The sequence below is a fragment of the Muntiacus reevesi genome, chromosome 3 (genome assembly GCF_963930625.1).
Source record: "Muntiacus reevesi chromosome 3, mMunRee1.1, whole genome shotgun sequence".
NCBI lineage: Eukaryota > Metazoa > Chordata > Mammalia > Artiodactyla > Cervidae > Muntiacus > Muntiacus reevesi.
The window spans coordinates 112,520,405-112,592,202 of record NC_089251.1 but is presented as its reverse complement, the minus strand read 5'-3'; the positions used below and the strand labels follow the sequence as shown (position 1 = coordinate 112,592,202).

General features: G+C 45.1%; 1 protein-coding gene and 2 pseudogenes across 2 annotated transcripts; 2 read left to right on the top strand and 1 right to left on the bottom strand.

The window, feature by feature from the left end:
- Positions 1–23,309: 23,309 nt before the first annotated feature.
- Positions 23,310–51,471, top strand: PTAFR (platelet activating factor receptor). 2 transcript variants are annotated; one of them, XM_065927570.1, is made up of 2 exons: positions 23,310–23,419; positions 48,198–51,471. In XM_065927570.1, the coding sequence occupies exon 2, from the start codon at positions 48,214–48,216 to the stop codon at positions 49,270–49,272; it is 1,059 nt and encodes a 352-aa protein (XP_065783642.1). In that variant the 5' UTR covers positions 23,310–23,419; positions 48,198–48,213; the 3' UTR covers positions 49,273–51,471. The 2 variants fall into 2 exon arrangements, with proteins under 2 accessions (XP_065783642.1, XP_065783643.1); XM_065927571.1 differs by lacking the exon at positions 23,310–23,419 and adding an exon at positions 24,051–24,171.
- A 12,191-nt stretch (positions 51,472–63,662) lies between these two features.
- LOC136163131 (translationally-controlled tumor protein-like) lies at positions 63,663–64,469 on the bottom strand (annotated as a pseudogene).
- Positions 64,470–67,591: 3,122 nt separating this feature from the next.
- Positions 67,592–68,729, top strand: LOC136163130 (heterogeneous nuclear ribonucleoprotein A1-like; annotated as a pseudogene).
- Positions 68,730–71,798: the final 3,069 nt, after the last annotated feature.

Genomic DNA, 71,798 nt, shown 5'->3' with positions numbered 1-71,798 from the left:
TTCAGGGGTTGTACATGACCTCAGCAGTGCCACCGAGGAACCTGGCTCTTCCTCGGCCTCCCCTCTCTCCTCTCAGAAGGACTCATCATCTTACAGTTGCAGCGTCTCAGGTGGTGGTGGCAGCACCATACCTCACACCTGTTGCCAAGCAGAAGGCATCCAGTAAGCAAAAATTTCCCCCGATGGTGTCATTGGCCCAAAAGTGTACAGTGTAGCCACCTCTAACTGTAAGTCTGGGAAAAAAGCAAAGGAGGATGGGCAGGCCATAGACCAGGACGTGCCCTTGGGACTGGATACCTACTATTTCCAGTAAAGTCTTGGCAAGAAAGAAAGGAAGGCAGATTGACTGGCTTAGGGCAGGACTTGAGGGGAAGATGTTTCTATCAGAGGAAACGGTGTGTGCAAAGCCCTGGAGGGAAGAGTGTAGCAAATTCATAGAACTGAACACCCTTTTGTCATGCCTGGAGCAGAGAAGGGGGTGAGGTGAGACCAGAGAGATCAGAAAATCATAATAAGGAATTTGGGTTTCAGCCACGACATCCTCTTCTCCCAGACGGACTAACGCCTTTCCATTTCCCTTCTGGCACAGGATAGCCACAAATCCATTTGGGAGGTCAGCAGTGGTCCCAGCCCATTCCCATAACCCTGCTCAGAGCAATCTTTTCAACGATGACTTTTCCTGAGGGAGAGGTGTGTGTTAGGCACTGAACCAGCTATGTTACTTAGGCCAGGCATGGCTCTAGCAACTGATCCCAGCCCCTTCATCTGTGAATAGTGGAAGGGGTTCCTTGGGCAGGAAGGGCTGGCTGGAGGCACGCCAAGGTCCAGAAAGAATGGGAGGCTGGATGAACCACTTCACTCTTCTTCCTGCAGTTTGCTGTGAATAACGGAGGTGATCTCAGCACCCCCATCTCCCAGCCTGCAGCTCACTGCTGCCTGCGGGCCACCCTGCCCTGAGCCAGTTAGGGGTTGCACCCAGGCATTTAGGCCTCAGCTTCATCACACGTCAAGTGAGAACTGTCCCTTTAAAATGAGGTGTAAGTGCCAGTCAGAATGACTGCTATCCAAAAGTCTACAAGCAATAAATGTTGGAGAGGGTGTGGAGAAAAGGGAACCCTCTTACACTGTTGGTGGGAATGCAAACTAGTACAGCCGCTATGGAGAACAGTGTGGAGATTCCTTAAAAAACTGGAAATAGAACTACCATATGACCCAGCAATCCCACTGCTGGGCATACACACTGAGGAAACCAGAATTGAAAGAGACACGTGCACCCCAATGTTCATCGCAGCACTATTTATAATAGTCAGGACATGGAAGCAACCTAGATGCCCATCAGCAGACGAATGGATAAGAAAGCTGTGGTACATATACACAGTGGAATATTACTCAGCCATTAAAAACAATACATTTGAATCAGTTCTAATGAGATGGATGAAACTGGAGCCTATTAAACAGAGTGAAGTAAGCCAGAAAGAAGAACACCAATACAGTATACTAATGCGTATATATGGAATTTAGAAAGATGGTAATGATAACCCTGTATGCGAGACAGCAAGAGAGATACAGATGTATTGAACAGTCTTTTGGACTCTGTGGGAGAGGGCGAGGGTGGGATGATGTGGGAGAATGGCAATGAAACATGTAAACTATCATATGTGAAACGAATCACCAGTCCAGGTTGGATGCATGAGACAAGTGCTCAGGGCTGATGCACTGGGATGACCCAGAGGGATGGGGTGGGGAGGGAGGTGGGAGGGGGGTTCAGGATGGGGAACACATGTCCACCCATGGAGGATTCAAGTCAATGTATGGCAAAACCAATACAATGTTGTAAAGTAAAATAAATAAAATAAAATGAAGTGTAGGACTTCCCTGGTGATCCAGTGGTAAAGACTCCTGCCGGCAATGCAGAGGACACAGGTTCCATCCCTGGTCTGGGAAGATCCCACCTGCTGCGGGTAACTAAGCCTGCGTGTCACAACTACTGAGTCTGCGCTCTGGAGCCTGCAAGATGCAGTTACTGAGGCCCGCGTGCTCTAGAGCCCGTGTCCCGCAGCAAGAGAGCCCACCGTAATGAGAAGCCTGTGCATCACAGCAAAGAGGAGCCCCGGTTGCCACAACTAGAGAAAGTCCGTGCACAGCAATGAAGACCCGGCGGAACCGAAAAATAGATAAAAAATGAGGAGCAACCACTGAAAGCATCAGTCTGGACTCCCCAAGAATCCCCTCAAAATCCCCCACCCCCACCCCATGGCTATAGACTCTCAATGGCTGTCTGGGGCTGCCACAGATGGGCACCACCTTCCTGCCCCTCTCAGACTCCAGGTTGGAGAGCGAGAGAGTGTGTGTGTGAGAGAGAGTGTGTGTGTGTGAGTGTGTGTGTGAGAGTGTGTGTGTATGTGTGAGAGAGTGTGTGGGTGTGTGAGTGTGTGAGAGTGTGTATGTGTGAGTGTGTGTGTGTGAGTGTGTGTGGGTGTGTGTATGTGTGAGAGTGTGTGTGTATGTGTGAGTGTGTGTGTGAGAGGATGTGTATGTGAGTGTGTGTGTGAGAGTGTGTGTGTGTCAGAGTGAGCGTGTGTGAGAGTGTGTGGGTGTGTGTGTATGTGTGAGAGTGTGTGTGAGAGGATGTATATGTGTGTGTGTGTGTGGGTGTGTGTGTATGTGTGAGAGTGTGTGTGAGAGGATGTATGTGTGTGTGAGTGTGTGTATGTGTGTGAGTGTGTGTGTATGTGTGTGTGTGTGAGAGTATGTGTTTAAGAGTGTGTGTGTGTGAGTGTGTGTGAGAGTATGAGTGTGTGTGAGAGGATGTATATGTGTGTGTGTGTGAGTGTGTGTGTGTATGTATGAGTGTGTGTGTATGTGTGAGTGTGTGAGAGTGTGTGTATGTGTGTGAGTGTGTGTGCATGTGTGTGTGTGAGTGTGTGTGTATGTGTGAGTGTGTGAGTGTGTGTGAGAGGATGTATGTGTGTGTGTGAGTGTGTGTGTGAGTGTGAGAGTGTGTATATGTGTGTGAGAGTGTGTGTGTGAGAGAGAGGGTGTGTGTGTGTGTGTGTGGATGGGTCTGGGCCTGCCCTGGGCGGAACCTCAGTGACTCCTCACCCCCGCTTTCATCCTAGCACATCCACCTCCTCTCCCCCCTTGCAGGAGGTCACTGGCGCTTCTCCCCAGTGGGTTTGGGGGTAGTGGGGACGTCTGGCCCTGAGTGTGGGGGAAAGAGCTCAGAAGGGGCTCGGGGTCACCTTGCTCTGTCCCTCACTGGCTTTGTAATCCTGGCCAGTCATTTTACCTTCTCTGGGTTTTAGCTTCCTCTTCTGTAAAATGAGGCTAAAAATATCTTCTGCGTCCCTATTCTATGAACTCAAACAAGATTCTGTTTATTGGAGAATAGACCTTGCAAATGGAGGCGACAGGCCTGTGTTTGGAGTCAGGCAGACTGGAGCCTTGAAGTTTCTCTGAGCGTCAGCTTCCTCATCTCCTAAATCTGCTGCCCTGAGGGCAAAGGAGATCAGAGAATCCAATGCCTGGCACAGAAGGGTGCAGGGTATTCTCCTCAAACCCTCCTCTGGGAGGGTGGTTCCTGCTCCAAGAACTGGGTGGAAAAGCAGAGGGTGGAGGTCACCTGAGAAACTTGTTAAAAAGCATTCTCTGATCTCCCTGAAGATTCAGATTCAGGATTCAGGGTGGAGGAGACAGACAACTAGATCTTTAACAAACTTCCGGGTTAACCCAGCCAGCATTGGAAACTCAGGCAGGGACAGAGTCCACTGGGAGGTAGGGGGTGGAGAGAGCTTGGGGTTCCACCAGAGAAATCAAAATCTTCGCCCTACGCCTCTGGCTCAGAGCAGGTGAACCTCGCTAGAAAGAGCGTTTAGGTAATCGGCCTCTCCTTGTCTAGTCCCTGGCTTCCTCCAGCTTCCCTCCAAGCCTGCTCTGCAATCAACTTCCTTGTTAAAAATTCATTTCCCTGTGATTTCCCTAGTGGTCCAGTGGTTAAGAATCTGCCTCCCAACGAAGGGGACATGGTTTCGATCCTGGGTCCAGAAACTAAGATCCCACATGCCATGGAGCAACTAAGCCCCTGCACAACAGCCACTGAACCTAAGCTCTAGCCCGTGCCCTGAAATTAGAAGTCCACAGGCCACCACGAAGGCCCAGCATAGCCAAGATAAAATAATAATAATAATAATAATAATAAAGTAGTCCTCATCCCTCCTCACTCTAATAAAAAAAAAAATTTCCTGGGTCCCATGACCAGCACTGTTAATTCAGAAACACTCTCAAAGTGGAATCTGAGAAACTGCTTTTCTTTTTTTTCAACAGTTATAAACTGCTTTTCATTTTTAATAATTTCTCCAATCGAGTCTGATATGGAGAATGGATTTGACTTCCAATTAGCAACACCAGGCAGAAACTTGGGTAAATAAAGTAGTTGTCACTTGTTGCTCAGTCACTAAGTTGTGTCCAACTCTTTGAGAATCCATGGACTGCAGCATTCCAGGCTCCTCTGTCCTCCACTATCTCCTGGAGTTTGCTCAAATTCATGTCCATTGAGTCGGTGATGTTACCTAATAATCTCATCCTCTGCCACCTCCTTCTCCTTTTGCTTTCAGTCTTTCCCTGCATCAATCAGGGTCTTTTCCAATGAAACGGCTCTTCGCATCAGGTAGCCAAAATATTGGAGCTTCAGCTTTAGCATCAGTCCTTCTAATGAATCTTCAAAGTTGATTTCCTTTAGGATTGACTAGTTTGATCTCCTTGCCGTCCAAGGGACTCTTAAGAGTCTTCTCCAGCACCACAGTTTGAAAGCGTCAATTCTTTGGTGTTCAGCCTTCTTTATGGTCCAACTCTCACATCTGTACATGACCACTGGAAAAACCATAGCTTTGACAATACGGACCTTTGTCGGCAAAGTGATGTCTTTGCTTTTTAAAATTCTGTCTAGGTTAGTCATAGCTTTTCTTCTAAGGAGCAAGTGTCTTGTAATTTCATGGCTGCAGACAGGGTCTGTTATGATTTGGGAGCCCAAGAAAAGAAAATCTGTCACTGCTCCCACTTTTTTCCCTTCTATTTGCCATGAAGTGATGGGATGGGATGCCATGATCTTTGTTTTTTTTTTAATGTTGAGTTTTAAACTAACTTTTTACTCTTCTCTTTCACCCTCAACAACAGGTTCTTTAGTTCCTCTTCACTTTCTGCAAGAAGAGGGGTATTGTCCACGTATCTGAGGTTATTGATATTTGTCTTGGAAATCTTGATTCCAGCTTGTGATTCATCCATCCCGGTATTTCCCATGATGTACTCTGCAGAGAAGTTAAATAAGCAGGGTGACAATATACAACCTTGATGTAATCCTCTCTTAGTTTTGAATCAGTCGCTGTTCCATGTCCAGTTCTAAGTGTTACTTCTTGACCCGCATACAGGTTTCTCAGGAGACAGGTTCACTTACTGAGTTCCTATTATGTTCCAGGCGTTGTGTCAAGGATAATGGAGGGAGTATGTGTGACTGTTACTGACCTAGGAAACTGAGGTTCTGAGCGGGCTCCAGCTGAAAACCAGAGGCAGCGGTCACACCTCAATGTCATAGATTCATAGAGTTAGTATTTGAGAATGCTACGGCCCAGTTTGCTTTTCTCTGTGGCCTGACAGCTTTGCTTCCTGTCAAGCCCTGTCAGATATTTCGGAAGGTCAGGTTGGGGGTGTGAAGGTGGAGATAAAGAGTGACTGTCAGCACAGAATGTGCAAAGTTGGAGCCCAGGCAGAGTCCTAGGCTTTGAAAGAACTGTGGTCCTTTGCCATGGTCAGACTAGACACTCCACAGAGCAAGGATCTCTCTTTTCCCTCAAACTGGGGGTTCACAAGGGCAGACATGTTGTGTCTTCTCTTACAAGGAGCTGGCTTCAGGAAGAAGAATTTCCTCTTCCCTAACAGACTGGGCATCCCCGAGGGCAGGCTGTCTCCTCCTTGGTTGGGAGCACTTGAGAGCAGGTTGTCACACCCATTGGACTGTGACTTTCTGTGGGCAAGACTGGCTGTGCATCCCCTCAGACGGGGTATCTTCAGATAGCAGCTTTGGGCCTTATTTCTAGCATCCTGGGACTCACTGAAGTTGAGACTGCACCCACTGAAGCCTGGGCTCCTGAGAGGGGGTTGGGACCTTTGTCAGGGCCCATCTTCCCCTGAGACAAGGGACCCAGTTCCTTTCTCTTCTGCCAGCCCAGGCCTAGCCCTTCCTCCCAGAGCAGTTCTGCACTGGATGGACCAGTCTAATGTTGACTGAGCTAATGTGCAGAGAGAGAGAAAGACTCCCTGCAGGATGTGGGTATTTCTGGAGACCTTGGAGTTGGGGCCCCACCCAAGGACCTGGCTTCCTGGCCTTGGGCCCACCCAGTAGAGCCCACAGCCAGGCCTTCCCTAATCCTTTATTCACCACTGCTCACTGGGGACTGGAGCGTAAAGTGAGTCATGCACCTGGGTCTGGGCCTGCCTTCTGCCTCCTCCCAGTTCCCGGCCCCATTTCCTGAGTCCCCTGAGAACGCAGTAAGGAAGCATGCTCTCGGCGGCCCCCACCTCCTCCTCAGCCTCTTTGTCACCTCCTGGACCACTGTCCCTGCAGTTTCTCAGGTAAGAGGCTGGTGGCCTGGGTGAGAGGGTCAGGTTTGGCTGCTTCGTCTGGCTGCTCCTTGGGATCCTTGAGGCTGGTCAGGCTCTGGAGGGGCCCGGAGAACTGGATCACGTCGGATTTCCCTCCCCTCAGCACCCCCTCATGGACACCCAACCCCCTTATCACTCACAGACAGAGCATACATCCTTTCACTTCTCATAGGCACTTATCACACACTGTCACCAGCAGACATGGCATTCCCTCACACACTTGACAGAAAATACAGCGTCATCCCACACAGACACCATTCATGGCCCCTCACAAATACACATCATACAACAGATCCTTAGTATCTGATGACTCAACCCGTGACTCCTCACGGCATACAATATACATGCTGTCACAGGTGACACAACAGTCCCTCGTGGGATGTGTATCATTACCCATAGGATGAAACCCATCCTTACAGACACACAAAATGTACAAGAACACTGACTCACGTAACACATAAGTGCTCCACTGGTGGCTCAGAAGTAAAAGAATCTGCCTGCAGTGCAGAGGACCTGGGTTTGATCCCTGTATCGGGAAGATCCCCTACAGGAAGGCAAGGCAACCCACTCCAGTATTCTTGCCTGGAGAATCCACATGGACAGAGGAGCCTGGCGGGCTGCAGTCCATGGGGTCGCGAAGACTCAGACACGACTGAGCAACTAACGCTTTCACTTTCACACGACACATGAACCCTTGCAGGACATAAGAAGCCCAGACATGAATGACCTTCCCACTCCTCACTCACAGCAAATTAACCTGCTCCACATAGACACATGCACACACATACAGAGATCAATGCGATCACACACACATATCCTAGAAGCTCCTCACACCCCCACACAAGGCCCCGAGATCCTTGGTGGTACTGCTCAGCTGGGGCAGGGGCTGGGTCCCAGTCAGCAATGCTATCCCCCCCCTCACTTCCCACCTTGGGCCCTGCATGTGTGGTCCCGGCCAAGTCATGGAGCATTAAGAGGGGGTGGGAGGATGCCTTTCCTGGCTGTCTGAGTGCTGCTTCCTGATGATCCTGGGGCTCTGCACAAGCTGATATTAAAAATCTAACTAACATTTATCACGTGCCTATCAGGGCTCAGACACCAAGCTCACTGCTTTCCTGAGTACTATCTTATTTAATTATGTGATACCTTTATGAAGTAATACAGTATTTCCCTCATAGCTCAGTTGGTAAAGAATCTGCCTGCAAAGCAGGAGATCCGGGTTCGATTCCTGGGTCGGGAAGATCCCCCGGAGAAGGAAATGGCAGCCCACTCCAGCATTCTTGCCTGGAAAATCCCATGGACAGAGGAGCCTGGCAGGCTACTACAGTCCATGGGGTCACAAGAGTCAGACACGACTTCTCAACTAAACCACTGCCACCTTTAAGAAGTGGATAGATACTGTATTATAATCCTCATTTTATAGCTATGTTTCCATAGTGGTTCAGAGAGGTTAAGAAACTTGCCTGATATGTCACAGCTAGCAGGCAGCAATGGGATTTAGATCTAGGTAAGTCTGAGTGACTAACACTTTCACTTTTGGAGAAGGAAATTGCTACCCACTCCAGTATTCTTGCCTGGAGAATTCCATGGACAGAGGAGTCTGGTGGACTACAGTTCACGGGGTTGTGAAGAGTCAGAGATGACTGAGCCACTAACATTTCAAGTCTGACCTCAGACTCCATATCTTTTTTATTTATTAAAATTTTTAAAAAGCTTTTATAAAGAGATCACAAAGGAGCCAGTTAAAAGTTCAGTAGATATGAAAGAACGCACAGTGAAATGATTCTCTCTTACCCTTGTTCTCAGAACATCCGATTTCATTCTCTTCCCCGAACAGTGATTGAACCTGGGCCCTCGGCAGCAAAAGTGCCCAACCACTGGGTCACCAGGAAATTCCCAACCTCTCCTTTAACAGGGCAGTCTAGCAGTGAGAGTTCTGAGCGCAGTGCCCAGACTCTGGGGGCTTCCCATGCCCTCCTCCTCTACCTTCCCGGGGTGAGCAGTGGGGGCTGGGAGACGGCGGGCTCCTTCCATCCTAAGTCCTCGCTTGCCCTAAATCGTCAGGGAGACCCGCTCCCTTGAGTCCCCTGGGCCTGAATCTTCTCCCCTTGTCTCACCCCTGGGGGCCCTGCCCCACCCCTGAGGCTTCCTTTCAGGATCCAGTGCAGGATGAGGTGACCCCTCTTAGAATCTAGGGGAAGGGGAGCAGTTCTCACTGCTGTCCAAGTTGTGCCCAGGCTGGAGACGGGGAGCCCGTGGGACTCAGCCCTGACCAGAAGAGGGGGAGAGAGAGAGAGGAAGAGGAGTGAGGAGAGTGAGGACCAGCGGCCGGGCACGGTCCTCTGCAGGCTTAATTCCACGATGAGGTTGGAGGTGTCATTTCCGCTTCACAGATGAAGAGGCTCAGGGGACCATGTTAAGAGGCAGAGATGGGATTCAACCTCCCAAAGTTTGAGGGACGGTGAGTAAGTGAGAGAGTCAGAGAGAGAAACTGAGGCTATGGTGAGGAGTCACGGAGGCTTCGGGGCTGCCGAGCATCAGGGCTGCCATCCCCGGGAGGGCTCTCGAATGAGCCTGCTGCCCCAGTGACTTACGGGCTCCGAGGTCTCTGGTTTTGTAGTCATCCCCCTCCTCCAGTGATTCTTTATTCTGCCCATTTGCACTGTTTGTCTAACCTTGTCCTTTTTCTTTTCTTTTTTTTGGCAGTACCACTTGTGGGGCTAACTTGACAGATCTTAATTCCCTGAAAGTGAAATTTGCTCAGTTGTGACAGACTCTTTGCAACCTCATGGACTATACAGTCCACGGAATTCTCCAGGCCAGAATACTGGAGTAGGTAGCCTTTCCCTTCTCCAGGAAATCTTCCCAACACAGGAATCGAACTGGGGTCTCCTGCATTGCAGGCGGATTCTTTACCAACTGAGCTATGAGGGAGTATTAAATCCAGGCTCACAGCAGTGAACTCTCAGAGTCCTAACCACTGGGTCACCAGGGAATTCCCCATCCTATTTTAAATACTGCAACTTCATTGTAAATCTCGATACACAATGTGGCACTCTCTTTTTTTCCTTTTCATTAATTATTTTGGCTGCACTGGGTCTTCGTTGCTGAGTGGACCCTCTTTAGTGGCGGGAACCAGGACCATCTCGGTGGCTTTTAAAGCTGAAGATGTTGGGCTCTGGAGCGCGGGCTCAGTAGTTGTGGCATATGACGGGCTTAGTTGCTCCTCGACATATGAGGTCTTCCAGGACCAGGGATCGAACTTATGTGCCCTGCATTGGCAAGTGGATTCCTAACCACTGAACCACAAGGGAAGTCCGTGTATCACTTTCTTGACTTATCATTATCCAAATTATCTCTGCAAATCCCAGGCTTGGGTATATTTACAAATACATATTACAAAATCCTGTGCACCTACTGCTGAGTTAACTAGAATATTGCAGATATAATAGAAGCCTCCTGTGTGTCCTTACTAACCCTGTTCCCTCCCTCTCTCCCCAGATGTAATCATAACCTGAATCTGTCTTCATCTATTGATGCATCTGTATTGTGTCCACCAATAATAATAATGTTTAGAGTCTTAGGAAACAGTTTCATGTTATATGAATCCTTCTGCAGCTTGCTTTTTCAGTTTACTATTATGTTTATTGTCCAGGTTATTACATGTAGCTCTGTTCATTTTAACATATGTACAGGATTACATTGATGTACAGGATTACATTGAGAAACACACAAATATTAATATTTCCAGTGTGAACCTAAGAAGAATGTGCACATTAAACTTTAGTATGAAATTAATTTCCAAAATGGTGGTGCCATTTGTCATTTCTTTTTATTAGTGTAATGAGGGTTTCCACTGTTCTACATCCTCCTCAGTACTTGGAATTGGCACACTTTCATTTTTTTCCAACATGGTAGGTTTGTTTAAACTTGAACTCCTGATTTTTCTGAAACATTGACCATATTTTTATGTTTCTTAGCCTTTAGGATTTCTCTTTTGTAAACCACCTACTTCTTTCTTCACCCATTTTTTCTATTGGGCTTCTCTTTAAGTTACTGGGTTTTAGGAATTAATATCATATTATGCTGAAAATTCTTTGATACATTTGATATAAATATCTTCTCCTGGTCTGTGACTTATCTCTTTACTACTTTTATAGTGTCCTTTGATGTACGCAGTTTTGAACTTTAGATGGTCACATTTATCCAACTTTTCTTTGTTATAATATTAATAATTTCTATGTCTTAATTTTTCTTTTTTTAAAGATTTTTTTATGTGGATTATTTTTCAAGTCTTTACTGAATTTATTACAATATTGTTTTTGTTTTATGCTCTGATTTTTTGGCTGTGAGGCATGTGGCATCTTAACTCCCTGACTAAAGATCAAATCTGTAAAATTTCCCTGATCCTTAGCTCATAAAGATATTTTCCTCTATTCTCTTCCAAAGTTTTTTTATCATCATAGCTATTTCTTTATGTCAATAGAAGTTTAATTCTGGATATGGTATGAGGTAGGAATCTAATTTTGTTGTATCTTTCCCCTAATGGATAGCCAATGATTTGCATGAGCATCTACTCTGATTGATCTGTAATGGCAACTCTGTCATATGTATCAAATTTCCATGTGTATGATCTCTTTTTGTGATCTCTCTTTCCAGTATTTCTATTCTACTCCTTTTGTCTACCTGCTTGTCCCTTTGTTAATACTACCCTATCTGACTACTGTAACTTTATAATATGACTTGTTAAAAAGATGCTTGCTTCTTGGAAGAATAGCTATGTCAAACCTAGACAGTGTTTTAAAAGGCAAAGACATCACTTTGCCAACAAAGGTCATATAGTCAAAGCTATGGTTTTTCAGTAGTCATGTATGGATATGAGAGCTGAACCATAAAGAAGGCTGAGTGCTGAAGAATTGATGCTTTTGAACTCTGGTAGTAGAGAAGACTCTTGAGAGCCCCTTGGACAGCAAGGAGATCAAACCAGTCCATCCTAAAGGAAATCAATCCTGAATAGTCACTGGAAGGACTGATGGTGAAGCTGAAGCTGCAATACTTTGGCCGCTTGATGTGAAGAGCTGACTCATTGGAAAAGACCATGATGCTGAGAAAAATTGTGGGCAAAAGGAGAAGATGGCAAGAAAGGATGAGATGGTTGGATGGCATCACAGACTCAATGGACATCAGTTTGAGCAAACTCAGAGAGATAGTGATGGACAGAGAAGCCTGGCATGCTGCAGTCCATGGGGTTGCAAAGAGTCAGACACAACTGAGCAATTGAAAAACAATGGCAACAATATTAGATAGCAGAAACTCTATCATGTGTCTATGTTCTTGTACATCAAAAATTTTTTGGCTAGTCTTGGCTCTTTACTTTTTCATCTGGAATTTTAGGAATTTTAGGATCAGCTAATAAAGTTCCTTGTAGAACTCTATTGGGATTTTTTTTTTTTTGAGTGCTTTACATGTTATTTTTATCCCAACTCTATTGAGGTATGATTGACAAATGTAATCATAAGATATTTAAGATGTACATCATAGTGATTTGATATACATACATTGTGAAAGTACTCCTACGATATAGTTAATTAATATCTACTGGGATTTTGACTGAACTGGCACTGAACTTACCGATTTAACTGGGAAGAACTTACATCTTTATGATATTGACAATTCCATGAAAGAATATATTGCATCTACTCATTCATCTAGTTCTTCTTGATTTCTTTTTTTTTGTTTTGTTTTATTTCTTTTTCATTTATTTTTGCTCTGATTTTTATGATTTCTTTCCTTCTATTGACTTTGTGGGGTTTTTTGTTCTTTTTCTAGTTGCTTTAGGTGTAAGGTTAGGTTGTTTATTTGATGTTTCTCTTGCTTCTTGAAGTAGGCTTGTATCAGCTTTCCTCTTAGTACTGCTTTTATTGCATCCCATAGGTTTTGAGTTGTGTTTTCATTGTCATTTGTTTCTAGGTATATTTTTATTTCCTTTTTGATTTTTTTCAGCATCTAGTTCTCATTTAGTTATTTTTCAGTAATTTTATAATTCCCTCCATTAAGACTTGACATATCTCAGGCCAAGATAGTTTTCTTGGTATCATAAATTGTGTCTTACAAAATGACATTTTCTGTTTATTGCTTGTTTATAAGAACATGATTTATTTACTTTTTTCCTTTTGGCCACACTTCATGGGTTGCAGAATCTAAGTTTTCTGACCAGGAACTGAACCGTGGCCACAGCAGTGAAAGCACTGAGCCCTAACCACTGGATCATCAGAGAATTCCTGAAACATAAATGATTTTTATTATTGATTTTATATCCAGAAATCTTACTGAGGTCTTTTGTTGATTCTAATAATTTGCCCATGGAATAGCTTTAATATTTCTATAAATCATATTGCATGTGAAAATAATTTGCTTTTCTTTTTCAATCTTCACAACTTTTTTTGGTCACATATTCTTCACAACAGAGTGAAGTACTTCTGATATTCCCAGTTTGCAGATTCTGAAACAAATTTGAAGAGGTAAACTGGCTTTTCCAAATTCAGAGACGTGGTGGCAGTCAAGGTTTTGAACTCAAGTGTCTTTGATTCTAGAACCATGCTCTTTTCTCTGAAGCTCTGCCTCACACATTATCCTCCACTGATGGGTGAGAAAAGGATTGTTCCCAGAAGGGAAGTGTCCACATCACTCTGAGTGAAGGACAGCTCGAGAGAGCAGAATGAAGTCACCAACGCCTTTCTAACAGCCGTGCAGGGCTTCCCTGAGACTCAGTGGTAAAGAATCTGCCTGCCAATGAGGGAGAATGGGTTTGATCCCTGGTCCAGGAAGATCCCACAGGCCATGGGGCAACTAAGTCTGTATGCCACAACTCCTGAGCCTGTGCTCTAGATCCCACGTGCAGCTACAGAAGCCTGCACGCCTAGAGTCTGTGCTCCACAGCAAGAGAAGCCACTGCTGTGAGAAACCCATGCACCACAACTAGAGAACAGTCCCCACTTGCCACAATGAGAGAAACACCTGAGCAGCAGTGAAGACTCGGCACAGTCAACAATGAATAAATAAATAAAATTATTTTTAAAAAATAGCCGTGCAGGACAGAACTAGGGTTCAGGGTAACTAGGGTTTAGGGTATATAGAGTTTAATGTAGCTGGACTGTAATTCCTTTTCCACCTACCAGCTATGTTGCTTTGGATAAGTCACATTGTCTTTTTAACCTTATTCATTCATTCAATAAACTTAATCAAGGAGCACCTGCAATGTGCTCAGTCAGTGTTCTAGGTAATGGGATACAGTACTGTAATCAAGAAACAAATCCCTGCTCTCAAGAAACTTACAACTTAGTTGGGGACATAGATAATTAGCAAAGCAAACAAGTGAAATACACGACGTGTTAAATTGATAAGTGCTGTGGAGAAAAATAAAGCAAGATAGGAGGGCCTAGGGCATGTCAGAGAATGGCTGCAATTTGTTTTGAGTAACTGGGGAAGCCTCATTGAGGAAGTCGCACTTGAGTAAAGACCTAAACTCTGGGTATCTGGGGAGGAGCATTCTAGGCCAAGAGAACAGCAGGTGGAAAAGCTTGAGGCAGGTTCGTGCCTGGAGTGCTGCTGGAGATCAGCAAAGGTGGTCTGACTTGGGAGTGGGGGGGCCAGAAGTCGGAGATGAGGTTGGGTCTCATATGTCCCTTGGGCGCATTTTAAAGGATTTTGGCTTTTAAAAAATAATTTTATTTATTTATTTTTTGGCTGCACTGGGCCTTTGTTGCTGTGAGTGGGCTTTCTCTAGTTGCAGTACCCAGGCTTCTCATTGCAGTTCCTTCTCTTGTTGAAGCGTGCAAGCTCTAGAACACAGGCTCAGTAGTTTCAGCACACGGGCTTAATTGCCCCGAGGCATGTGGGATCTTCCTGGACCAGGGAACAAACCCATGTGCCCTGCACTGGCAGGTAGATTCTTAACCACTGGACCACCAGGGGAGTCCAAGACTTCAACTTTTGCTCTAAGTGAGGTGGAAGCCACTGGCAGGGTTTGAGCAGAGGAATGATGTGATCTGACTGATGATGACATTTAATAGGCTCAACTGCACTACGGTGTTGAGAACAGACTAAAAGAGGTGTGACAGTGGAAGCAGGGAGAACAGTGAGGGGCCACATCCAGGTGAGACATGATGGTGGCTTGGGCCTGAGCCATGAAAGTGGAGATGGTGAAAGGTGGTCAGATTTTGGACTGATTGACCAATCTAGCAATCAACTATCATCATTTAAAGTTTAAGGTAAATTCACTAATTTAAAATATTTGTTTGATGAAGGAAACTTCAAAATCTCTTATAAACCCAAACATAAGGCCACTCTTCAAAAAAGCAATCCCTTATTTTCCTGATAACAAGATTCCCCAAAGACACTTTTATTTTTTTGGCTTCATGGCTTGTGGGATTTTAGTTTCCCGACCACAAATTGAACCCAGGCCATAGCAGTGAGATGGAGGAGTCCACAGGGTCCACTGGTCCACAGAGAATTCCCTCGAAAACTTTTTAAGGCCAGCTTGAATATATAAATTCTTTGGAATGAAGATGACATAATCCTGAGTTTCTCGACCTCAGCACCGTTAACATGTTGAGCCAAATACATTTTTGTTGCAGGGACTGCTCTGTGCCTTGTAGGCTGGTTGGCAGCCTTGCTGGCTTCTGCCCCCTAGATGCCAGCAGTACCCCAGTCCCCTCCTCCCCTGCCACCAGTGACAACCAAGACTGTGTCCAGATGTTGATGCACATGTTTGGAAGGGAAAGTAGCCCCTGGTGAGAATGACTGCTGGAGTCAAATGCCTGTTTACAATATTTAATTATTTTTAATTATTTGTTATTTTGGCTGCACTGGGTCTTTGTTGTGGCTCCTGGGTTTTCTCCTGTTGCTGATCTAGAGCTTGGTCTCAGTAGTTTCGGGACATAGGCTTAATTGCCCCAAGGCATGTGGGATCTTCCCAGATCAGGAACTGAACTCGTGTCCTTTGCTTTGGTAGGTGGATTCTTAACCACTGGACCACCAGGGAAGCCCTAACTTATTCTTTTTAAAAATCTTTTAATTTTTAATTGAAGTATAATTGATTTATAATGTTGTGTTAGTTTCAAGTATACAACAAAGTGATTCAGGTTAATCTATTCTTTTAGTTACTGACATAATCATTCTGGGCAATAATTTACTCTTTTACACATAATGCTCTTTTACATGCTCAAATTTCATGAAACTAGTTTAGTCACATCCATTATATGTGTCACTGATGTCAGCATCTTTACTGTTATTGTTCTTTTCTTTCATTTAACAGAATATTCCCAGTTACATCATTTTTACTTCCATTTACCTTGTATGAGATACAGCACGTAATGTCCTAAGAAGATGCTATCATAGGAAAAGCCCATCCTAAGACACAATTATGCTTTTTATGGCTTGAGGACAGTTCTCTTTTTCACTGTTGTTCTCATCTCTAAAATTCAAACAAATATTGAATTACTTTAAAGAAACAAACAACAAAAATCCCTTTCTTATAAAAAATTAAAAATTAATGCAAAAGTACACCTGAGGTATAATGGATCCCCAGGATTCTTGACAGGATAATCCCATGGATGTAGGAGTCTGGTGGGCTACAGTCCATGGGGTCAAAGAGGTAGACAACTAAGTGACTGAGCACACGACATTCAAGGTATCAATACACCCTAGGAGTAAGGAATTATCTAAACTTTGATATATGCATTAGACACTTCATTAAATTATCAGCTTACAAAGCCACATCCTCCTTAACAACATTAACATTAAAAGTAGCACCAAAACAGTGTTTTTTTTAATTGCATGTCATTTTGCTATATGTAGACTCAAGCTTTGGCTCATTTAAAGTTACATAATCTTGAGTAAGGGAGCAGGACCAAATTTTTGAACCATACATTGAACTAATTTGAGACTATCAGCTTATTAGCAAAATCAGGATGAACTTGGGTGTTGTACTTAAAGAAAAGGTAAGTTAGGACAGGTGGTCTCTACACTGGGTATCTGGAAACTGCCAGGGTGTCTCAGCACTGTAGCTGTGTATCATTGCTATAAGAGTTGAATAGTGAAAAATATTTCAGTTCAGTTCAGTTCAGTCACTCCATCGTGTCCCACTCTTTGCAACCATGGACTGCAGCAAGCCAGGCCTCCCTGTCGATCACCAACTCTGGAGTTTACTCAAACTCATGGCCAGTGAGACAGTGATGCCATCCAACCATCTCATCCTCTGTTGTCCACTTCTACTCCTGCCTTCAATCTTTCCCAGCATCAGGGTCTTTTCCAATGAGTCAGCTCTTCACATGAGGTGGCCAAAGTATTGGAGTTTCAGCTTCAGCATCAGTCCTTCCAATGAATATTCAGGACTGATTGCCTTTAGGATGGACTGGTTGCTGTCCAAGGGACTCTCAAGAGGCTTCTCCAACGCCACAGTTCAAAAGCATCAATTCTTCTGTGCTTAGCTTTCTTTATGATCCAACTCTCACATCCATACATGACTACTGGAAAAACCATAAGTTTGACTAGATGGACCTTTGTCAGCAAACTAATGTCTCTGCTTTTTAATATGCTGTCTAGGTTGGTCATAACTTTCCTTCCAAGGAGCAAGCATCTTTTAATTTCATGGCTGCAGTCACCATCTGCAGTGATTTTGGAGCCCCTGAAAATAAACTCTGCCACTGTTTCCATTGTTTCTCCATCTATTTCCCATGAAGTGATGGGACCGGATGCCATGATCTTAGTTTTCTGAATGTTGAACTTTAAGCCAACTTTTTCACTCTCCTCTCTCACTTTCATCAAGAGGGTCTTTAGTTCTTCTTCACTTTTCTGCCATAAGGTTGGTGTCATCTGCATATCTGAGGTTATTGATATTTCTCCTGGCAATCTTGATTCCAGTTTGTGCTTCCTCCAGCCCAGAGTTTCTCATGATATACTCTGCATAGTAGTTAAATAAGCAGGGTGACAATATACAGTCTTGACATACTCCTTTTCCAATGTGGAACCAGTCTGTTGTTCCAAGTCCAGCTCTGTTGCTTCCTGACCTGCATACAGGTTTCTCAAGAGGCAGGTCAGGTGGTCTGGTATTCCCATCTCTTTCAGAATTTTCCACAGCTTATTGTGATCCACACAGTCAAAGGCTTTGGCATAGTCAATAAAGGAGAAGTAGAGGTTTTTCTGAAACTCTCATGCTTTTTCAATGATCAAGCGGATGTTGGCAATTTGATCTCTGGTTCCTCTGCCTTTTCTAAATCCAGCTTGAACAACTGTAAGTTCATGGTTCACGTATTGCTGAAGCCTGGCTTGGAGAATTTTGAGCATTACTTTACTAGTGTGTGAGATGAGTGCAATTGTGCGGTAGTTTGAACATTTTTTGTCATTGCCTTTCTTTGAGAGTGGAACGAAAACTGACCTTTTCAAGTCCTGGGGCCACTGCTGAGTTTTCCCAATTTGTGGCATATTGAGTGTAGCACTTTCACAGCATCATCTCTTAGGATCTGAAATAGCTCAACTGGAATTCCATCACCTCCACTAGCTTTGTTCGTAGATATGCTTCCTAAGGCTCATTTGACTTCACTTTCCAGGATGTCTGGCTCTAGGTGAGTGATCACACCATTGTCATTATCTGGGTCATGAAGATCTTTTTTGTTTAGCTCTGTGTATTCTTGCCACCTCTTCTTTATGTTTTCTGCTTCTGTTAGGTCCATACCATTTCTATCCTTTATTGAGCCCGTCTTTGCATGAAATGTTCCCTTGTATCTCTAATTTTCTTGAAGAGATCTCTAGTCTTTCCCATTCTATTGTTTTCCTCTATTTCTTTGCACTGATCACTGAGGAAGGCTTTCTTATCTTTCCTTGCTATTCTTTGGAACTCTGCATTCATATGGGTATATCTTTCCTTTTCTCCTTTGCCTTTAGCTCCTCTTCTTTTCTCAGCTATTTGTAAGGCCTCCTCAGACAACCTTTTTGCCTTTTTGCATTTCTTTTTCTTGGGGATGGTCTTGGTCACTGCCTTCTCTACAATGTCACGAACCTCTGTCCATAGTTTGAAAATGCATTGGCAGGTGGATTCTTTACCGCTGAGCCACCAGGGAAGCCCTATATCTTTCATATGTGTCTCTAAAAGATAAGAATTCTTTTAACATAATCGTGAAATCATAGTATGAAAAGTATTTACATATGTAAAAAATGTAAACCTCCTCAGGAATATATTATAAACATTCTTGTCATTTACTTTTAACTCATGGTGGTGATTAACTTTCTTTCTACTCAAAACTTCTGAGGGCTTCCCTGGTGGCTCAGACAGTAAAGAATTTGCCTGCGGTGCGGGAGACTTGGGTTCAATCCCTGGGTTGGGAAGATCCCCTGGAGAAGGGAACGGCAACCCACTCCAGTATGCTGAGCTGGAGAATTCCATGGACAGAGGAGCCTGGCAGGCTACAGTCCATGGGATTGCGAAGAGTCAGACACAACTGAGCGACCTTCACTTCACTTCACTTCAGGTACCGTCAACCAACACTAACAATTATCAACCCATTTTTTTTTTCAGTTGAGGTATGTCCCATTTTATTCTGAAGCAAACCCCCAATACATAATTTCATCTGTAACTATTTCTTGCTGTTGTTGTTACTTAACTGCTAAGTTGTGTTCAATTCTTTGCAATTCATGGACTGTAGTATGCCAACCTCCTCTGTCCATGGGATTCCCCAGGCTTGAATACTGGAGTGGGTCGCCATTTCCTTCTCCAGGGGATCTGCCTGACCCAGGGATTGAACCCACATCTCCTGCACTGCAGGAGGATTCTTCACCGCTGAGCCACCAGGGAAGCCCTATATATTTCATATGTGTCTCTAAAAGATAAGAATTCTTTGTACATAATTGTGAAATCATTAACCTAACAATCCACATTAATTCCTTTGTGTAGTTGAATATCCAATGTGTTCAAAGTTCTGATTGTTTTGTAATTCCACTTTTTCTTTTTTTGCTCCTCTCTCTCTCTCATTTGTTTGAATTGGGATCCAAAAAAGATTCACACGGAGCATTTTGGTTGCTCTGTTTCTTAATTCTCATTAACGTAGAACGTTATATAACGAAGAACATAGGTTCTTCCGTCATCATTTTCTCCTGTATCATTTGTTGCAGAAGCCAGATGGTTTGTTCTGTGCATTCACTACAGTCTGAGTTTGCTGTGAATATCCTTATGATCTGTTCCTTTTCTGTATATTCTGTAAACTGGTAGTTGAACTGGCTAATTATGTTTCTATTTCCTAGGCAAGACTGTTGCATAGATAGCGTTGTGAATTGAGCACACACAAACACAACTTTATTAGGAAAGTTTCCAAACACACAAGAAGAGAGGGAAGCATAATAAATCTCTGTATACCTGGATCAGTTTCACACAGCGGCTGTAACAGATGACCACAAACTTTGTGGCTTAAGATAACACACATTTATTCTCGTACAGTTCTGGAGGCCAGAGTTCCCAAATCAGTTTCTTTTCTTTGACCGAACAACACAGCACTCCTCAACCAGGGATTGAACCTGGGCCCTGAGCAGTGAAAGCTCAGAGTCTTAACCACTCGACAGCCAGGGAACCCCCCTAAAATCAGTTTCGATGGACAAGGAGTCAGCGCTGTGCTCCCTCCAGAGGCTCCAGCGAGGAGTCCCTTCCTTGCCTCTCCCAGTTCCCGGTGGCGGCTGGCATGCTTGGGTTGTGGCCGTGTCTCTCCACCTTTATGGCCACATTGCCTTTTCCTCTTCTGTCTGTATCCAGTTTTACTCTTACTCAGATATTGGTGATTGCATTAAGGCTCACTTGGCTAATCCAGGATAATCTCCCCATTTTAAGAGTGTTTATTTAATGATACTTGCAAATCTTTGTCATGTAAGATAAAGTGTACAGCTTCCAGGGATTAGGACCTGATATTTTTGTGGGCCATTATTCAGCCTACACAATACCCATTCCCTAGATTGAATATTCTGCCTCTCTTTCTTTTTATTTTCTTTGTTCCTTTCATCCTTATCTTCCCTTTCCTCCCCTCCCCTCCACTCCTTTCTCTCTCTCTCCTTATTTTACTGTACTATTTTAAAGCAATTCCCTGTAATTCCATCTCTAAATATTTCCACATATATGAACATTTTCTCATGTAACCACACCCTCTGTTGTAGAATCATCAAATCTTAACCACTGACTGCCAGGGAAATCCCTGAATTTGATTTTTATTTCTCTTAAGTCTCTTTTAACCTAAAGATTCCTGGATTAAAAGTCCTCTCTCCATTCCCCATACCCTCCCGCTCCCACCATGTAGTTGATCTGTTGAAGGAACTGCATCAGTTCTCCTGTAGAATGTCCTGGTCCCACATTACGGATTTGACTGATTGCTTTCCTGAAACGCCTATTAATTTGTTCCTCTGTCACCCACCCGTATTTCCTATGAACTGAAGGTTGGAGCTAAAGGCTTGATTAGGTTCAGATTTGGAAATGTGTTAAAGTAGAACAGACAGAATTGGTAACAGCATGAATGTAGGTGTGAGCGAGAGGAGTCAACCTCAGTTTCCTCATCTGTGAAATGTGGCTAATGACCTCTGCCCACCTGCACTGATTACTGATCATCTCAAAGAGGTGCTGAGCTGTGACTGCTCCATGCACTTAAACGAGGGACCTCTGAAAACCGGGCATGAGCCTGGGGCTGAGCCAGCTGTCCTGCAGTCTGCGGTCAAGGTTGACCCCAGAGGTCCCTCTGTCCCTCCTGGAGTGGTGGCTCCTAGAGTGGTGGCTGGGGCGCGGCTGAGAAGGGGAAGCCAGGCTGGAGGAAGAGGGTCTGAGTTGGGGAGCAGAGCTAGGACTCGACTCAGGTAGACAGTTTGTGTGACAGTTAAACGCAATGAACAGACCACCATGTCCTTTTGTGTCTCGGGCCCTCAAGACTCAAAATGCCTCCAGGGGAGACGAGGAGGGATGACCAAACAGGCGCTTGTTGAAGCCCCTCCAAAGAGGCCTGGGCTGCATCTTGGGATCTGAGGAGAGTGTGAATGAGCACGAGGATGAAGGGAACCCTGGGCAGGTGTGAGCTGGGGGTGTGACAGATGCAACACCTGAGTTTGAGAGTGTGTAGGTGAGTGTGTGTGTGTGAGGGTATCTCTGTATGCTGGTTTGTACTGAGTGTGCAAGGATTGTGTGTAGGCGGTTTGAGTGTGTTCGACTGCATGTGATGGGTTGGAGTTGGGGGAGAGGGACAGATTTTTGGTTCCAGTTCTTCAGGGCTGAGCCACATGCTAAAGGTGCCTTGTCCTCTGAGATCCATTTTTGGCTTAGATAAGGAACAGTGGGGTGGGGTCCCAGTGAGTGGGAGGCACCAGCCCAGACCCCCATGGTGGAGTTGATGCTGGACCATGCATGGGGAATCAGGAGCCCGATCTCCTAGCTCTGCTTGGCACCTGCCCGACTGTGGGGCCCTGTTCCTGTCTAGGCCCCTCCACCCCCCTCCCCACACCTATAAGGAGGCTGTTGGGTTGGTTATTGACTGAATGGCTTGCTTCCTTAGTGTCCACTGAAGCGCCTGGGGCCTGCAGGCTCAATAAACGTTTATAGGTTGAAAGAAGGAGTGGATAAATGGACTGGAAACTGAGGCGGGGAGCTCGGGCCCACCCCTCACCTCTGTTCACACCCAGTCTCTGACATGGGACTCTGGCACAAACACACGCTCACTCAGTCTCGCTTGTGATCACTTCCTCAGTTGCCCACACCTGCTTACCCTTTCCTGTTCCTACGGACTCACTCGCTGCCAGATTCCTGCCTGGGATCTTATGAACCTTCCTCCTCTGCCAGCCCAGCGCCGCAGGGCTGTGTGCCCGTGGGTTCCTTGGTCTTGGCTCTCCTTGGCCACCAGGGGGGCCCGGCCCGGCCATGGCACTGACCACAGCCGTTCTTAAAAGTTCCTCCCTTCCCATCCTCTTTATTTTCCAGCTGCCTCTCCTTTTCCTCCTTTGCTCCCTTTCTTTTATATTGTCTCTCAGGCACACACACGTGCACACACACATGCACACACACACACAGACACACCCACACCCACACACGCACACACACACATGTGCGCACACACATGCACCCACACACACGCACACACACACACACACATGCACAGACACACACACACATGCACACACACACCCCACACACACATGTGCACACACACACACACACACGCACGCACCCCCACACACGCACGCACACACACAGGCCCTCTCACTGTCCCAGTCGTCTTTTTCTCTGTCGCTCCCTTGCTTTTTGTCCTCGAATCCCCTCATCCCGCTCACGCTGTCCCTGTCTGTTTACACTTGCCCGCCTCTCTCTGGGCGCCTCTCTCTCTCCATCTCTTAGCCGCCTCTCCCCTGACTCACATTCTCCTTTCTCACTCACGGCTCCTCTCTTGCTCACGCTCGTGTTAGGCGGCGTGTCTCTCCCCGCCCTGACTCTCTCCCGGTGGCCGCTGCCCGCCCCCCACCCTGCCCCTCGTTCTGGGAAAAACCTCCTTGCGGCACCCGGGGCCTGGGTGACCCAACTCGAGGTTCTGTAGTGTGCCCTTTCCGCTGACGGGGCCCTGGGGTCACGGCATTTCCTCCTGGGGGTGACTTGGCAGTGATGCGCGCTGTTTCCTTACTTCTGCAATTGCAGAGAGCACAGAGCCCGCAGCTGCCGATATGCTCAGACCTCGCAGCGGCAGCCACGGCCCCTGGACAGGTAAGGGGGTCCCAGCCCTGGCCTGGCCGGGGGGAGGTGTGTGACAGCGTCCCCAGGAGTTCAGGGTCCTGCCCCAGACTCCGCCTGAGCAAATGTGTGCTTCTGTTTTTAAGGGGCTGCTCTGGCATCTTCCCCAGACCCAGAGGGTCTCATTTAGAAGGAATTCCTCGTGACGAGACATTCCCAGGGAATCTGCTACCCCCTCTGGTTCTCTGAGGTCAAGGCAGCGCTGAAGTGACCTCAGAGACCTCCCTGGGAGGTGGTGGTGGTGGTGAGGAGAGGGGGGCTACCTAGATCTCGGGGGGCTGGACGCTGTCTGCTTTAGTGGCTGTGTGGCCATGGCCATGTCACCACCCTGCTCTCTGTGCCTCAGTTTCCTAAAGTGTCAAATGAGGCTAATGCCGTCTCCCCAGCAGGAAGGTCGGGAGGCAAAGGGTCAGGTACCAGGCTGGGTATCTAGGAATTGACTAGGAGCTGGTTCTCCTGCGGGGATGATGAGGAAGATAACAGGGTTGCTGATACAAGAGTCCTGGCCCACAACCTGTTCCCGCCATCAGGTCGCAGGTGGTAGGGACGGAGCACAGGCTGGGAGCCCCTGTCCTTTGCCGGCAGGTCCGATGTGAGCGTGGGGAACGGAGGCTGCTGCTCAGACTCTTGCTTACTTGTGAAGAACGAGGGAACCTGTAGAGTTGCTTCCCAGAGCATTCAAGCAGCTCTGATTTAACCCTTGACTGAACACACAGCTGTTCCAGGTGCTTGGCGTGTGTGTGTGCGCACACATGCATGTGTGTGCGTGTGTGTATGTGTATGTGTGTGCGCGCATGCATGTGTGTATGTGTGTATGTGTGAGCATGCATGTGTGCGTGTGTGTATGTGTGCATGTGTGCATGTGTGTGTATGTGTGTGTGTGGGTGCGCGTGCTTGTGTGTGCGTGGGCACGCATGCATGTGTGTGCGTGTATGTGTGTGTGCATGCATGTGTGTGTATGTGCACGCGCATGTGTGTGCATGTGTGTGCATGTGTGTGCATGTGTGTGCATGTGTGTGCGCATGCATGTGTGTAGACGCATGCATGTGCGTGTATGTGTGTGTGTGTGCGCGCGCGCGCGTGTGTGTGTGTGTGTGTGTGTGTGTGTGTGTGTGTGTGTGTGCATGTGTGTGTGTGGGGTGGGGGGCGCTAGGGAAACAAAAGAGATGTTCTTGCCTTTCGGTACTGACAACCCAGTGAAGGAAGGAAGCTGCGAAAGAGATGAGACAGCCTGAAGTGGGCAGTGGGGTTTTGGCATCAGCTCTTGCCTATGAGCTGGGACCCTGGGCAACTCGGAGCGTCCCTTCCCTCCTTTGCATATTGGGGTTTAAGTACTGACCTGTGAGTTGGCGGGAGAGGGTGAAGTAAGAGGCTGGTGGGAAAGTGCTTTGTCAATAGTAAGCGGGTGTGAAGACATGAGCCAGTATTACTGCTGGTACCGACGCTGTTATTCTTACCGTAAATGCCTCGTGGAGGAGGATTTGTTTGTTCCTCGTTTTATCCTTACTCTTCACATGGAGTTTGGCAAGTCATACAGTCTTGAGACATGAACTGAATAGGGAATGAGAAAGTAGTGTGTTGTACTGGAAGAGGATGGACAGTGAGTCTGAGGTCCAGCCCTGGTTCCAGCTTGGCTCCTGATTCTGTGGTCACTTGGGGCAAATCCTTTCTCTTCTCTGGGTCTCAGTTTCCCCATCTGTCCAATGAAGGTTTGGGTAAGAAAGCCACAGTCTCGGCAGTGTGTAGGCTAAGTCGCTCAGTCGCGTCCGACTCTTTGCGACCCCATGGACTGTAGCCCATCAGGCTCCTCTGTCCATGGGATTCTCCAGACAAGATTACTGGGATTCTTTATGTCCTTTTATAGAAAGACTTTTATGGAATGCCCTCTTCCTCCCTATCCTAACCCCGCGAACTCGTCCTTGTTGACAAGAAAGGGCTGCTTCTCTTTCCAGTGAAGTCCCTTCTTCCCCGGCCTGGTCTCTGCCTCCCCATGGGTATAGGGGGCACCAGCTGAGCTCCGGCCTGGGAACGCCCCCTTGCGGATCCTGGGAGAAGGTGTCTGGTTTTCAGAGTGGAGCCCGTTCTCAGAAGGGTCTCTGCTGGGTAGCCACGTGTCTGATCAGTAGCTCTTGGGTTCCTTGGTAGCATGGTTGGATGGGAGGGAAGCCTCTGCCATGTCTTCGTGTGTGCATGTGTGCCCGTGGGGTGGACTGGAGAACTGACTCTGGGTATATATTTCCATGTGTGTCTGGAGTGTGACCAACTATGGGAGGACCCGTCCAGCCCAACAGTTCCTAGAAGCAGCAGCATCAACAAAAGCAGCTGAGAGGCTGGCACTCCATTCCTCCCCTGTGTCTTCAGCCAAAGAGAATCCAGAGCCAGTGTGTGTGTGTCTGTAAGATGTCGGGGGAGGAGAATTTGTGGGGGGAAGACTATCACTTAGCCGCCCCTCCCCACCTGTTTATTTCTACAGAAGGGGGAACTTCAGGAGCTAGGTTTGGAGTTGAGCTCAGCTGGCTGATGTGAGAAGAGTGTCAAAAATTTGTGCAGCGCCCTTCACAGTTTGTAAAGTCTGTTTCGATTTTCTAAGTTCTTGACTGTTTACCAAACCCTTTGTCACTCCCAACCTTCCTTTTCACAGCAATGTTTGAGCGTGGTTGGGGGTGGGGTGGGGTGGAGGCCCTTGCAGATGAAGATCCCAAGGTTCAAAGCTAGGGAGAGACTCACTCAAGACGGTTAGGGGCTTGGCTGAGGCCAGAGCCCAGGTCCCCTGATCTTAATTCCTAATCGTGATTCGTGTGTCTCTTCAGCCACCCTTGGTTGCTGCTTCTAACGGAAGAGAGGTGGCTGCTTTGGTTCACGGCTGACTGGTTTGCTCATCCATTCATGCAACAAACATTTTCTGAGGGTGGGGGAGGCGCTCCCAATTACTGACCAATAACCAGGTGTATCAGTTGCTTCATTTTGCACTTCTAGCTACCCTGTGAGGAAGGTTTTATTGTCACCACTTTTTTGCCAATGAAGGAAGAGAGGCTTTGAGGGTTAAAGATCAGCTAGGAAAGAACAAAGCCAGGTGCAGATCGGGGTCTGTGTGACTGCAGGGCCTGTACCCTGTGCCCTACGTTTTCCCTCGGGCCAGGCTGGCCCTGAAGATGTCAGAGCGGTTCCTGGAATAACAGAGGGGTGTGCCCTTGCTGCAGAAGCCCAGAGGAGGAAGCACCTCCCCGCCCTCCTTGCCCTGGGTGACTTCCGGGAGGCAAGGAGTAGGGAGGGTGGCTCACAGACGGATACTATCTACATATCTGGAAGCCAGAAGGAGAGACCCAGGCCATGCTCAGGGTCCCCCAACTCCATGGGGATGTCCGAGGCCAGATGAGTCGAGACAAGCAGAGACTGAGTCTCATCAATGTAATATACATACCTGGGACCAGCTGGACCCCAAGTGAGAGAGAAAACTGGGAAACTTTGATACCCAGGCCACCTCCCACCCGGCATCTCTGGGGCCCTAGACCCTGACCCTACATCTCCCCAGATAAGGAGCTCCATTCATTCACTGATAAACATGCCCAGCATGGTGCTAGCCTCCTTGAACTGGAAACCATGGGGAGCCTAGTGCAGAATTACCCAGAGATCAGGAAACTTGCTCCCTTCCTTTGCCCCTTAACTCCCTCTGCTTCCTGGACAAGAGGTAATGAAACCACTCCATGAGGGAGGAATTTTTGGAGGATATGAGCAGAGGCACAAAGGCATGGGCAGGCCAGGGCACAAGTATCAAGTGCCAGAGGAGGCCAGAATGGGCGGCAACTTGTTTCTTGAGGATTTTAGAGGTTCAACTGCCTTCAGTCTCAACTGACCTCAACATTATGAGGTCAATGTTGATATTATTTCCATTTGATAGATGTGAAAACTAAGTACTCACAGAAGGGCAATGATTAAACTATGGTATTTTACTGGTTCCAGGGAATCTAAGGGCTGGGAGTGGCTGAGGTTGGTGTGAGAGGGTTTGGAAGTGAAGGATGAGGGACAATGTGACTCTGTGTGTGTGTGTGTGTGTGTGTGTGTGTGTGTGTGTGTGTGTGTGTAATGCCCGAGGCCCTATACCCAGGGAGTTCCCAGCCCGGAAGGAAAGCGATATCCACAGTGATATGGGAACCAGAGGTGGTTCCCATACTCCTTCTGGGGTAGAGAAGTATGACTAACAGCCAACATTCATTGAGCTCTTATTGTGGATCAGGAATTTCCTATTCAATCCTTACAACAACCTTATGACATAGGGTTAGAGTTAGTTGTTTTTTTTTTTTTTTTTTAACGGATGAGCAAACAGAGGCTCCTGGAGGTAAAACTAATTGTCTTGGACAAGGATTCAGTTCAGTTCAGTTCAGTCGCTCAGTCATGTCTGACTCTTTCTGACCCCTTGGAATGCAGCACACCACGCCTCCCTGTCCATCACCAACTCCCGGAGCTTGCTCAAACTCATGTCCAACGAGTCAGTGATGCCATCCAACCATCTCATCCTCTGTCATCCCCTTCTCCTGCCTTCAATCTTTCCCAGCTTCAGGATCTTTTCCATTGAGTCAGTTCTGTTCATCAGGTGGCCAAAGTATTGAAGTTTCAGCTTCAGCATCAGTCCTTCCAATGAATATTCAACACTGATTTCCTTTAGGATGGACTGATTGGATCTCCTTGCAGTCCAAGGAACTCTCAAGAGTCTCCTCCAACACCACAGTTCAAAAGCTTCAAGGGTTGGCTGATAGCATTTTGCCAACTGTCCCCAGTTGCCATAAAATGATATGACTGGTTCCCAGAAGTTTTCAGGGTTTTATTTTTTAAAATATATTTCTTATTATTTATTTGGCTGCCCTGGGTCTTAGTTGTGGCATGCGAACTCTTGGTTGCCACATGTGGGATCTACTTCCCTGACCAGGGATCAAACCAGTGCCTCCTGCATTGGGAGAGCAGAATCTTAGCCACTGGACCACCAGAGAGGTCTTCAGGATTAATGATATATCTGGAAGCCTTATCTAAATGGGTTCAAGCTGGGAAGAACTTGGGATGAACTTGATGTGAGCGGTTGCAATGACAGTGGTGCTATTTTGACAAACATTCGATCTGATCTAATTAGCAGATTGTCTGGACTTCCTGTAGATAAAGCGTTTTAGAGCTGTTGGTCATGAGTATCTGAAACTGTGCTACATTATTTACTGAGTCTTTGCACCATGCTGGGAACTATGTGCTTGGAATATTATGAGCTCCATATATAGTGGAAGGACCCGAGACTCAGAGAATGATAAGCTTGACTATGGTCATGAAACCAGGACGTGACCAGAGGCAGAGTTTGAATGGAGGTTTGTCTGATGCCAAAGTTTGTGGTCTTAACCACTGTCCTTTCCCAAATACTTTCTATCCTCTGTCTCACTGGATGCTCACAGAAAGCTCTATAGGGTAGATGTGTTATTGTTCCCATTTTATAGATGAAGTCCAGAGAGGTGAAGTAGTTTTTACTAACAATTAAACAGCTATTCAGTAAAAAAGCTGAGCCATATGATTCCAAGTTAAAAATATACAATGTATTTTCAAATCTGCCATTTCTGAGGCCCATTAAAATTCTTTGTGGTAAAAATATGTAAGATGGATTTACCTTCTTAACAATTTTTAAGTATTGTTAACTATATACACATGTACCGCAGATCTATAGAACTTTTTTGTCTTGCATGATTGAATCTCTGTGCCCAATGAACATCAACTCTCTATTTCTCTCTTCCTCCAGCCCCTGGCAATCAATATTCTACTTTCTGTTTCTATGAGTTTAATTACTTTCAAAACCTCATATAAGTAGGATCATTCAGTCTTTTTTGTGATTGACTTATTTCACTTATTAATATTCTCAAGTGTCATCCATGTTGTAGCACAGGACAGAATTTCTTTCCTTTTACAGGCTGCATAGTATTCCGTTACATGTATGTTAATATTTTACCAGATTTTGTTTATCCCTTTGTCTGTTGATGGACATTTAGATTGCTTCTACCTCCTGGCTATTGTAACTAGTGTTGCTGTGAACATGGGTATACAAATATTTCTTCAAGATCTTGCTTACACTTTTTTTTTAAAAAAAGAAATACATCCAGGAATGAGATGTCTGGGTCATATGGTAGTTCTATTTTTAATATTTTGAAGAGCCTTCATACTAATTTCCATAGTGACTGCATCATCTTATGTTCCCACCAACAGTGAGTGCACAAGTCTTCCAATTTCTCCATATCCTCACTAACACTTGTCATTTTCTGTTTTTAGGATCGAGGCCATCCTAATAGGTGCTATCTCATTGGAGTTTTGATTTGCATTTCCCTGATGATTAGTGATGTGGAGCATCTTTTCATTTGCCTTTTTCCCACATGCGCCTTGACAATATTTAAACAAATTTATTTTATTGAGTTATAGTTGATTTATAATGCTGTGTTGGTTGCTGCTCTACCACACAGTGGTTCAGCTATACACAGGTATATATTCTTTTCCGTCATAGTTTATCACAGGGTACTTTGTTCACTGTCCTCTGTTTCCCTCAGTATATCCCAGGATACTGAATACACTTCCCGTGCTATCCAGTAGGACCTTGTTGTTTATCCATTCTCTGTATAATAATTTGCACCTGCTAACCCCAAACTCCCAACCCCTCTCTCCCCATCTTTTCATATGCTTCTTGGCCTTTTATATCTTTGGAGAAATGTTTCTTCAAGTCCCTTGCCATTTAAAATTTTTGTTGTTGTTGTTGTCGTTATTGAGTTGTAAGAGTTCCTTCTATATTCTGGATATTAACCCCTTACCCTGTATGTTATTTGCAAATATTTTCTACAGTTCTGTAGGTTGTCTTTTACTCTGTTGATTATTTCCTTTGGTATACAGAAGTTTTAAAGTTTGATACCGTTCCGAATGTCTCTTTTTGCTTTTCTTGCTTTCAGTATCGTACCCAAGTAATCACTGCCCATTCCAATGTCATGAAGCTTTCCCTCTATGTTTTCCTCTAGAAGTTTTATACTTTCCAGTCTTATGTTTAGGTTTTTAATCCACTTTGTGTTACTTTTGTATGTGATTTAAGATAAGGGTCCACCTTCCTGCTTTTGCATGTGGATATCCTGTTTTCCAAATATCATTTGTTGAGATTATCTTTCCCTTATTGTGTAGTCTTGGCACCCTTGTCAAAGATCATTTGACCATACACGTGAGCATTCATTTCTGGGCTGTCTATTCTGTTCCATTGTTCTGTATGTCTATCTTTGTGCCGATACCACCCTGTTTTGGTTATTGTATTTTCTAATATGTTTTGAGATCAGGAAGTGTGAGGCCTCCAGCTTTTTTTTTTTTTTTTTATGTGGACCACTTTTAAAGTCTTTATTGAATTTGTTACAATACTGTTTCCGTTTCATGTTTTGGTTTTTGGCCGCCAGGCATGTGGGTTCTTAGCTCCCCGACCAGGGATCGAACCTGTGCCCCCTGCACTGGGGAGCAAAGTCTTAACCACTGGACCGCCAGGGATGTCCCGGCCTCCAGCTTTGTTCTTCTTTCTCAGGACTGTTTTGACTGTTGTGGGTACTTTGAGATTTCTTATGAATTTTAGGATTTTTTTTCTATTTCTACAAAAAATGCCACTGAGATTTTAATAGGGCATTAAATCTGTAGATTGCTTTGGGTAGCATGGACATTTTAAAAATATTAAGTCTTCTGATCCATAAACATGGTGTGTCTTCCCATTTTGTGGAGCACAGGTTCTAGGGTATGTGAGCTTCAGTAGTGGTGGCACGTGGGCTCAGCAGCCGTGGTTCCTGGGCACTAGAGCACCGCCCCAATAGTTGTGGCTCACAGGCTTAGTTGCTTTGAGGCATGTGGAATCTTCATGGACCGGGAATGGAAATCCGAGTCCCCTGGATTGGCAAGCAAATTCTTTACCACTGGAATACCAGGGAAGTCCCCTGGGATTGTTTTCTTAATTTCCTTCTCTCTTAGGCCCATTTTATCTTCTTCTTTTTTTTTTTTAATTTACTTTTTTATTGAAGGATAATTGCTTTACAGAATGTTGTTGTTTTCTGTCAAACCTCAAGATGAATCTGCCATAGGTATACATATATCCCCTCCCTTTTGACCTTCCCTCCCATCTCCCACCCCACCCCACCCCTCTAGACTGATACAGAGTCTTAGGCCCCTTTTAAAATCTTCATTCTACCAACAGGGAGACAGAGACCCAGAGTCACGGAGTGAGTTTAGTGTATGAACCAGGATTTGCTTCCAACTTCACTGCTGCCTGGCAGGAGTGAGATGAATACAGAGCGGACTCTCCTTTCCATGGCCCCATTCAATTCCCCACTTTGGGGAGCAGAAGTAAAAGCAAGGCCCCAGGTCAAAGGCATCTGTTCCTGGGTCCTTGCAGCCTCTGAAGCACCTGCTCTCGGGCCATAGGACAGGTCTGTGAGTGGAGGAGTTGGCCACGGAGTGGTTTGCTTCCAGCAGGGGCCACAGCTTGGCCTGGGAGAGACAGGCTTGGCCTTGGAGTTCAAAATCCTCATTGGCCATTTCCCAGTTGTGTGACTGTGGACAAGTCTGTTTCATTCTCTGACCTCACTTTGTTCCCTGGAAAAATGGGCAAAATTTGTAAAACTCACTTCGTGAGGCTGATTTGAGGAGGAAATATCATGGGTAAGAGGTGTCTGTTCATTGAGTTAGTAAACGTTGCTCAAGGCCCTCAGCTTAGGTGGGTGGCTCCCCCCTCCCCCCTCCCCCACTCCGTGGTCGCATCGTCCCCCACAGAGGATGGCATCCTTGAATCCAGGCGAGAGTGCCCCCTCAGAGCCTGTGGTCCTCCACACTCCCGGGCTTGCAGGCCGGTGAGGAGCTGCTGAGGCATGGAATGTGTGTGAACTTAGATATGACTGATTTTAGCTTATAAATATTTAGATGCTTGTACTCTGGACCCCAAATGGCCCCACAATATTAGGGGCCAGTCTGATTGGTAAACGCAACTTTCCAACCCACAGTCCACACTGGGGAAGTACCCAGCACACACTTCCTGTTGCCCAGATCTCAGTGGTTCCTCCCCTCTGACAGTCCAGCTGAGGACAGGACCCTTTCTCCAGGTCCCCTAGGGGCCAGATTGTTGGCAGACAGATGAGAATAGTACCAGTGGGTGCTGGGACTGAATAGTCTGCAGGGCAGAGGGTGAGAGATACAGATGGTAGAATTTTTCTTGTCTCCATGAATATTTATACTCTCTTGGCCCAGCTTCAGCTAAATGCTGGGCCTGAGCTTGCTGCCTGGACTTGATCCATCAGGGTGGCCCTGCCCGCATGTTAAGTTAAGTGGTTCAGAGTCGCCTCCTTCTCCCTCTAAATGCTCATTCCCTTCCTGAGTTGTTGAAAGCTTTGTTGGCGTTAGTCCAATGCTGTGTCTGGAGCTGGCAGGAAAGGCAATATGTGGGTTAGAGACTCTGAGGTCACTGGTGATGCACAGTCCCCTCCCCCTGTCTCCAAGTGATGGGGCCAACAGTGAGAGAAAGTCCTGGCTGTTTGCGGCAACCTTGTATGCTTATCTTTGGAACTTTTGTTAGGGTTATAAGATTGTGCGGATGAAGAAATCCAGGCTCAGAGAGGTAAAGTCACTTGCCCAAGGTCACACAGAAAGCAAATGGCAGACTCAGGTAACAACCCAGGTCTTTTTGACTTCAGAGGCCTTTTCCCCAATCTGCTATGTCTCCCCCAGGAAGACTGGACACCTCTTGGTCATGCCAGTTTCCTCTGAATAATCATCAGGGCATGGTCATTCCTGCATTCAGTCCCCAGTATCTGACACTGAGAATGAAGAGATTAAAAAGATCTAGTATCTAACCTTAAGAAGCTCTCAGCTTGGTGAGGAAACAGCCACAGAAATCAATATTTACAACATGTTATGAGGAGGAACGTGCTCAGTACCATGGCAACCCAGGGAAGGTGGCAACTCGTTCTGTTTGGGGCGATCAGAGAAGGCATTCCAAAGGAAGCCCTCTTTAGATTAGGTCTTCAAAGATGAGTAAGATTTTGCTGGGTCAAGCGATAGGCCAAAGGCATTCTCAGTAGGGGCCATGGCACGTGTGAGGGTGCTGGGGACTGAGGAGAAATCGTTTTTAGAGAAGGAGCCAGAAGGTCAGTGTGGGGACTTCCTTGGTGTTTCAGTGGTTAAGAATCTGCCTTGCAATGCAGGGGACGCCGGTTCGATCCCTGGTTGGGAAACTAAGATTCCATAGAGCCATGGAATCAACTAAGCCCTCTGATTGCAACGACTGAGGCTGTGCAATGCGACTAGAGAGTCTGTGCATCACAACGGAGGATCCCATAAGGCACAGCGAAGATCCCGCGTGCTGCAACTAAGACCTGATTCAGCCAAGTTAGAAAAAAAAAAATTCAGTGTGATTAGAGTAGAGGGCAAGGGGTAGTAAAGGCTGGTGATAGACGAGGTGGGAAAGGAGCTTGCACTTGGTCCTGGGCAGGGCGGAGCCATGGTAGATTACAACAGGCAAATATGTGGCTGGCAGTGTACTGAGGCATAGTACTGCTCAAAATTCAGTGTGCGTATGATTCACTGGGCAATCTTGTTAAAATAGATGCTGTAACAGCAGGTCTGGTGTAGAGTCAGCTTCTGCATGTCTAACCAAGCTCACAGGTGATGCTAATGCTGCTGGTGCAAGGACCACAATTTGCATCATGAGGTTGTAGAGGGTTCACCCTGCCTTCTCTGGAGGCTGCTCTCAGGGGCCGGCAGTCACTGTGCTGTTTAGTTCCTGGAGAGATAGGCCTCCACCATCTTCTTGGGTCCGCCCTCTTTCAGCTCTCATCTCAAAGAGATGATCTTGTTCGTTGCAAGATATTTGCTTACTAGACAGATGTTTATCAAGCTCTTCCCCTGGGGACTTCCCTGGTGGTTCAGTGGCTAAGACTGTTGAGCTCCCAATGCAGGGGGCCCAAGTTCCATCCCTAGTCAGGGAACTAGATCCCACATGCCACAGCTAAAAAAATAGATAAAAATAAAAGCTCCCCTTTGGCCAAGTTTGTGCTGGGTGCTGGGATAGAGAGAGGAATTGGAAATGCTACTTTCTGGTCCATGTCACCACCGTCTCTTGCCTCTGAAATAGTTTCTCTGCTTCCATTCTTGTTCTCCACCATCTATTCTCTGTCCAGCAGCCACAGAGAGTCAGATTATGCTGCCTATCTGCTTGACATCATCCAGCAGTCCTCCAGTGCGTGTAGAATAAAACCCTAACTTCGTACTGTGGCATAAGAGAGATTTGGGGTCTGTTGCCCTCTGATCTCATCCTTGTTGTTGTTCAGTTGCTAAGTTATGTTTGATTCTTTGCAACCCCATGGACTGTGGCATGCCAGGCTTCACTAGTGTCCTTCACTAACTCCAGGAGTTTGCTCATACTCACGTCCATTGAGTCAGTGATGCCATCCAACCATCTAATCCTCTGTCGTCCCCTTCTCCTGCCTTCAACCTTTCCCAGCATCAGGGTCTTTTCCAGTGAGTCAGCTCTTCGCGTCAGGTGGTCAAAGTATTGGAGCTTCAGCTTCAGCATTAGTACTTCCAGTAAATATTGATTTCAATCCTAAAGGGTTGATTTCCTTTAGGACTGACTAGTTTGATTTCCTTGCAGTCCAAGGTACTCTCAAGAGTCTTCTCCAGCACCACAATTTGAAAGCATCAATTCTTCAGCGCTCAGCCTTCTTTATTAGTCCAACTTTCACATCTGTACATGACTACTGGAAAACCCTGGGACATTATGGACCTTTGTTGGCAAAGTGATGGACCTTTGACTATATGGACCTTTATTGGCAAAGTGATGCTTCTGCTTTTTAATATGCTGTCTAGATTTGTTACAGCTTTCCTTCCAGGGAGCAAGCATCTTTTAATTTCATGGCTGCAGTCACTGTCCACAGTGATTTTGGAGCCCAAGAAAATAAAATCTGTCACTGTTTCCACTTATTTCCCCTTCTATTTGCCATGAAGTGATGGGACTGGAGGCCATGATCTTAGTTTTTTGAATGTTGAGTTTTAAGCCATCTTTTTCACTCTCCTCTTTCACCTTCATCAAGAGGCTCTTTAGTTCCTCTTCACTTTCTTCCATAAGGGTGGTGTCATCTGCATATCTGAGGTTATTGATAATTCTCCTGGCAACCTTGACTCCAGCTTGTGCTTCATCCAGACTGGCATTTCACATGATGTACTCTGCATATAAATTAAATAAGCAAGGTGGCAATATTCAACCTTGATGTACTCCTTTCCCAATTTTTAACCAGTCTGTTAGTCCATGTCTGATTCTAACTGTTGCTTCTTGACTTGAATACAGGCTTTTCAGGAGACAGGTAAGGTGGTCTGCTATTTCCATCTCATGAAGAATTTTCCACAGTTTGCTGTGATCCACACAGTCAAAAGTTTTCACATAGTCGATGAAGCAAAATAGATATTTTTCTGGAATTCCCTTGCTTTCTCTATGATCCAGAAAATGTTGGCAGTTTGATCTCTAGTTCCTTTGCCTTTTCTAAACCCAGTTTGTACATCTCAAAGTTCTTGGTTTACATACTGTTGAAGCCTAGCTTGAAGGATTCTGAAATTACCTTGATAGCATGTGAAATGAGCACAATTTTAATGGTAGTCTGAACATTCCTTGGCATTGCCCTTCTTTGGGATTGAAATGAAAACTAACCTTTTCCAGTCCTGTAGCCATTGCTGAGTTTTCCAAATTTGCTGGCGTATTGAGTGCAGCACTTTCACAGCATCATCTTTCAGGATTTCAAATAGCTCAAATGGAATTCCATCACCTCCACTAGCTTTGTAGTAATGCTTGCTAAGGCCCACTTGACTTCACACTCTGGATTTAGGTGAGTGACCACACCAAAATCATTATCCAGGTTATTAAGACTTTTTTGTATAGTTCTTCTGTGTATTCTTGCCACTTCTTCTTAATCTCTTCTGTTTTTGTTAGGTCCTTACTGTTTCTGTCCTTTATTGTGCCCATCCTTGCCTGAAATGTTCCCTTGATATTTCCAATTTTCTTGAAGAGATTTCTAGTCTTTCCCATTCTATCCTACTCTTCTCATTTCTCTGGAGACACTGACCTTTCAGTTCTTTGAAACTGACACCTTTATTTTCAGCTTAGAGTACGATGAATTTATTCCCACTGCAGGCCTTTTGCATGTGATACCCTATGCCTGGAATACACTTCTTCATCTACATTTTCTCTTGACTTGTTGCTTCTCACTTTTTAGATGTTAGCCATGAGAAGATACAGGTTTTGTAGGACCCTAAAATTTATACAATTTGGGGGCCCTTCTTTAAATGGAAGATACCAAATTATAAATATACAATTAGGAACAAGGCCTAGGAAGGGACCTTGAAGTTTATGCTTCATTGGCTTCGCAGTAGATCTGCCTTTGGTTTCATTTATATGTCACCTCCTCTGAGAAGCCTTCCCTGGTTACTCTATTTTAAGCAGCCCCCATCCAATAATCATCATGTCATACTTTTTATTTCTTTTGTTGAATACATCACAAGTTGAAATTACCTTGTTTTTTTTTTATCTGTTTACTTGTTTTTGTCTGTTTTCCATGGCTTGAGTATAGCTCGTCAAGACCAGGAATCTTGCCTGTTTTATCCCCACAGTGTCCGCAGCATAGTGCTGGGCACCCAGTTGGGTGTCAGGTGAATGAATGGACATGGTCTTGGTCCTCTGGGAGCTATGGCCCAGTGCTGGAAGGACGCACACAGGCAATTTCAGTTAGTTTTGGGAGCCCAGGGGATGGGCACTTAGTCAGGCCTGGGGGGAGAGGGAAGGGTATGAGAGGCTCAGGGAGGTTTAGGAAAAACTACCTGGAGGAACGGAGGCCTTAAAGGATGACCAGTATCAACCAGGCAGAGAGAGCGAGGGAAGCACCAATGAAGGTGTGGATGGATGAGTTCCAGACCCAGAGGAGACTTGACCCGTTACATTTTGGGTGATTTCAAGGGTTCTGTTGATGCGAAGGGACTTCTGCGCACCATATTCGGGAGGAGGGTCAAGGGAGTGGAAGTCACCTGGGGACCTGCAACCGGATGGGAAGCAGCAGAAGTAGCAAGAATCTGGGTGGTGGGTCCTGGAGGCACCAAGGACAGGGCTCCGAGCAAAGGCAGGGTTTCCGCCTGAGGCTCCCACACTGATTCTGGCCCTGTGTCTGGAAGAAAAAGGCATACTTCTGCTCGGCCTCCTGCGGGGCCGTGTGGACTAGGGAGGATCTGGGGTCGGACAGACCCAAGTACACGTTGTCACAGGTTGGGTTCATGGGAAGATGCTTCTCACATGAGATTAGCCCACAGGTGTGTTTTTCCTGGAACATTTTTAAGCAAAACTGAGATATTGTATAATCCTACCTATAAATTCTTTTTGTTGTTCAGTTGCTAAGTTGTGTCAGACTCTCTGTGACTGCATGGACTGCAGCATGGACTTCCCTGTCCTTCATTATCTCCCGGAGTTTGCTCAAACTCATGTCCATTGAATTGGTGATGCCATCCAACCATCTCATCTTCTGCTTCCTCCTTCTCCTCCTGTCCTCAATCTTTCCCAGCATCAGTGTCTTTTCCTGAATTGGCTCTTTGCAGAAATACTTTAGCTTGTGTATGTAACAGATAAGGAATTAAAATCTAAAACTAGAGACTTCCCTAGTGGTCCAGTAATTAGGACTACAAACTTCCACTGTAGTGGGTGTGGGTTCAATCCATGGTTGGTGACCTAAGATCCTGCATGCTGGGCAGTGAGGCAAAAAAAAAAAAAAAAAAAAAAAAAATCTAAAAATATATAACCAATATATCAAAATTACAACCTCACAAAATTGGCATCAATTTCTTTCCTTTTTTTTGGCTGTGCTGTGTAGTTTGAGGGATCTTAGTTCCCTGACCAGTGTGAAATCCTAACCACTGGACTGTCAGGGAATTCCCAGCATCAATTTCTTAATTCCATCTAATACTTTGTGTTGGAGTTCTCCTAGTTGTCTAGCAAATATTTTTTCACAGTTTGTTTAAATCAGGGTACACACAAGGCCCACACACAGCATTTATTTGCTCAGCTCAGATTCTTGAATGAGAATTTGACATTCCACTTCCTTGCCTCTCATTCACTCCTCAACTCGTGCTTAGGAAACTGCTCTCCCTCTGATCATGCAGGATAGATTTCCAAGTGGCCCCGTGCAATGTTTACTTTTGTGTCTGCACTGTACTGGATCTTGTGATCCAGTGGATGTGGCTTTTCACACCGTTGACCACTTTTCCCACACTCTAAAAACTTTCTTCGTGTGAGGACTCCAGTGTGGTGCTCCCCTGGTCCTTCTCCTATCTCTTGACCATCCTGTCCCTACCCCCTTCCTAGGTTTTCCCTCCTCCTCTGACTTCTCTTTTAACGTTGGGCTCTTCAGGATCCTTCTGGAGGTTTCTTAGGCGCTCTACCTGTGACACATCCCCCATGGAATTCCTCCTCCCTACCCCCACACTCTTTCTCTTCAGTGTCATCTCTGTGAAGACAGACACTACCCATATCTAATCATCTGGGTCAGAAACCTGGCCACTCGTGTCTCCTCCCTTTCTCTCAACCACTGTCCCTTGCATCTCTAAGTTCTGTCCATTCTACCTCCAAATCATTCTCACAGCCATCCATTTCCCTATGATCTGCCATGGTCCAAGCCTCCTCCAGCCCACTGGACAATTGCAGTGATCTTTTTCTCCATCTCTCTGCCTCTGACCTGAAGCCCTCCAGTCTGTTCTGTACACAACAGTCAAATGGATGTGAGTTGGACCATGAAGAATACTGAGCACCAAAGGACTGATGCTTTCAAACTGTGGTGCTGGAGAAGACTCTTGAGAGGCTCTTGGACTGCCAGGAGATCAAGTCAGTCAATCCTAAAGGAAATCAACCTTGAACATTCATTAGAAGAAGTGATGCTGAAGCTGAAGCTCCAGTACTTTGGATACCTGATATGAAGAGCCGACTCATTGGAAAAGACCCTGATTCTAGGAAAGATTGAGGGCAGGAGGAGAAGGGGGCGACAGAGGATGAGATGATTGGATAACATCACTGACTGGATGGATGTGAATTTGAGCAAACTCCAGGAGATAGTAAAGGACAGGGGAGCCTGGTGTGCCGCAGCCCATGGGATGGCGGAGTCACACAAGACTTAGTGACTGAACAGGAACACAATGCTGAAAGTCATCTTCCATAAACACGAAATGCTACACACTTCAATGACTCCCTGTTTCCTACAGAATCAAGCAAAACTCCTTTAGCCTAAAATTCAAGACCCCACTTCAGTAGACTGATGATGCTTACTTTATAAGTCCTGTCTCTCTGCGCCACCACCCCATCCCCTTAGTGAAAAGTGAAAGTGAAAGTCACTCAGTTGTGTCCGACTCTTTGCGACCCCATGGACTATACAGTCCGTGGAATTCTCCAGGCCAGAATACTGGAGTGGGTAGCCTTTCCCTTCTCCAGTTTTAGCCAAACCAATCTTCTCAAGTTCCCCGAGAAGAAGGCACATTCTCTACTTTCTTCCAGGTCTCTTCCTCTCTCCCAGCTGCATCAGGCTAACTCTTTCTCTTCCTTCAGCCGAAGCAGGAGCTGTTCTGGACCCTCGAGTCTGGGCCATGGGCACCACTCAGAATGACCCCGACATCTAGAACCTCCACTATAACACTTGTTCAGTTGAGAAGTTGTGTCCGACTCCTTGTGACCCCATGGACTGCAGAGCGCCAGGCTTCCCTGTCCTTCAGTTATCACTTACCCACTTCTGCATCTCTCTCTTGAAAATGGTCTGTTAGTCCCCGAGGACAGAGACAAGGTCTCTTTTCCGAGGTCTCAGGCCTCTGCCCAGCCGTGAGCCTGTCCAGTGAGGGTGTGAGTGACCGAATGAGTGAGCAGCGCTATCAGGTGGCGTGCCCCGTTCACACGGTGAGATTATTTTTTAAAGAATCGATTTAGTGCCCAAAAAACCCCACCCCACACCTAAATCCATGATGAACAAAGTACCAAAATTTTCAATGAAGTCTGGGTAATAGTGCCAGGCAGGGCCATGTTGGAGTCTGAGGCAAAAGGAAGAGTCAGTAATACGGATTTGAATTCTTTAAAATTGCACTAAAATGTTGTTTATCTGGATTACTGAGCTTTTTGGTGCTCCCTTAAATTTTGCACCCAGGTGGACACCTCACAAACTTTACTCTAACTCTGATCTGGGAGGGAAGACTTCCTCAACAGGCCTGGACAGGCGTGATACAGGGGTCAGTGCTCAGTGGAGTGTCCTGGGTGGAGTCCTTTGCCTGGAGAAAGATCATTTTGGAGTTTTCCTTACCCCATTGAACTGGAGCCTAAACCCAAGAAGAGGAAGGCACTTGGTTGGGGAGAGGGGTTGGGGGCGGGCGGTGGTTAGGGATGCAGCTTCCTTAAAAACCCAAGGTGAGCACCACACACCGCCCAGTCCAGCCGTGGGCTGCCTCCCTGCCTCTCAAACCCCAGGAACAGGGTCCGCTAAGGCATGAGGGTTTTGTCCAGCAGGAAAAAGAAACAAGGGCAGACCCAGATGAAGGGGCCTCTCAGGCTCACCAGAAATGAGAGGAAGGAGGAGGAGCTGACATGATGGAGCACTGATTTTCAAATTTTCTAGTTTCAGGATCTCTTTATATTCTTCAAAATTATTGAGGGCTCCAGGGAACTTTTGTTTACATGGGTTATATCTCCCAATGTTTACTCTATTCAAAAGCAAAAATGACATTCTAAAACATTTTGTTTTTAAATATGAAACCAATAATAAACTCAGTTCATGTTAACATAAATCATGGTTTTAGTAGAAAGTAACTAAAGTTTTCAAAACGTAAACAATTTAGGGAGAAGAGTAGTGTTAATTCACATTTTTCTTTTCCGATCTCTTTAATGTTGGGTTCAATGGAAGACAGCTGGGTTCTCACGGCCACTTTCTCATTCAATCTATTGTGATAACACTGTTTGGGTTGAAGCATATGAAGAAAGTCTGCCCTCCCACAGTCGTTCATTTGTAAAGGGAGAAATATTTTAATGGATTTTTTCAGACTAATTGATGACATTCTGTTTTAAAAAATTATTTATTTATTTATTAGCTTTTTGACTGCACTGGATCTTTGTTGCTGTGAGTGGACTTTCTCTAGTTGCAGTGCGTGAGCGTCTCCTTGCAGTGGCTTCTCTCTAGTCGCAGAGCACCGGCTCTAGGGCATTGCTCTGTAGTTGGTGGCGCACGTGTTTAGTTGCTGTGGAGATCTTCCCAAACCAGGAGCCACACCTGTGTCTCTTGCATCGGCAGGTGGATTCTTAACCAGTGGACCACCAGGGAAGCCCCCTGTCATCTGTTAGCACATATATTGGTCTCTCTTGCCTTTTGAATCTTTTACCTCTGCGTAATTTGGAAACATCATATTTTCCTCTTTTGGAAAACAGTGGTTCACTGAGATATATAGGTCTTCCAAGTATTGACCTTTCATTATAAGGTATTTGAAGGACAGGGAAGCCTGGAGCATTGCGGTCCATGGGGTTGCAAAGAGTCAGACACAACTTAGCAATGAAACAAGAACAACAATTATAATGTATAAAAATTGCATTTATTAATGTAACTACTAAGCACATCAGAACATTCTTTCACTTTTGGAAAGCTGTCAACCTCATGCTGGCAGATAGAATTTTCCAAAATTTCTAGTTTTCTCTTGTTAAGTTCAAATTTTATCATTGGCAACAAGAACGCATCATTTGTTTTCCTTGATGAGACAGGTTCACTTTGTTAATATTTGAGAAAATGTCTGCCAAATACCCAAGTCTCTGAAAAACTGTAGTTTGCCAGTCATTTTTTCAAGTGATAACGGTAATATGAAAAACAGCTCAGTTCACAACTCAAACAATGGGACATTGGTCTTTTTCTGAAGACAACCACTGTATTTCAGTTTGCAGCAGCAATGTTTCCTATGTATTTCCCATTTTGATACACAGATTATTAAAAAGATGTGTAGGGACTTCCCTGGTGGTCCTGTGGCTAAGACTCAGTGCTCCCAGTGCTGGGGATTCAGATTCGATTCTTGGTGGGGAACTGGATCCCACATGCTGCAACTAAAAACCCCACATGCCTCAACTAATGATTCCAAATGATGGAACTAAAGATCAAAGATCTGGCATGCCGCAGCTAAGATTCAGGGCAGCCAAAAAAGAAAAAATATTAAAAAATAAAAAATTTTAAGAAATAGAAAAATTAAAATAAAAAGAAGTGTACTTAAGATTTAATAAAATAATTTCCTTTCTTTATCAAGGACATTTAAAAGTGAAATTGGCTTTTTTTTTTTTTTTTTACATGGAATGCATGACTGTGAAGAATAGGACTCCTGTGACAGTTTGGTTTATCTGCCTTGATTGGTGCTAAGGAATCAGCAGTTTTATTCACCCTTTTGTACCATTAGCACAAATGTCAACACAGTGAAAAAGACAAATAATGTCTTGGTATTATTATGATGATTGCTTTGACCTCATGGATCCCCTGAAGGCTCTCTCTTGTCCCTCATTTACATGGACCACTCTTTGTGGGTTATTATCCTGTACCTTTGGGATAAGATGGCAGGATAGGTCACCTTTAGGAGTGGGAAAGTTCCCAGCTGAGTAGAAGCTAGCAATTTACTGCTGAGGAAGCAACGTATGTATGTGTGAAACTGATTCACTTCACTGCACACCTAAAACTAACACAGCATTGTGAACCAACTGTACTCTGGTAGAAATTTAAAGAATTATGTAATCAAATCAACTATGTAATTCACAGTTTCACTGGAGGGTGAGTTTTTTGTTTTTAAAAGGAATCACAATGATGTATTTGAATAATGGAACCTACATTTATTCAGCTAACGTAGACAAACCACCACTATACTAAATGGAGCAAAAAACAAAAACTTTCTCAATCAACAAAATTCCAGTTACAACCATTGATTTCTTTAAATTCACCTGGAAGTATCCCTAGACATCTTCAAGTGTTTCCAAAGCTCTGCAGCTCCTCAAAGGGTGGGTGTAATTAACAAGGCTAATTATTACCCATTCCTTTAAACTTTTTGTTTGTTTGTTTTAAATTTAGTTATTTTTTATTTTTGGCTGTGCTGGATGTTCGTTTCTGCGTGGGTTTTTCTCTAGTTTCAGAGAGCAGAGGATACTCTAGTTGTGGTGTGCAGGCTTCTCATTGCTGTGGCTTCTTTTGTTGCAGAGCACGGGCTCTAGATCACAAGCTCAATAATTGAGGTGCATGGGCTTAGCTTCTCCACGGCAAAGGGGATCTTCCCAGACCAGGGATCTCCTGCATTGGCAGGTGGATTCTTTTTTTTTTTTTTTTTCCTACCGGAGGCGTCCCTCCCTGCTCTAGATGGGGGTGTAGACAGACTTTACACCAAAAGCTTTTCCTTCCTGGACGGACTTTGTCTCTTACCGACGCAGGCGTCACACTCGTCCCTCCCGGTTCTACCACCAAGACGGGGTGGGGATGCACCAGGGGTAGACCTGATGACATCCCTGACTGACGTCCAGCCCTTCACCTCGCTTGCCTCTGATGCCACCCGGGGTGCAATCAGAGTAACCTTCCAGAATGCTTCCCAAACTTAGACCTCTGGGGGAAACATTCGTCACCTGAGTGCCTGTGCACGACCCTGAGTATATTCCTGACAACAGTAAGACCGATACAAACGTGAAACTGAGATGTTCCTTCCAAGAGTCACCACACCGGTGTAAGAGCCTCCTCTGGTCCACTAAGAGCCAGTGTTACCAAAGGAAAAATAACCATTGCAGTTCCAATCCGAGTAACCTTTAACCTCAGAGATGCTCTGGGAGTTAGAGCTCCACGTAGCTTCCGAACTTTCCATGACTAGCGAGGCTAGGCGCTTCCTGACTACCAATCCAAGTTTGAGACCTAGACCACAGTAAAGAAGCAACATAGATTACAAGTCCCTGGAAAGCCTATGATTGGATAGATTAGGTTAGTACTTCTAATTCCCACGGAGTTATGAAATGGTCAAAGAGACCGAGAAGCTTGACCGAGAAAGGAGAGTTCGGTCCACACGCTTTGCCCGTTTCTGGTCGGTTCCCGAAGGATACATTGGTTGCCTCTTGGCGTTGGCAGGTCAGTATAAACCCCCGACAGGTTTCTGCCATAAGCCTTATGAGGTCGCCGAAGAACCGCAGAGCAGGGCTCCTCACTTGCTTCGCGCAGGGCGTTTCATTCATTCACACAAGCACTCTGTGGAGTTAGTAAAGTACAGCGGAAAACGTGTTTGCTAGGAGAACAAAGAACTAGAGCTCCAAGCATCCTTCCCTTGTCCTGAAGGATCCCGGACAAGCCCCCAAGGTGAAAGGTTGTTGCTGAACGAGGAGACACGGGATTCTTGGCATCCGGAAGAGACGAATTCAATCCGGGGGCCAGAGATGAGGCTGGATCACTCAGAGCTTTTGTGTAATAAAGTTTTATTAAAGTATAAAGAAGATAGAGAAAGCTTCTGACATAGGCATCAGAGGGGGGCAAAAGAGTACCCCCGGCAGGTGGATTCTTTACCACTGAGCCCTCAGGGAAGCCACCTCTTCTTTTTATTTGTTGGTTCATGGTACTGGGAATAGAGCAGAATAGACAAAGTCCTTGATCTCATTTTGCTCACAGCTAAGTGGGAGAGGGTGAAGCAATCATACAAACAAGAATATGATGACGATCGAGCTAAGATTTAAGAAGTACAGGGAGTTTTGAGATGGGACCTGACCTGACCTGCAGCTCACTGAAAAACTCCCCGGAGGAGTGAAATGAAACTAAGGTCTGAAGCATGAGTTGAAGCTGGCCAGGTGGAAGTATATGTGAATCCGGAAGAGTGTTCCAGACAGGGGCCTGGATGTGCATGAAGCCGACTCAGGCAGGAGAGTCCTGGGTGGGCTTGAAGACCCACCTGGGAAGTCCATTTTGGCTGGAGCCCGGTGAGAAAGTGGCACGAGATGAAGGTGGAGTGGCAGCCGGACATCAGGGCAAGGGTCATCGGATGGCCATTTTTTTCAGTTCCTGAAACTCTTTTCTGCCCTAGTCCTAGACCCACACAGATCCCTCTGCCTGGAGCACTCTTCCTCGGCTCCTCTTTCAGGCCTCAGCAGAAATGTCACTTTCTTTCTAAGTAGATCTCTTTTTTCTTCATATCAACACCCCATTTTCTTTGTATAGCAACCAAGTTTGTTTACATTGCCTTTGTCTGTCTCCCCTATAAGACTGTAAGTTCTCTGAGGGCATGCTCCTGTCTGTCCAGTTCATCCTGCCTCTCCTATGTTTAGCAGTGAGCCTGACATGCAGTTGGAGCTCAGAAATATTTGTTGGATAAACGTATGAATGAACCAGATTTGAGATTCTGGCTCCATTCCATAATGCTGTGTGACCCTGGCCAAGTCACATGACCACACTATACTCTGTAAAATGGGGATTTTACTTCCTATCTCAAAGGGATTTTGTGAGACTCAAAGGAAGTAGTGCCTATGGAAGCACTGAGCAGAATGCCTGGCTTCAAAAGAGGTACTCCTAAGTGTTTGGGGTGTTTTTTTTTTTTTGGCGGCATGCAGGATCCTACTTCCCTGACCAGGGATTGAACCTGTGCCCCCTGCATTTGGGAGCATGGAGTCCCAACCACTGGATTGCCAGGGAAGTCCATTCCTAAGTGTTGTCTTCCTTGCTTCTCGCTGTCAGCTCCCTACTTTTTTCTCTGGACTGTGATACATGATGAGCTTTGGGCCTTGCTTAATCCCGGCTGAGTCTCTTGACATCCCATCCCTTCAGCTGCAACACAAACATCAGAGGTGCTTCCAGGCTTATGTGATGGCACCATAGCAGGAGGAACAAGAGTAGAGAGGAGGAAATACTGGTTTTGATGGAGAGTGGATGAGAGTGATGAACTGTTGAAAATGGACCAGACTTTGATTAGTGTGATTATGGCTAGCTTTAATCTTCTTTAATATACAGTTGAATCTTGAACAGCTCAGGAGCTAAGGGAGGCAACTCTCCACGCAATTGAAAATCTGCTTATAATTTTACTTGGCCCTCCCTCTATGGGGTTCCATATCTGTGGACTCAAACAACCTTGGATTGTGTGGTATTATAGTATGTATTTAATTTAAAAAAAATCCATGTATAAGTGGATCCACACAGTTCAAACCTGTGTTGTCCAAGGATCAACCGTCCTTAAAAAAAAACTTTTTGTTTCTAAATGATTTTAGGCCTTTAAAAATGTTGCAAAATAGTACAAAGAGCTCATGTATGAACTTCACCCAACATTCTCAATTCATAAAGTACAGTACAGTGATCAACCCAGGACATGAACATGGATACTGAGTTATCTAAATTATAGACCTTATTTGAACTTCACCGGTTTTTCCTGTAATGATTTTCCCCCCCAGATACCAACCCAGGATCCCATGTCTCACTTAGTTGTCCTATGTCTCCTTAGTATCCTCTGATCTATGATAACTCAGTCTTGCCTTGTCTTTTATGACCTTATTTATTTATCTGGCTGCGCTGGGTCTTAGTTGTGGTGTGTGGGATCTAGTTCCCTGACCAAGGTTGAAACCCAGGCCCCCTACAACGGAAGTGTGGCATCTTGGCCACTGAACCACCAGGGAAGTCCCAACCTTGACACTTTTGATCATTTATTTTGTGGAATGTCACTCAATTTAGGTTTGTCTGATGTTTTCTCATGACTAAATTGAGATACTGCATTTTTGACAAAAATACCACTGAAGTAACGTATGCTTTTCAGTACATCATACCAGGTGAACTTGATGTTGCTATGTTTTACTAACAATGATGCTACTCTTGATTGCTTGGTTAAAGCAATGTCTTTTGGGTTTCACCACTATACTTTTATTTTAAAATTATATTTAAAAATTTAAAATTACTAAAGTAAAACATGCTCCTAAAAAGTTCAAACTAACAAAAAGTATAAAGTAAATATCCTTCCTACCACCTCTACCTCACCTTCCTAGAAGTTACTTACTTGTCAACACTTTGAGGTATATCATTCGAGACCATTTTCTATATCATAGACACATATATAATGAGTTCATACCAATTTCTTTTGTTTTGTTTTACTTAATAATATTATCCAGGGACAACTTCCCATGTCAGTACAATTAGATCTAACTCGTTCTTTCTAATAAAAAGCTGCTATTTCATTCTCTGGGTGACCCTAATTTACACTTTTGTATTTTCCAGATTTTGTATGAGCATGTAAATTATTTTTTTAACATAGAACTTTATCATCAAAATTTCTATTTCAAATTTCATCAATACAAAAATATTCAAATTTTGTCAGAAAATTAAAATCATTATAATTTGAATTAATATTTTAAATTTTATATATTTCATCACCAGGAATAGATTACCTAAAACTTTAAGTCAAAACGAGGTTAAGAATAAAAAGATATGTTTTAGAATGAAATAAGAGAAAAGAAACTCCACTGCTACTGATTTTATTGAATCTCAGAGGCCCTTCATTTTAAAAACACACCATTATTTTAGGTAGGAAGAAAAAACATTGTCAATTAATTGGAAAATGCCATCAATTTTTAGAGTTTTTAAAATGTGCAAAACACGAGTCTTAAAACAGAGTAGACAAGAGAGTACCATGTTGGCCCTTCATTAACCAGAATCTCTATGTGGTCTTTCAGGAACAGGCAGGATCCTATGACCAGCAGCCACTTCCAGCCCATAGCGATGGAGCCAAATAATTCCTTTCGTGTGGACTCCGAGTTCCGATACACCCTCTTCCCAATTTTTTACAGCATCGTCTTTGTGCTGGGGGTCATTGCTAACAGCTATGTGCTGTGGGTCTTTGCCAACTTGTACCCTTCCAAGAAATTCAACGAGATAAAGATCTTCATGGTGAACCTCACCATGGCTGACCTGCTCTTCCTGGTCACCCTGCCCCTGTGGATCGTCTACTACTACAACCAGGGCGACTGGATCCTTCCCAAATTCCTGTGCAACGTGGCTGGCTGCTTCTTCTTCATTAACACCTACTGCTCAGTGGCCTTCCTGGCTGTCATCACTTACAACCGCTTCCAGGCAGTGACAAGGCCCATCAAGACTGCTCAGGCTACCACCCGCAAGCGTGGCATCCTTCTGTCCCTGATTATCTGGGTGTCCATTGTGGGCGCAGCATCCTACTTCTTCGTCCTGGACTCGACCAACAAGGAGCGCAGCAAGAGCGGCTCGGGCAACATCACACGCTGCTTTGAGCATTACGAGAAGGGCAGCATCCCAGTCCTCATCATCCACATCTTCCTCGTGTTCAGCTTCTTCCTCGTCTTCCTCATCATCCTCTTTTGCAACCTGGTCATCATCCGCACGCTGCTCACGCAGCAGGTGCAGATGCAGCGCAACGCCGAGGTCAAGCGCCGGGCGCTCTGGATGGTCTGCACGGTCCTGGCTGTGTTCATCATCTGCTTCGTGCCCCACCACCTCGTGCAGCTGCCCTGGACCCTGGCCGAGCTGGGCTTCCAGGACACCGACTTCCACCAGGCGATTAACGATGCGCATCAGGTCACTCTCTGCCTCCTCAGTACCAACTGCGTCTTAGACCCCGTTATCTACTGTTTCCTCACCAAGAAGTTCCGCAAGCATCTCACGGAGAAGTTCTACAGTATGCGCGAGAGCCGGAAGTGCTCCCGGGCCACCTCGGAGACGGGCACGGAAGTGGTCCTGCAGCTCAAAGATGGAGCTGTCAAATCCCTCAAAAATTAGTCTAACTGTTGATGCCAGGCCCAGAGGCTTCTTCTCCACAGACATCATCGACTGACCTGAGGGGGGGCGGGGAGGGAAGGGGTGTCTGCTGTGGTCCTGGCACCTCCTCCCTGGGCCCTGGTGGCTGGTTAGGTATGGAGGCTGCCTCACCAAGGTGGGGGTGCTGGCAGAACCAGACCGCTGGGAAATTCCGAACTTGAACGAGCCCCTTCAACCACCTTTGGATGCATGCCATATAACCTTGGCTGGCAGAGTCATCCCAGTCTGATGGCTCTGGGAGGGATGTCAGGACCAGGGGGCAGTCCTTGTGAGCAGACTCTGAGTCACCCAGTTCACCCTACCAGGGCGGCAGTCCCAAACGAGTCAGGCCTACAGTTTTGAACCACCACTCTCATCACTGAAAAGGCAGAGAAGGGGTTTGGGGAAAGGGATGCTCCCCTGGCTATGGCACTGTCTTTGGAATCGACTTCTGAGCTAGGAAGATCCCACCCAGTCTCCACTCACTGGCACAAGGTCTTTGCGACACTTCCTAAGGGAGTGTCCCAGGTGGAAGCGGAGCCACTTCCACCTGGCTTGGTGGAACATTTTCCTAATTCATGTATAAACCTCTACTGAGTGGTGACCAGAGAAGATACAACATGCATGGACCAAAAATGAGGACAGGGAGCCTTTCTCCTGAATCAGATGAGTCTCTTCCACTGGCCTGGGGCAGCTCTAGGGTGGCAGGAGAAACACAACCGCCACTTCCACTGTCTGTCTCAACAAGGAACTCTGAGAAAGTAACTCCTGTGAGGCAGCCACCCACTGTGGGTGGGCAAGCCCCGTCAAAGCCAAATTGGGGCCCTCCAGGCCACTGTGATGCCCAGAGGCTTCCACGGGGAACGACACTCAGGCTGAGAAGTGCCTGCAGGTGAGTGAGGCCTCCAGGGTGGAAGGAGCCTGTCATGTCCCCTCCCTGCCTCACTTTCTGGGAGGCCCCTCTGACTGAGCTCCCAGGAGGTGAGGGGAGGACCTATAATCCCTAGGGAGGGCAGGCACTTTGAACTCTGGGTGCAGAAGAGAGGGGGAAACTGCTCTTGAGGAGCTTTGGATGTCTGATCCTCCTCTCGTTCCCTGAGCACCTGCGGTGTGAACCTGGCAGCCTCAGACTCAGGGGCTTGGGGGAGCCTGCCCTGATTTCCAGAAACCATCCTCCCTTCCAGCCAGTGTCCCTGCAAGGCTGGGATCCTGGTTTCCGGCACACTGGGCTGGTTTTGATAAATGCCTATCGATGGGCCAGTGACCTGCTTGGTCCGGTTGCCATGGGCTGGACTTAGCAGAGGTGGCCGTGTGAACAGTGCAGTGGGTTTGAACTTTGGTGTCACACAGACGCCGGTTCAAGCTGCGGCTGTGTCACCTCCTGCCAAAGACTGTGAGCTGGATTTCCTACCTCAGAGTTGTTAGGAGGATCAGATACCTCTTGGTCAGGGTGACTGCTCCTCCCAGAGTCTCTCTGTCTTTGAGATTTTGTTCCCCCTAAATCTTCCAATAGGGGATGAGAGGTGAGCAGCAAAATTCAGGGATGCTCTTTCAGGTTCTGCAGGCCACTCACCTGAACACATATAAACTCTGGAGCTGTGAGTGTGTGTGTGTGTGCTCATATATGTGAGGTGTGTGCGTGCCGTCAGCACAGCAGGGTGGGGAAGGTATCTGCATGAACATAGTAGAGATAATGGCTTTGCTCAGAAAAAGAGAAAGAGATGAGATGTGCAGAGAAAAAAAGAAGAGAGATGTGCAGAGTCAAGTTGAGACCAGAGGGGACCACAGAGGCCTGGAGAGAAGAGGGGATGATGCTCCCAGGGGCCTGCTGGCTCCCCGCCTCTACATCCAGCCCTCTTGCCCAGCCCTTCTCTAAGCTCAAATCTGTGCTACTTCCTTTGGGTCCTTGTGAGATTCCCTTGTTAGGATACACTCTCCTATTTTGCTCAAGTTCATTTGAATGAGTAATAATATTGATTATCAAGAGAGCTCTGAAGGAGATAAATACTTGTATGCTAAAGCAGTGTTTCTTGAATTTCAGCCGTTTGTGTACCCATATCATGAATTTTGCAAGATCCATGTACCATCTGTATGTTTTGCTCAATAAATATTTTTCTCTAGATTGAGTCACTTTTTTAAACTTACACTTATTTAAAAGGTTGCTTTAGAACTAAACTGTAAATGAAGGTGAATGCCACCTGGCATACATAGAAGGTAAACATAAACATAAAATGTCAGTATTAAAATCAAAATGTTCTTGGCATCCTATTTACAGTCACCTCACATGCCCCACAACTTGCACAACACACTTTAGGAGATGTGGCTGTGATGTGTATAAAGCGCACAGGGGTCTGTATTTGCTAAGTGCTCAATAAAGAGACAAATGTTTCTGAGGTGATAGCTTGTGATTGCCCCCTTGCTTCTTATAGAAAGTTGCCCAAGCTCACTCCCACCAAGGCTCAGGAAAGTGGTGGAGTATTTTAGGTTGTAGCTCATGCTATGACTCATGCATTATCTCATACTCTGAACACAACCACCTTCCCCCACCGACCCCCCATGACCTCTGCCTGGTTGTGACCGTCTCAGGTGCTTTCTCTCTTTTTGACCTAGCCCAGAACACCTCCTCCAGGCAGACTTCCTGAATTCCTCCAGATGGGTTAATTGACCTAGCAGCACTTTAGGTCTAAGAGGGTGCAATTTTTTTTATACCTTAATAAGTATTGAAGTTTATCCATTTCAATGTATTCTATCCTACCCTGGGGGCAGAAACTGAATCTCTTTCTCTCTTTTTTTTAAAAGATTGAAGTATAGTTAAAGGAATTGAAGCTTAATCATCAGTGTATCTACATTTCTCACTTGAGACTAGAATGAGCTCTGTCTAAAAAGCATCCTGCTTCCCCAGGGTGTAACATGAACACACACTGAAACATACATGCACTTATTGTGAGAGAGTTTAAGAAGCTTCTCTAGGGACACCTAAGAAAGGAATTTAATGTATATTTCCCCAAAGTTCTATTAATATATTTTTAAAAAGATGTCAAGGATTTTCAGAAAATCAGAATTTTTGGAAATAGGAGGGTCCAATTCCTTCATCTTACAGAGGGGAACATGGGATTCAGAGGGGCTACGTGATTGTAGAAATTACATAGTGTGGAATGCATTTCTTGCAATGGTAACAGGGTTGTGGAAAAAGCTGAGTTGTAATTCTTTCAATGAAATATCACCAATCAGGATTTTCAAGCCATGTTGCACATCAAGAAGTCCTCACCCTGCATTTTCCCCTGATCTCAGTCTTGACCCCAGGGAATTACCAGTGATCTCAGAGAACATTGGCTCAGGGAAGACCTGGTCCCTTACCTCATCCAGATGAGTCATAGACACTAGAGTAGTAAGGGCAGCTCACAGCTGGCTAGAACTGGGCACAGCTGTGCCTATTTTTGCTCATCTCTGTTATACCTGTGCTTGAGACCTGAGGCCACAAGCAGATATAATAAAACTCTCTTGTAAAACACTTGTTTTTTGAAGACTTTGTATTTCTGTAATACAAATCATGATTCTCCTGACATATATATTTCAGTTCAGTTGCTCAGTCGTGTCCAACTCTTTGCGACCCCATGAACTGCAGCATTCCATGCTTTCCTGTCCATCACCAACTCCCAAAGCTTGCTCAAATTCATGTCCATGGAGTCAGTGATGCCATCCAGCCATCTCATCCTCTGTCGTCCCCTTCTCCTCCTGCCTTCAATCTTTCCCAGCATCAGGGTCTTTTCAAATGAGTCAGTTCTTCCCATCAGGTAGCCAAAGTATTGGAGTTTCAGCTTCAGCATCAGTCCTTCCAATGAATATTCAGGGTTGATCCAAGGACTGGTTGGATCTCCTGCAGTTCAAGGGACTCTCAAGAGACTTCTCCAGCACCACAGTTCAAAAGAATCCATTCTTCGGTGCTCAGCTTTCTTTAGAGTTCAACTCTCACATGCATACATGACTAGTGGGAAAACCATAGCTTTGACTAGATGGACCTTTGTTGGCAAAGTAATGTCTCTGCTTTTTAATATGCTATCTAGGTTGGTCATAGCTTTTCTTCCAAGGAGCAGGCATCTTAATTTCATGGCTGCAGTCACCATCTGCAGTGATTTTTGAGGCCAAGAAAATAAAGCCTGTCACTGTTTCCCCATCTATTTGCCATGAAGTGATGGGACCAGATGCCATGATCTTTGTTTTCTGAATGTTGAGTTTTAAGCCAACTTTTTCACTCTCCTCTCTCACTTTCATCAAGAGGGTCTTTAGTTTTTCTTCAATTTCTGCCATAAGGGTGGTGTTCTCTGCATATCTGAGGTTATTGATATTTCTCCTGGCAATCTTGATTCCAGCTTGTGCTTCATCCAACCCAGCATTTCACTTGATGTGCTCTGCATATAAGTTAAATAAGCAGGGTGACAATATACAGCCTTGACGTACTCCTTTCCCAATTTGGAACCAGTCTGTTGTTCCATGTCCAGTTCTAACTGTTGCTTCTTGACCTGTATACAGATTTCTCAAGAGGCAGGTCAGGTGGTCTGGTATTCCCATCTCTTTCAGAATTTTCCACAGTTTGTTGTGATCCACACAGTCAAAGACTTTTAGTCAATGAAGCAGAAGTAGATGTTTTTCTGGAATTCTCTTGCTTTTTCTATGATACAATGGATGTTGGCAATTTGATCTCTGGTTCCTCTGCCTTTTCTAAATTCATCTTGAACATCTTGAACATCTGGAAGTTCACAGTTCACATACTGTTGAGGCCTGGCTTGGAGAATTTTGAGCATTACTTTGCTAGCGTGTGAGATGAGTGCAATTGTGCGGTAGTTTGAGCATTCTTTGGCATTGCCATTCTTTGAGACTGGAATGAAAACTGACCTTTTCCAGTCCTGTGGCCACTGCTAAGCTTTCCAAATTTGCTGGCATATTGAGTGCAGCACTTTCACCACATCATCTTTTAGGATTTGAAATAGCTCAACTGAAATTCCATCACCTCCACTAGCTTTGTTCACAGTGTTGCTTCCTAAGACCCCTGACATATTACCAGTAAACTGTCCCCCATCTACCCAGTCATCTGTCCATTTGTCCATCCATCCATCTATTTATACATGTCTCCATTCACCCATCCATCTAGGTAACCAACGAACACCTATGGAGTACCTATTTTGGCCCAGTAGCTATGCTAAGCAGTTTTTAATCTAATATCTCACTATAGCTTCACACCCTCCTTGAAAGGTAGGTGATTCAATTCAATCCTCATAGAAATGAACAAAATAAATAAGGATCCAAGCTGACTGAACAAGACAGTGGATGCCTCCCAACTACTTGTCACAAAAGGAAGGGGCCTACTTTTTTGTGAGCCCCAGATACTTGCTTGCCACTTTCACAGATCTTGTCTCACCGATCCCTCACAACCACTGTATAGATTTATTTCCATGTCCATTTTCTCGATGGGGAGATTGAGACTCAGAGGGCTCAGGGACGTGCAAGTGTATCTGAGCTACTCGGTGGCACAGTAACGTTCAAACCCAGATCTGCCTGAATAAATGTGGGTCCCTTCCTTTTTCTCCTCTCCCCAAGTGACTGCACCCTGGCCCAAGCCCCTCTGCGCACTGTCCTAGCTTTGATGAGTGCTGGTGTAGGGACCTCATGAGGGGAAGCGTAGGTGGTGAGGTCCCTGCCTTTCTCCCTTGGGGCTTCTGTGCTACCTATGCAGGTGGAAGCCCCGGCAGGGATGACTTTCCTGGGCTGAGGCTCCTGCGGTCTGTTAGGGAGGGCACTCCTGCAGTGAATACAGTGTTCCAAAGAGCTTCTGAAGCCAGAGTGCCATTGTCACTGGAGCTAGAAGGTGACCTGGATCCTGATATTTCTGCAGGAGGAGGGAAAGGGGTAAGTGAACAGTCAATAGCTGCTGAGCACAGATCATGTGGCCAGCACTGTGGAGGGAATGTCAAGTCCTTACCTATGGATGGAACTGACTCTTTCCTCTGCCTGAATTACTTTCCCCCAGATTTCTGTATAGCTCACTCCATTGCCTCCTACAAGACTTTGTTCAAATGTCCCCTTCTCAGTGAAGCCTGTGTTGACCAGTTCATTTAAAATAGAATCTGAGAGAGTCAAGTGCTTCCCTAAAGCCACTCAGTCATCAGCTGGGTCATGTCCAAAGGCCACGCACTTTCCATTCTGCTGCGCTGACTTCCTCTGTCGACAACCTTCAAGACATATGATGTGAAGGCTCATATCTTCCTATTTTCCTGATAAGAAAAACAAGTATCAAGGCATGAGATGACTTATCCAAGGTCACATAGCAATACCTTGGTAGAACTGAGATGCATAGATCCCTTTTCTCACCTCGGTTTTTGCAAGAATCTTCTCGGTCCACTTTTCCATCTGAATGCACATCATTTTCCTTCATCACCATTCTCCAGGCTCGACTCCCACAATAGTTCAAGTGTGGGCAACACATATCTTTGACTTTTATGTCCCCTTCGAAAATGTAGTGTTATTTTCCATGCATATTGATTTTAAATTTATATAAAAGGCATGATTTACATAAATTGGGCTATGGGCCTCATTCTGGTTCTCATTTTTTTTTTCCCAATCAGCATTGATTTTTTTAAAATTTACTTTTTTGTCTGCACTGGGTCTCTGTTGCTACATGCAGTTTTCTGTAGTTGCCATGAGCTAGGGCTACTCTCTCGGAGAAGGCAATGGCACCCCACTCCAGTACTCTTACCTGGAAAATCCCATGGACGGAGGAGCCTGGCAATCTGCAGTCCATGGTGTTGCAAAGAGTCGGACACGACTGAGTAACTTCACTTTCACTTTTCCTTTCATGCATTGGAGAAGGAAATGGCAACCCACTTCAGTGTTCTTGCCTGGAGAATCCCAGAGACGGCGGAGCCTGGTGGGCTGTCGTCTATGGGGTCGCACAGAGTCGGGCACGACTGAAGCGACTCAGCAGCAGCAGCAGCAGGGTTGCTCTCTAGTTGTGGAGCATGGAATCTCTCTTCTTGGTGGCTTCAATAGTTGTGGCACAGGGGCTTAGTTGCCCTGAGGCATGTGGAATCTCCTGGACTAGGGATCCAACCCATGTCCCCTGCGTTGGCAGGCAGATTCTCAACCACTGGGCCAGCAGGGAAGCCCTCAGCATTGCTTTTATGATGTAACCTTGTTGAAGTGTGTGTCTCTGGCTCACTGATGCAAACATCTGCCTGGCTCACCTCCATCAGGTGAATCCACATTTTTCTTACCTGTTCCCCTGACAATGGACACTTATGTTACTCCTAAGTGTAAGGACATTTGGATTACTCCTAAAAAAACTCCTTTTTCTGCAAACAATGATTTGAGGAGAGGCTTTCAGATATTCCCCTATGAACCAGTGTAAGAATTTGCCTGGAATGTATACCCAGGAAATAGCTAGGTCATAACCAGTGCTAGGTCATAAGCTACACCAGTATCTAACTGGGTGAAGAGATGCCAAGTCAATTCTGGAATGGCCTCACCAGGCTACACACCCACTCATGGTTACAGGCAAGTTTCTATTTCCCCAAATTTTCACTCACACTTGGCATTGTCCAACTTTCAAGCCGCAGTTAAGTAAAAAGTAAAGTTTTGTTTTTAGTTTGAATTTCTCTCAAATTACTAACGGGCAGTATTCTTGGGCTTCCATTGTGACTCAGATGGTAAAGAATCTGCCAGCAATGTGGGAGACATGGGTTTGATCCCTGGGTTGGGAAGATCCCCTCGAGAAGGGAAAGGCTACTCACTTCAGTATTCTGGTCTGGAGAATTCCATGGAATGTGTAGCCCATGGTATTGCAAAGAGTTGGACATGATTGAGCAACTTTCACTTTCTTTCTTTCTACTAATGGGCTTGTAATCACGTTCTCTAGTCATTTGAGTTTGTTAGTTGCTCAGTCATGTCCGACTCTTTGTGACCACATGGACTGTAGCCTGCCAGGCTCCACTGTCCATGTAATTCTCCAAGTAAGAATACTGAAGTGGGTAGCTATTCCCTTCTCCAGGGGATCTTCCCAACCCAGGGAAGTTTGCATTGTGGGCAGACTCTTCACTGTCTGAGCCACCAGAGAAGCCCAGTCATTTGAGTTTGAATGCAGATAATTCCAAGTCCAAAGAATACACAGTGTCATATAGTGATCAGTAAAATAGCCTCGAGGTCCATATGAAGTGAAGTGAAAGTTGCTCAGTCATGAATGACTCTTTGTGACCCCGTGGACTATACAGTCCATGGACTTCTCCAGGCCAGAATACTGGAATGGGTAGCCTTTCCCTTCTCCAGGGGATCTTCCCAACTCAGGGATTGAACCAAGGTCTTCCACATTGCTGGTGGATTCTTTACAGCTGAGCCACAAGAGAAGTCCTTGTGGGGTCCACATGGCCAGGGTTCAATTTCTGCCTCTGTTTCTTCATCTGTAAGATGGGAATAATTTTACTGTGAATGTAATAGTGTGATTTTGAGGATTTAAAGTTTCTCAGGACAGTGCCTGGCACAAAATAAATACTTAGTAAAGGCTCTGTCCTGCCCTGATAGACTGCATCGTTCTCCACAGCCTCCTTTCTCACTCTAGCCCACAACCCCTTCTCCCTTGTTCCTTTACATGAAGTTCATATTGCATATTCATATGAATTTTCCTTAAAACTGTGAAACTGTGAAAGAGAGTGTTAAAAACAAGACAACAGGGCCAAAATGAAGTCAATTATGCTAAACCCCAAGTCACCAAACCAAGACCTAATACCTAACTTGATTGCAGTTTTAGCGCCTCCCAGTAATGAATTTCTTAAACCAGTCCATCTGAAATCACCTAATTATCGAGGTCATCAGCCTCATACACCCCTGCCTTCCTAAAGGAAGATGAACTTGCCACTGCCAGTTTTTTGTTAGTAAAACTTCCTTGTCCTCTCCCCCTTTTACCAATAAAAATCTTTCATTTTGTACTGCTCCTTTTTGCCTATTAGAAGGGACATTGCCTGACTGAATAAATTCAATAATTAGCCAATAAGATCTTTAAAATCTACTTAGTTAAGTTTTGTTTTTTTAACAAGAGGAACAGAGTGTGATTAGCCTGACTTTCTTTCTTTTTTTTTTTTTTTCTGACTTTCTTTTTATATAAATTCCTGGGTCATTCTAAAATACATTCAGAGAGGGCTTTTTGTTGTTGTTTTTTTTTTTTTTCGGTCCAACAGAAGTTTTCATGGATTTGTTATTGAACCGCACAGACCGCTCGCTAGTGGGGAAACATGAACCTGCAGGAGCCAAGCACTCCATCTCTCCCATAAGCTGTTCAGACAGTAGTGATATGCTCAATACCGTGACTTGGTTAGTTAACATGCGAGTGACCTTAACACACCATAAACGTGTGCCACTTCGTATGTGAGGCTTCTTACAGACCCAGCTTGGTTCCCCTGTGTCTTCTCTTGGAGTTGTACCTGGTATTATCACCAGTTTTCATTCAAATAAATTGAGGAATGGAATGATTCTGCTTTTGATTCCTGACCAGGAATCGCTTGATCTTGAAAGTCTGGTGAGAAGACATGGTGAGAGCAAATTCAGTGGTACATAGGATGACAGAGAAGAGAAAAGAGGAGCTCAGAGAGGTTTTTAAGAAGAACTGCCACATACATGAGTCAGGGGTTTTGGCCTATGGAAGGAAATGATGAATCGGTTCCTTAGAAGAAAGGGTGGGGCATTAAAGGACACTATCAACAGAGTTAAAAGGCAACCCATGAGAATTGCCTGGTGGTCCAGTGGTCGAGACTCTATGCTCCTAGTGCAGGGGGCCCTGGTTTGATCCCTGGTCCCACATGCAATTAAGAGTTCAAATGCCACAACTAACAGATCCTGCGTGCTGTGACTATGAATAAAAGAACCCATGTGCCACAAAGAAGATTGAAGGTCCTGAGTGCTGCAACTAAGACCTGGTGCATCCAAATAAGTAAATATTAAAAAAAAGCAAGTGACTCTTTTCATAAGGTCTGTCTTAAAAAAATAAAAGGCAACCCATTGAATGGGAGAAATTATTTGCAAATCACATCTGATGAGGGAGTGATATGCAGAATATATAAAGAGCTTCTACAGCTCAACAATAAAAAAACTAACAAGTCATTTAGGAAATGGGTAAAGGACTTAAATAGACATTTCTCCAAAAGAGATATACAGATGGCCAACAAGCATATGAAAAAAATGTTCAGCATCACTAATCATCAGGGAAATGCACATCAAAACCAAGATGACATGAAAACAGAAGATAACAAGTGTTGGCAAGGCTGTGGAAAAATGGAATCCTTGTGCATTGCTGGTTGGAATGTAAAATAGCACAGTTGCTATGGAAAACAGCATGAAGTTCCTCAAAAACTTAAACACGGAATTACGCTATGACTTCGTAATTCCACTTCTGGTTATATACCCAAAGGAACTGAAAGCAGGAACTTTAATACCAAAGTTCATAGCAGCAGTATTCAGAATAGCCAACTGTGGAAGCAACCGAAGTGTCCATCAAGAGATGAATGTATGAACAAAATGCAGGTGTGTACAAAACCAGGGGATATCATTCAGCCTTAAAAAGTATGCTACATGCTACAGTATGAATGAACCTCAAGGATATTATGATAAGCCAGTCACAAAAATATGAATACTGTTTGATTCCACTTGTATAAGGTGCCTAGGGCAGTAAATTCTTAGAAACAGAAAGTAGAATGGTGGTTATCAGGGTTGGGGGAGAGGGGAATGGGGAATGATCATTTGATGACTATGGAGGTTCAGTCTGGGAAGATAAAAAAGTTTTAGAGATGGATGGTGGTGATCATTGAACAACAGTGGAAATATCCTTAATGCCACTAAACTATACACTTAAAAATGGCTACGATAGTACATTTTATGTGAACACATACACACACATACCACTTGGAAAAATGGGAAGATTGGGTAGGAAGAAGTGGGGTGAAATGAGAGAAATTCAGACTTCCAAAGGAGCTTTTCTCATGGTGGCTTCATCATGCTCAAGGCGGGGTTGCCTGCCATGGATTCAGCAAACTCTGCTGGAGTTACTCTGTGTGAAAGGGCTGAGTCACTAAAATTCTGTACACGTGAGAGTCTTGCTACATGTGACTGGCTGAGGCAATGCGGCCTTGTGGAAAGAGAATGAGCATCCTTTCATTATCCGACTTCCAGCGATTGCCTTTCGGTAGCCCTCTGCCATGTGAGGTGGGAGCAACAAAAGAAGTTTCTGCTCTCACACTGTAGCAAAATGGCAGACGTGTTAAAAATGCAACAGCGTGTTATGCTTGCTTCTCAGAGCTAAAGCCGGGTCATCCGGCGTGTGAGAGGCCACCAGGAACGTCTCTTCCCAATTCTGTGTTCAGAGACGTCACATTGGTAGCTTGACTGGGTATTTACACCACAGAAATCAACGAATGCTACAGATCTTTTGAATCTCAGCTCTGACACTGGCTGTGTAATCACTTAGGCGAATCACTTAGCCTCCCCAGCCTCAGTTTCCTTATTTGTAAAATGGCTGTAGTCTTCGTTGCCGTGGGGGCTACCCTCTAGTTATGGTTCATGGGCTTCTCATCACTGTGGCTTCTCTTGTTGCAGAATGCAGGCTCTAGGTGCGTGGGCTTCAGGAGTTGCGGCACAGGGGCTCATTAGCTGTGGCGTTCAGGCCCTAGAGCGTGCAGGCTTCAGTAGTTGTGGGGCGCGGGCTTAGTTGCTCCGCAGCATGTGGAATCTTCCCAGACCAGGGTTTGAACACATGTCTGCTGCACTGGCAGGTTGATTCTTATCCACTGCACCAGTAGAGAAGTCCCCATTGTTTCTTTTTTTAAATAAAATTTTTTTTAATTGAAGTATAGTTGATTTACAACGTTGTATTAGTTTCTGGTATTAATCAGCAAAGTGATTAATATATATATATATATATATATATATATATATGTTCTTTTGCATTATAGGTTATTATAAGATAACCAATATAGTTCCTAGTAGGTCCTTGTTGCTTATCTATTTTTGTTGTGCAGTTGCCCAGACATGTCCTACTCTTTGCAACCCCATGGACTACAGCACACCAGGCCTCCGCATCCCTCACCATCTCCCGAAGTTTGCCCAAGTTCACGTCCATTGCATCAGTGGTGCCATCCAACCATCTCATCCTCTGACGTCCTCTTCTCCTTCTGCCCTTGTGTTAGTTTCTGCTGTACTATAAATTGAATCAGTTATATCTACACGTATATTCCCTTCCTCTTGAACCTTCCTCCCACCCACTCTCATCCCACCCCTCTAGGTCATCACAGAGCATCGATCTGAGTTCCCTGCACTATACTGCAGGTTCCCGCTAGCTATCTGCTTTACACACAGCAGTGTGTATATGTCGGGGCTTCCCCAGTGGCTCAGCAGTAAAGAGTCTGTCTGCAGTGCAGAAGGCCCAAGTTCGATCCCTGGGTCAGGAGGATCCCCATGGCGACCCACTCCAGTATTCTTGCCTAGAGAATTCCACAGACAGAGGAGCCTGGTGGGCTACAGTCCATAGGGTTGCAAAGAGTCAGACACGGCTGAAGTTAGACACAACTCAGCATGCACGCACACAGTGTATATCTGTCAATCCTAATAACCCATTGTTTCATTGTTTATACTTGATCTCATGGCCTGCAATATTATGGATGTTTCACAACAACTGAATTTTAACTATAGTAGCGGCCAAAAATTGTTGAGGAAGGCAAGATGGGGCATGGGGAAGAACTCTGGCCTTGGAGTTAGATCTGGATTTGTCTCCCAGTTCTGTCATCACTAGTGGTTTGGCCTTAGGTAACTGATCGCCTATGTCTGAACTTCAGTTTCTCCAACTGGAAAAATAGAGATGATGACAACTATTGCATAGATGTGTTAAATGGCAAGGGGAAGACAACGGAAACAATACCATTTGGGAATCTGTCAAGAACAATTATATGTGCCATCGAATGTAAGCAGTAATATTGCCAGTTACCTAACATCTATTCTCTCCCTAGTCCAAAACAGAAGAACCCCTATTTTATTTGAAGTAACAAAGCATCCAGCTTATAGACTACGTTTCCAGGGCTTTACTAGTGGTCCAGTGGTTGGGAATCCACCTGCAGTGCAGAAGACCCTGGTTCGATCCCTGGGTCGAGAAGATCCCCTGGAGAAGGGAAAGGCTACCCACTCCAGTGTTCTGGCCTAGATAATTCCATGGACTGTTTAGTCCAAGGGGTCACAAAGAGTTGGACACAACTGTGAGACTTTCACTTTCACTGAAGCTCTCACGTCTAGAGCCCATGATCTGAAGCCACTGCAATCAGAAGCCCGGGTACTGAAACTATAGAGAGTAGCCCCCACTCGCCGCAATTGAGAAAGCCAGAGAGCAGCAGTGAAGACCCAGCACAGTCAAAAATAAATAAATTAATCTTGAAAAAAAAAGTACTAAAAAAAGAAAAAAGGACTACATTTCCTTACTGCTACAGCGAGCCAGCCTTCTTTCTTTGTTTTGAAATTGGATTCTTTATTATAACTCTTTAGAACCAGCCTTCTGACTAAGTTTCGGCCAATGAGGTGTAAGTGGAAGAGTTGAAAGGACTTCTGGAGACGTTAATTCAAGGGATTAACTCAGTCAAGTGAGCCTCTTCTGCTTTTCCCCCCTTTCTCTTCTCGCCTGGAATCTGATGTTCCAACAGCCGTGCTCCCAACAGCCGTGCTCGGCCTTGAAGTGACCTTGAAAATGGAAGCTCTGAGCCATGATGGTAGAACAGAATAAGACGAACAGCCTGGGTCCATGATATTGGTGGTGTACTATTCCCACCCTCTTCTGCCTACCTCTGGACCACTTTTATTTGACAGAGAAACACAATTGTCTCTTGTTTAAACTTCTGTTATTTTGGATTTTCTGTTACACACAGCTAAGTCTAACCTGTCTGAATACTGTTGAATGGAGCTATGGGAGACACGAGGGGAGAGGGGTCATCTCATGTGGAGCATTTGCCTTGGGCTCAGATGGTCTACACATTTATGTGGTATCAGGGATCCCACTTGACTTCTCAGCATTTGACTCTGTTAAGCATTCCTTTCTTCTTAAAACTCTCATTCCCTGGCTTCTGTGACCTGGTGTTTGTGGGGTCTCTCTCTCTCTCCCTTTTGAGTTTATATGCATTTTATTTTAGACAAACTACACGAAATATTTTTTCCCCTCAAAAACAATGCCTCCACTCCAAACAAATCCGAATCAAAATAAATGAAGAGCTCAAGATGACATCAGTCCCAGTGTTTTGTGGATGAAAAGCAGCAGCCAGTCAGTTATGACAACAGGTGATGCTCCAAAGTCACTGCCAAGTTTGTTAACATTTTCCCACTTGTAAGCCATCCTTAAAACCATATATGGGGGTCACACCATCCTCATGGTAGTTCAACAGAGAAACCATGCCATCTGGATTCATGTTTTTGCTGATAAAAATGGACAATTTTAAAAATTTTATTTATTTTTAATGTGCTGTACTGGGTCTTCATTGCTGTGCTCAGGGTCTACTCTTCATTGTGGTGTGCTGGCTTCTCATTGCAGTGGCTTCTCTTGTTGCTGAGCATGGGCTGTAAGTGTTCTGGCTTTAGTAGTTGCAGTTTGCAGGGTCTTGAGGTACTACTAAGTAGTTGTGGCATGTGGGATCTTCCTGGACCAGGGATTGAACTCGTGTCCTTTGCATTGGTAAGTAGATTCTTAACCACTGGACCACCAGACAAGTCCCAAGAACTGATAGGTTTTGAAGTCAGCAAGGATGCACTTTATTTGTTCTGCAGCTCCTGTCATATAAAAGGTTTTACTCTTTCTGGTCTCTGCTCTTCATGTTTCCCTTTGACTGACTTCATGTCATCTTTGATATACTTCTCATAGGCTTCTTCCATAAAGGTGGTTTCCTGCAAGTGATGGGTCATGACAATAGCAACATGAGTGATTACTGTGCTTTCAGTGCCTTAGCCTTCCAAGCCTTCAGTGAAAGCATTTCCACCAATGAGTGATTCATCAATGCTACCCTTTGTCCTGTTGATCACCTTCCCCTTCACCTCCAGACACAGCCCTCTGCGACCTCCCAGATCTTGTAGATGTTGGAGAACATCTCATGAGGGCTGATGCGGTCCCAGTAGAAGATCATGATGGCAACTGGAGGGACATGACTTTGGTGCTAGTTTCCTAGGAGCCTGGAGCTCAGAGTAAGCACTGTGCAGCCAGAGTGGTGCTTTGGGGGGTGGAGTGGGTGGGAGGAGAAAAGTGTGGGGTCTCTTTTGATTATCAAGTGACAGAAACTTTGACTTCTACTGGCTTCAACAACAACATCAAAAGAAGAGTCCAGGATTACGTTTCGACCCAGTTGAATAGAGGGATTCAAACAACAGTACAGAGACAGAAGCGACATTTAAAATACTTAACAATTGGCATTGCATTGTCATTGAACAGATGTCAGAGAAGGTGTTCTGGAAGTCTCCTGCCAGACCAAGCATCAACTCTTTAGTTACTGGGTCATAGGGAAGTTCAGGGGTTCCAGAAAGGTGACTAGGAGAAAGTGGGGGAATGATTCGTATCCCCAGGGGGTTCTGGAAAGCATTTACTTCCCAACAGAAATATTTCAACAATAATCATCCATTCCAATGAATACCAGATAAATAACAGCGCTGTGTTAGGACCTGCCTGGTTCAATTCAGTTCAGTTCAGTTGCTCAGTTGTGTCCGACTCTTTGCGAGCCCATGGACTGTAGCACGCCAGGCTTCCTTGTCCATCACCAACTTCAGGGCTTGCTCAAACTCAGGTCCATTGAGTCAGTGATGCCATCCAACCATCTCATCCTCTGTTGTCCCCTTCTCCTCCTGCCTTCAATCTTTCCAAGCAAAAGGGTCTTTTTCAATGGGTCGGTTCTTCGTATCAGATGGCCAAAGTATTGGAGCTTCAGCTTCAGCATCAGTCCTTCCAATGAATATTCAGGACTGATTTCCTTGAGGATTGACTGGTTTGATCTCCTTGCAGTCCAAGGAACTCTCAAGAGTCTCCTCCAACACCACAGTTCAAAAGCATCAATTCTTTGGCACTCAGCTTTCTTTATGGTCCAACTCTCATATCCATACATGACTACTGGAAAAGCCATGGCTTTGACAAGATGAACGTGGTTACTCTTTTTTCTTTTTTTCTATCTCTCAGCTGTACTATGCCATATAGACTATGTTCTCAGACAGTCTCTCTCCCCTGGCTGAGAGATGGTTACCCAATGACTCCCGGGGCTACGTTCTTCCGCATTCACATTCAGCAAAGAGGAGTGAGGCTCTTTCCCCCAGCAACCCTGCGTGAAGTCTGAGATTTGCTCTGATGGAGCTGGCTGAGATCATATGCACAATCTTGATTGATGAATGTGGCTTGGGGAGGCTTGGAATGAGAGCCTGGCTTAGGCAAGGTCTCCTACTCCACCACTGGAGCCTCAGCTTAGAGGTAGCTTCTTTGGAGTAGGCAGGCTTAGAGTGGGGCTGCTATCCCCCAAAGAAAAACTGGGGTACTGTTGTCAGAAGAAGAGGGGGAATGTAACATACAATGGCTTGTTATAGCAGTGACAGGAAACGGCAAACACAGTGTCTTCAAACAACACAAATTATTCTCTTATAGTTCTGGAGGTCAGAAGTCTGAACTGAGACTTCTGAGGCTGAGATCATGGTGTTGGCAGAGTTGTGTTCCTTCAGGAGGTTCTGGGGAGAATCCCTTCCCTTCCTTTTTCTAGCTCCTGGAGTCTCCCTACATTCCTTGGCTCATGGTCACATCACTCCCACTTCTGGTTCTGTTATATTTCTTTCTCTGACTCTGACCTTCCTTCCACCCTTACATAAGGACCCTGTGATTTCACTGGAGCCATCTGAATAATCCAGGGTAATTTCCCCATTTAAAAATCCTTGACTTAAGCATATCTGCAAAGTTCCTTTTACCATGTAAGGTAACATAGTCACAGAGTCCAGGGATTAGAACGTGGACATCTTTGGGCCAGAGGAACAGGGTGAGAGGTAGACATTATTCTGCCTATCACAGAGTGGGTTCTGGATGGTAAAGGTAACAAGTGTCTATTATCTCCTTTGCCTGCCACCTATCTGACTACTCTTCTATCTTCTGTAGATCTATCCTCTTTTACCTGACTTTAAATATTGGGTTTCTCAGCTTTCAGCTCTAGACTTCTTCTATCCTTGCTTTATATTCTCTCCCCAGGCAAACTCACTGAGTTCAGGGCACGATTGCCAACTATGGTTACATATTCACAACTCCGGCTCAAATATCTCTGAGTCCAGACCAGTTATCTAAATGTCCATTTAACACCTCCACTGGGCTGTCTCAATGGCCCACCAAATTCAAGATGTCTAAAACCTTGCCAAATCCAGCCCTAAGTCAGTAACTGGAACCACCAACCCTCCAGTTATGGGAGTCAGAAACTTAAGACAATCATCCTTAATTCTTCCTCCCAATTCAATCCTTAACTGAGCCTTATCGTTTTCCTTTAATATATGTTATCTATTTTTTTGACTGCACGGTCTTGCCATATCTTCACTGCAGCATGTGGGATCTTTTAGTTGCAACACTTTTATTCTCAGTTGCGGCATGTGGGATCTAGTTCCTTGACCAGGAATCGAACTCAGGCCCTCGGCATTGGGAGTGCAGATCTTAGTCACTGGACCACCAGGGAAGTCCTCTCTTTTTATTTTTTAAATTGTTTGATTGAATTTTATTTGTAGTAACAATAATCATTAAAACCAAACAAAAACAAACAATAAGCTAAAAACAAAACCAAAAACCTTCCACACTGAATGGGAATAATATCCATTTCAAAAGTTTGATTGAGCTTTTTCAATTTTACCTTCTTGATCTTAAAAACATCAATTTCTCTGTCTACTCACCTTTCACTCCAAGCCACCACTTTTGTCTAAGCTCTTGTTTGGACTTCTGCATTGGCCACCTAAACTAGTCTCTGGATCCATTAGGATCCACCTCCAGTTTGTTTTCCACACCATTGCCAGGATTATTTTTCCAAAATGCAAATCTGATTATTTAACTCACCCACTCAGGACACCTCACTGGCTTTCCATTGCTCTTAGGAGAGAGATCAAAACCTTTCCCAAGGTATCCCAGGGTTTGCAGGGTCTGCTCCCTGTCTGTTTCTCTAATCTTGCCTCCCTTCAAGAGTCTATTGGGTTTCCTGCCCGTGGATGCTGCCAAGAGAGCATCATTGAAGTCTTCTCCCACTCCACTGCCGTCATGTCTAAGTCACGGTCTCCCAAAGAGCCCGAACAGCTGTGGAAGCTCTTCATCGGAGGATTAGCTTCCAAACAAATGATGAGAGTCTAAGGATCCATTTTGAGCAATGGGGAATGCTCACAGACTGTGTGGTAATGAGGGATCCAAACACCAAGTGCTCCAGAGGCTTCTGGTTTGTCACGTACGCCACGGTGGAGGAGGTGGACCCGGCCATGAATGTGAGGCCACACAAGGCGGACGGAAGAGTTGGGGAACCAAAGCAGGCCATCTCAAGAGAAGATTCTCAAAGACCTGGTGCCCACTAAACTGTGAAAAAGGTTTCTCTTGGTGGCGTTAAAGAAGACACTGAAGAGCATCACCTGAGAGATTACTTTGAAAATAATGGGGAAAAAGTATGGGAAAATTGAAGAGATTGAAATCATGACTGACCGAGGCAGTGGCAAAAAGAGAGGCTTTGCTTTTGCAACCTTTGACGACCATGACTCCGTAGACAAGATTATCATTGAGAAATACCACACTGTGAATGGGCACAAGTGTGAAGTGAGAAGCCCTAGCTAAGCAAGAGATGGCTAGTGCTTCATCCAGCCAGAGGGGTCGAAGTGGTTCTGGAAACTTTGGTGGTGGTCGTGGAGGTGGTTTCAGTGGGAATGACAACTTTGGTCGTGGAGGAAACTTCAGGGGTCGAGGTGGCTTCGGTGGCATCCATGATGGTGGCGGATATGGTGGCAAGTGGGGATAGTTATAATGGATTTGGTAATGATGGAAGCAATTCTGGAGGTGGCGGTGGCTACAATGATTTTGGCAATTACAGCAATTGATCTTCAAATTTTGGACCCATGAAAGGAGGAAACTTTGGAGGCAGAAGTTCTGGCCCCTATGGTGGTGGAGGCAAAAACCACGAAACCAAGGTGGCTATGGTGGTTTCAGCAGCAGCAGTAGCTGTGGCAATGGCAGAAGGTCTTATTTACTGGCAGGAAACAAAGCTTAGCAGGAGAGGAGAGCCAGAGAAGTGACAGGGAAGCTAGAGATTACAACAGATTTGTGAACTCAGCCAAGCACAGTGGTGGCAGGGCCTAGCTGCTACAAGGAAGACATGTTTTAGACAGTGCTCATCTGTATGGGCAAAAAACTCGAGAACTGTACTTGTGACTAATTGTATAACAGGGTTTCTTTTCTGTGGAAAGTGTAAAGCATTCCAAGAAAGGGTTGTATTGTAGTTTTTTTTTTTTTTGCACCCATGCTATTGATTGCTAAATGTAATAGTCTGATCATGATGCTGAATAAATGTCTTTTTTTTTTTATAAAGAGTCTATTGGTCTCTCAATGCACAAATATTGGGAGAAAATATTTGCAAATAATGTGACTGGCAAGAGATGAGTCTCCAAAGTTTATAAACAGCTCTTGAGGCTTAATAGCATCAAAACAAACAATCCCATCAAAAAATGGGCAGAGTTTCTAAATAGACATTTCTCCAAAGAAGACATTCTGATGGCTAAGAGGCAGAGGAAAAGACATTCAACATTGCTAATTACTAGAGAAATGTAAATCAAAACTAAACTGAGATATCACCTCACGCCAGTCAAAATAGCCATCATTTAAAAATCTACAACAATAAATGCCTGAGAGGGTGTGGAGAGAAGGTAACCCTCCTACACTGTTGGTGGGAATGTAAATTAGTATAGCCCATCTGGAAAACAGTATGAAGTTTCCTTTAAAAACTAAAACTAGAGCTACCATCTGACCCTGCAATCCCACTCCTGGGCATATATCTGGAGAAAAATATGGTCCAAAAGGATACTTGCATCCCAATGTTCATTGCAGCACTGTTTCCAATAGCCAAGCCATGGAAGCAACCTAAATGTCCATCAGCAGAGGAATGGATAAAGAAGATGTGGTACATATACACATATTTTAATGGAATATTACTTAGCCATTAAAAAGAATGAAATAATACCATTCGCAGCAACATGGATAGACCCAGAGACTGTCATACTGAGTGAAGTAAGTTAGAGAAGGAGAAATATTATATGACAATCCTTATATGTGGAATCCAAAAAGATATGATACAAATGAACTTATTTACAAAACAGAAACAGACTCACAGACTTAGAGAATGAGCTTATGGTTGCTGGAGGTGGAGGATGGATGGGGGGAGGGATAGTTATGAAGTTTGAGATTGACATGTACATGTGGCTATATTTAAAATGGACAACCAGCAGGGTCCTACTGTATAGCACACAGAACTCTGCTTAATGTTATGTGGCAGCCTGGATGAGAGAGAAGTTTAGCAGAAGGTGGATACATATACGTGTGTGGCTGAGTCCCTTTGTTGTGCACCTGAAACTATCACAGTATTGTTATTTGGCTATACTCCAATATAAAATAAAAGGTTGTTTTGTTTTTTTTTACAAAAAGAGTCTTTTGATCTTTTCTTTTTTCCCCCTCAAACTTGCCATATTCTTTCTCATCATTTAACCATGGCATATTCTGTGCAGTCTGCTAGACCTCTAATCCATCTTTCGTATTTTCCTGGACCCTTTTCAATCACCTGGACTAGATCAAATTCTCCCATTGTAGACTGTCATTGATTTCCCTGATAGACTGTGTATTTCACCTAGGTAGAGCTAACATAATTCTAATTTTCCATTTACTAGTCTACTCCTTTGATTAATTCTTGTTCTCCCCAATACAACCACTATGAGTCTGTAAGCTCCAGGGGAGCAAGGGCTCTGTCTGTTCACCGTGAAATCCCAGCCTCTTGCTCTGGAGGCAGTTCGTCTCTTCAAATCACAGATGCACATGCTCATCTGTGGATCGGGACACTAAGGTTTGCTCCGAGGTCATATAGCCAGCAGGTGGGTAAATTCCAAATCTGACTCCCAAACCTGTCCTTTCTTCTTTTCACTCCGATGTCCTCTTAGCTGGGGGAAGGGTTGTGATTGTGCCATTTTGGGGTGCAGTTCTAGAAACTTCATCTGCTTCCTGAAGTCTTTGGAAATGAATCTGAAAAAGGTTGACAGTTGGCCTGAACTCACAGGGGTGGCAGGGAGGTGGTGGGGAATTCTGCTTTCCCTTTTTCTTCCTTTTATGTTTTGACTTCCGCCCTCCTTCTGTTTTTCTCCTTCCTTTCCTTTCTTCCTCCCCATTTTCCAAAATATGCACGAAGTTTCTGCTCATTGACAGACTCTGTTCAGGAGGGCGGTGACACAGAGGTGTCAGACAGTCTCTGCCCTCAAAGAGCTCAAAGTCTAGTCTGTTCGAGTCTAGGTCAAGTAAATAAATTCCAATCCAGTTTCATTTCCTCTTCTGTAAAATGGGCATTGTTCTTACTACACCAGAGTTTTTGGGCGCATGTAACTACACTCACTCTGAAATGAAATTTATTAGAAGGACATTGGATGGATCCCAGGATTGAAAAGAAAGCAGGAGACCCAGACCCAGGAAACAGGAGGGTGGGCAGCTAATGGAGCCAAGAAACTTGCTTGTGAGGACCATGCCCCTGGCACTGTTCCCATTGTGACTATCCCAGTTGTCCCCTTGTCTTTGCAACTGTCCCCCGAGATTCAAAGACCCAGGTGGGAGCATCCCATGAAGCAAGCGTGGGTCAGTCACCTAGCCAGACTCCAGCTGCCTAGCTGTATGGACGGGAGGGAACTGCCCCCTTTCATGGAAGAATGGGAGTTGGCACTCAGAACCCCTGACACTGCTGCTTTCATTTCCCTGTGGTTCGTGGGTGACACCAGGGTCAAAGGATCTCTTGAGAGGTCACCTATCCAGCCAGTCCTTGGACAACGATCAGCTCTTAAGTAATAGGCCTGGAACTTGAATTTGGGTCTAGCTGGCAGAGTAGCAGTTAGACCTTTTGGCTGCAAGCCACAGACACCACCTCTGCCAGTTTTCAGCAAAAGAGAATTTATTGGAGGGATGTGGTCAAGGCTCAAAGATTTATAGGTAGCTCTAGAAGTAAGTTAGGGGACAGACAGGAACCAAAGGAGAGATGGAAGGCCTAGGATCAGGGGGAGACACATTGACACTTGAGCGCTGCCACCAGCAGTGTAATGAATGACCTCCAACAAGATCTATCTTGGCTGCACTGTCTCCAAATTCAAATTCTCAGGAGAATGTGTTTGACAAGGTTAGCTTCCATCATGGACCTATCCTCCAGGGTGAGAAGAAGGATATGGTTTCTTTAGTGGCATGGGTCATT

Excerpts from the sequence above, each read along its gene's own strand:
- PTAFR (XM_065927570.1), top strand. The coding sequence starts at position 48,214 with ATGACCAGCAGCCACTTCCAGCCCATAGCGATGGAGCCAAATAATTCC.